Below are 72,089 nucleotides of genomic sequence, written 5' to 3'. Positions count from 1 at the left end.
ATCCGTTGTGCCACTAAATCTGTTGCATCCGTCACACAACGCAATGCAACGGATGCCGTTCAACGCAAGTGTGAAACTAGCCTAAAGGTACAATCCCTTGATCAGTGTTTGTTGAGCTTTTGAAGCTGGAGAATTTCTGCACCAATTCTGCACCTTGGTTTACGTCCATTTTTTCCTTGCGTTATTGTGTGCATTTTTTGTTACAATGGTTTTTTATGCGTTTTTGGCTGTGATAAATTATTAATAGAGTTGGTAGATACACAGGTAGCAGAGCAAATAGGAGGTTGCCCAAACCACAGCGCTTAACTGTTAAAGTAAAACAAGTTTATTATTACAGATTATAGCAGTATAAAATCAAGCATAATTATAATACCTTCACCATCTCATAAGAAACACTATAACTGCCCACATCCTGATATATAAAATTACAGATACAAAAAAAATCCCAGAATGATACAGCTAGACATATGATAGTAACATATTAGATCGATATCCTGCAGATATCTAATTTCTCAACCCCCCTACATATTATTAGAGTTGAGCGCGGTTCTAGGTTCGTGGTTCTCCAGTTCGCGGCTCGAGTGATTTTGGGGGCTGTTCTAGATCGAACTAGAACTCGAGCTTTTTTGCAAAAGCTCGATAGTTCTAGATACGTTCGAGAACGGTTCTAGCAGCAAAAAAACAGCTAATTCCTAGCTGGCTTTCCGCTGTAATAGTGTAAGTCACTCTGTGACTCACACTATTATGACATTTCAGTGTATAGTGTGCGTGAACAGCGCCTTCAGATCACTGCTGTATGGATAATGGCGATCGCCATTTTTTTTTTTTTTTTCCTTGTCTTCCTTCCCTAAGCGCGCGCGTGTAGTGGGGAGGGCCAGCATGTCAGCCAATCCCAGACACACACACAGCTAAGTGGACTTTTAGCCAGAGAAGCAACGGCATGTGTGATAGGATGTCCATGTCACATGTCCCTGCATTATAAAACCGGACATTTTCCTCCAGCACGCCATTATCTACCTTCTGCGTCCTTAGTGTCAGACATCACTGGCGCAGCTCCGTCCTGAGTCCTATCGCCGATACTGCTGTATGCGCTCCATACACAGCGCTGGACAGCTTAGGGATAGCACTTTCTATCAGTCCTTTTAAGGGCTCGTACCGGCAGGGCCAGAGCCATAGGTGACAGGTCCTGAAAACAGAGTTTAACAGCTACACAAGATGACAGCGTCTGTGTAGCTAAGGTCAGGGATTTCCTCGCTGCATTTCCCCATTAGGAGGGAATAGAAAGGCAGGCTTCCATTCCTCTACCCAGAGCCCCACAACCCTGCCACTGTACCCTCCTGTCCTCTGCACACTCAAACTCATTATAACTAAGCCATTATACTAGCAAACACTGAGTGTACCTAGTGGCATCCTAAACGTGGCTATTGGACTTCTGTATAGTCCCAGTAGTGCACAGATATTTGGAGCACCTCTGCCTGCATTGCACATTCTAACTCATTATAACTAAGCCATTATACTAGCAAACACTGCGTGAACCTAGTGGCATCCTAAACGTGGCTATTGGACTTCTGTATAGTCCCAGTAGTGCACAGATATTTGCAGCATGTCTGCCTACATTGCACACTCAAACTGATAGTTACAAAGCCATTATACTAGCAAACACTGAGTGTACCTAGTGTCATCCTAAACGTGGCTATTGGACTTCTGTACTGTCCCACTAGTGCAAAGATATTTGCAGCACGTCTGCCTGCATTGCACACTCAAACTCATTGTTACTAGGCCATTATACTAGCAAACACTGAGTGAACCTAGTGGCATCCTAAACGTGGCTGTTGGACTTCTGTATTGTCCCACTGGTGCAAAGATATTTGCAGCACGTCTGCCTGCATTGCACACTCAAACTCATTATAACTAAGCCATTATACTAGCAAACACTGAGTGTACCTAGTGTCATCCTAAACGTGGCTATTGGACTTCTGTATTGTCCCACTAGTGCAAAGATATTTGCAGCACGTCTGCCTGCATTGCACACTCAAACTCATTATAACTAAGCCATTATACTATCAAACACTGAGTGAACTTAGTGGCATCCTAAACGTGGCTGTTGGACTTCTGTATTGTCCCACTAGTGCAAAGATATTTGCAGCACGTCTGCCTGCATTGCACAATCAAACTCATTGTTACTAGGCCATTATACTAGCAAACACTGAGTGAACCTAGTGGCATCCTAAACGTGGCTATTGGACTTGTGTATTGTCCCACTAGTGCAAAGATATTTGCAGCACGTCTGCCTGCATTGCACACTCAAACTCATTATAACTAAGCCATTATACTAGCAAACACTGAGTGAACCTAGTGGCATCCTAAACGTGGCTGTTGGACTTCTGTATAGTCCCAGTAGTGCAGAGATATTTGCAGCACGTCTGCCTGCACTGCACACTCCAACTCATTATAACCAAGCCATTATACTAGCAAACACTGAGTGAACCTAGTGGCATCCTAAACGTGGCTATTGGACTTCTTTTAAGTCCCAGTAGTGCACAGATATTTGCAGCACGTCTGCCTGCACTGCACACTCCAACTCATTATAACTAAGCCATTATACTAGCAAACACTGAGTGAACCTAGTGGCATCATAAACGTGGCTATTGGACTTCTGTATAGTCCCAGTAGTGCACAGATATTTGCAGCACGTCTGCCTGCATTGCACACTCAAACTCATTATAACTAAGCCATTATACTAGCAAACACTGAGTGAACCTAGTGGCATCATAAACGTGGCTATTGGACTTCTGTATAGTCCCAGTAGTGCACAGATATTTGCAGCACGTCTGCCTGCATTGCACACTCAAACTCATTGTTACTAGGCCATTATACTAGCAAACACTGAGTGAACCTAGTGGCATCCTAAACGTGGCTATTGGACTTCTGTATAGTCCCAGTAGTGCACAGATATTTGCAGCACGTCTGCCTGCATTGCACACTCCAACTCATTATAACTAAGCCATTATACTAGCAAACACTGAGTGAACCTAGTGGCATCATAAACGTGGCTATTGGACTTCTGTATAGTCCCAGTAGTGCACAGATATTTGCAGCACGTCTGCCTGCATTGCACACTCAAACTCATTATAACTAAGCCATTATACTAGCAAACACTGAGTGTACCTAGTGTCATCCTAAACGTGGCTATTGGACTTCTGTATTGTCCCACTAGTGCACAGATATTTGCAGCACGTCAGCCTGCATTGCACACTCCAACTCATTATAACTAAGCCATTATACTAGCAAACACTCAGTGTACCTAGTGGAATCCTAAACGTGGCTATTGGACTTCTGTATTGTCCCACTAGTGCAAAGATATTTGCAGCACGTCTGCCTGCATTGCACACTCAAACTCATTGTTACTAGGCCATTATACTAGCAAACACTGAGTGAACTTAGTGGCATCCTAAACGTGGCTGTTGGACCTCTGTATTGTCCCACTAGTGCAAAGATATTTGCAGCACGTCTGCCTGCATTGCACACTCAAACTCATTGTTACTAGGCCATTATACTAGCAAACACTGAGTGAACCTAGTGGCATCCTAAACGTGGCTATTGGACTTCTGTATTGTCCCACTAGTGCAAAGATATTTGCAGCACGTCTGCCTGCATTGCACACTCAAACTCATTATAACTAAGCCATTATACTAGCAAACACTGAGTGAACCTAGTGGCATCCTAAACGTGGCTGTTGGACTTCTGTATAGTCCCAGTAGTGCACAGATATTTGCAGCACGTCTGCCTGCATTGCACACTCAAACTCATTATAACTAAGCCATTATACTAGCAAACACTGAGTGAACCTAGTGGCATCCTAAACGTGGCTGTTGGACTTCTGTATTGTCCCACTAGTGCAAAGATATTTGCAGCACGTCTGCCTGCATTGCACACTCAAACTCATTGTTACTAGGTCATTATACTAGCAAACACTGAGTGAACCTAGTGGCATCCTAAACGTGGCTATTGGACTTCTGTATTGTCCCACTAGTGCAAAGATATTTGCAGCACGTCTGCCTGCATTGCACACTCAAACTCATTATAACTAAGCCATTATACTAGCAAACACTGAGTGTACCTAGTGTCATCCTAAACGTGGCTATTGGACTTCTGTATTGTCCCACTAGTGCAAAGATATTTGCAGCACGTCTGCCTGCATTGTACACTCAAACTCATTGTTACTAGGCCATTATACTAGCAAACACTGAGTGAACCTAGTGGCATCCTAAACGTGGCTGTTGGACTTCTGTATAGTCCCAGTAGTGCACAGATATTTGCAGCACGTCTGCCTGCATTGCACACTCCAACTCATTATAACTACGCCATTATACTAGCAAACACTGAGTGAATCTAGTGGCATCCTAAACGTGGCTATTGGACTTGTGTATTGTCCCACTAGTGCAAAGATATTTGCAGCACGTCTGCCTGCACTGCACACTCCAACTCATTATAACTAAGCCATTATACTAGCAAACACTCAGTGAACTTAGTGGCATCCTAAACGTGGCTGTTGGACTTCTGTATTGTCCCACTAGTGCAAAGATATTTGCAGCACGTCTGCCTGCATTGCACACTCAAACTCATTGTTACTAGGCCATTATACTAGCAAACACTGAGTGAACCTAGTGGCATCCTAAACGTGGCTGTTGGACTTCTGTATTGTCCCACTGGTGCAAAGATATTTGCAGCACGTCTGCCTGCATTGCACACTCAAACTCATTATAACTAAGCCATTATACTAGCAAACACTGAGTGTACCTAGTGTCATCCTAAACGTGGCTATTGGACTTCTGTATTGTCCCACTAGTGCAAAGATATTTGCAGCACGTCTGCCTGCATTGCACACTCAAACTCATTATAACTAAGCCATTATACTATCAAACACTGAGTGAACTTAGTGGCATCCTAAACGTGGCTGTTGGACTTCTGTATTGTCCCACTAGTGCAAAGATATTTGCAGCACGTCTGCCTGCATTGCACAATCAAACTCATTGTTACTAGGCCATTATACTAGCAAACACTGAGTGAACCTAGTGGCATCCTAAACGTGGCTATTGGACTTGTGTATTGTCCCACTAGTGCAAAGATATTTGCAGCACGTCTGCCTGCATTGCACACTCAAACTCATTATAACTAAGCCATTATACTAGCAAACACTGAGTGAACCTAGTGGCATCCTAAACGTGGCTGTTGGACTTCTGTATAGTCCCAGTAGTGCACAGATATTTGCAGCACGTCTGCCTGCACTGCACACTCCAACTCATTATAACTAAGCCATTATACTAGCAAACACTGAGTGAACCTAGTGGCATCATAAACGTGGCTATTGGACTTCTGTATAGTCCCAGTAGTGCACAGATATTTGCAGCACGTCTGCCTGCATTGCACACTCAAACTCATTATAACTAAGCCATTATACTAGCAAACACTGAGTGAACCTAGTGGCATCATAAACGTGGCTATTGGACTTCTGTATAGTCCCAGTAGTGCACAGATATTTGCAGCACGTCTGCCTGCATTGCACACTCAAACTCATTGTTACTAGGCCATTATACTAGCAAACACTGAGTGAACCTAGTGGCATCCTAAACGTGGCTATTGGACTTCTGTATAGTCCCAGTAGTGCACAGATATTTGCAGCACGTCTGCCTGCATTGCACACTCCAACTCATTATAACTAAGCCATTATACTAGCAAACACTGAGTGAACCTAGTGGCATCATAAACGTGGCTATTGGACTTCTGTATAGTCCCAGTAGTGCACAGATATTTGCAGCACGTCTGCCTGCATTGCACACTCAAACTCATTATAACTAAGCCATTATACTAGCAAACACTGAGTGTACCTAGTGTCATCCTAAACGTGGCTATTGGACTTCTGTATTGTCCCACTAGTGCACAGATATTTGCAGCACGTCAGCCTGCATTGCACACTCCAACTCATTATAACTAAGCCATTATACTAGCAAACACTCAGTGTACCTAGTGGAATCCTAAACGTGGCTATTGGACTTCTGTATTGTCCCACTAGTGCAAAGATATTTGCAGCACGTCTGCCTGCATTGCACACTCAAACTCATTGTTACTAGGCCATTATACTAGCAAACACTGAGTGAACTTAGTGGCATCCTAAACGTGGCTGTTGGACCTCTGTATTGTCCCACTAGTGCAAAGATATTTGCAGCACGTCTGCCTGCATTGCACACTCAAACTCATTGTTACTAGGCCATTATACTAGCAAACACTGAGTGAACCTAGTGGCATCCTAAACGTGGCTATTGGACTTCTGTATTGTCCCACTAGTGCAAAGATATTTGCAGCACGTCTGCCTGCATTGCACACTCAAACTCATTATAACTAAGCCATTATACTAGCAAACACTGAGTGAACCTAGTGGCATCCTAAACGTGGCTGTTGGACTTCTGTATAGTCCCAGTAGTGCACAGATATTTGCAGCACGTCTGCCTGCATTGCACACTCAAACTCATTATAACTAAGCCATTATACTAGCAAACACTGAGTGAACCTAGTGGCATCCTAAACGTGGCTGTTGGACTTCTGTATTGTCCCACTAGTGCAAAGATATTTGCAGCACGTCTGCCTGCATTGCACACTCAAACTCATTGTTACTAGGTCATTATACTAGCAAACACTGAGTGAACCTAGTGGCATCCTAAACGTGGCTATTGGACTTCTGTATTGTCCCACTAGTGCAAAGATATTTGCAGCACGTCTGCCTGCATTGCACACTCAAACTCATTATAACTAAGCCATTATACTAGCAAACACTGAGTGTACCTAGTGTCATCCTAAACGTGGCTATTGGACTTCTGTATTGTCCCACTAGTGCAAAGATATTTGCAGCACGTCTGCCTGCATTGTACACTCAAACTCATTGTTACTAGGCCATTATACTAGCAAACACTGAGTGAACCTAGTGGCATCCTAAACGTGGCTGTTGGACTTCTGTATAGTCCCAGTAGTGCACAGATATTTGCAGCACGTCTGCCTGCATTGCACACTCCAACTCATTATAACTACGCCATTATACTAGCAAACACTGAGTGAATCTAGTGGCATCCTAAACGTGGCTATTGGACTTGTGTATTGTCCCACTAGTGCAAAGATATTTGCAGCACGTCTGCCTGCATTGCACACTCAAACTCATTATAACTAAGCCATTATACTAGCAAACACTGAGTGAACTTAGTGGCATCCTAAACGTGGCTGTTGGACTTCTGTATTGTCCCACTAGTGCAAAGATATTTGCAGCACGTCTGCCTGCATTGCACAATCAAACTCATTGTTACTAGGCCATTATACTAGCAAACACTGAGTGAACCTAGTGGCATCCTAAACGTGGCTATTGGACTTGTGTATTGTCCCACTAGTGCAAAGATATTTGCAGCACGTCTGCCTGCATTGCACACTCAAACTCATTATAACTAAGCCATTATACTAGCAAACACTGAGTGAACCTAGTGGCATCCTAAACGTGGCTGTTGGACTTCTGTATAGTCCCAGTAGTGCACAGATATTTGCAGCACGTCTGCCTGCACTGCACACTCCAACTCATTATAACTAAGCCATTATACTAGCAAACACTGAGTGAACCTAGTGGCATCCTAAACGTGGCTATTGGACTTCTTTTAAGTCCCAGTAGTGCACAGATATTTGCAGCACGTCTGCCTGCACTGCACACTCCAACTCATTATAACTAAGCCATTATACTAGCAAACACTGAGTGAACCTAGTGGCATCATAAACGTGGCTATTGGACTTCTGTATAGTCCCAGTAGTGCACAGATATTTGCAGCACGTCTGCCTGCATTGCACACTCAAACTCATTATAACTAAGCCATTATACTAGCAAACACTGAGTGAACCTAGTGGCATCATAAACGTGGCTATTGGACTTCTGTATAGTCCCAGTAGTGCACAGATATTTGCAGCACGTCTGCCTGCATTGCACACTCAAACTCATTGTTACTAGGCCATTATACTAGCAAACACTGAGTGAACCTAGTGGCATCCTAAACGTGGCTATTGGACTTCTGTATAGTCCCAGTAGTGCACAGATATTTGCAGCACGTCTGCCTGCATTGCACACTCCAACTCATTATAACTAAGCCATTATACTAGCAAACACTGAGTGAACCTAGTGGCATCATAAACGTGGCTATTGGACTTCTGTATAGTCCCAGTAGTGCACAGATATTTGCAGCACGTCTGCCTGCATTGCACACTCAAACTCATTATAACTAAGCCATTATACTAGCAAACACTGAGTGTACCTAGTGTCATCCTAAACGTGGCTATTGGACTTCTGTATTGTCCTACTAGTGCACAGATATTTGCAGCACGTCAGCCTGCATTGTACACTCCAACTCATTATAACTAAGCCATTATACTAGCAAACACTCAGTGTACCTAGTGGAATCCTAAACGTGGCTATTGGACTTCTGTATTGTCCCACTAGTGCAAAGATATTTGCAGCACGTCTGCCTGCATTGCACACTCAAACTCATTGTTACTAGGCCATTATACTAGCAAACACTGAGTGAACTTAGTGGCATCCTAAACGTGGCTGTTGGACCTCTGTATTGTCCCACTAGTGCAAAGATATTTGCAGCACGTCTGCCTGCATTGCACACTCAAACTCATTGTTACTAGGCCATTATACTAGCAAACACTGAGTGAACCTAGTGGCATCCTAAACGTGGCTATTGGACTTCTGTATTGTCCCACTAGTGCAAAGATATTTGCAGCACGTCTGCCTGCATTGCACACTCAAACTCATTATAACTAAGCCATTATACTAGCAAACACTGAGTGAACCTAGTGGCATCCTAAACGTGGCTGTTGGACTTCTGTATAGTCCCAGTAGTGCACAGATATTTGCAGCACGTCTGCCTGCATTGCACACTCAAACTCATTATAACTAAGCCATTATACTAGCAAACACTGAGTGAACCTAGTGGCATCCTAAACGTGGCTGTTGGACTTCTGTATTGTCCCACTAGTGCAAAGATATTTGCAGCACGTCTGCCTGCATTGCACACTCAAACTCATTGTTACTAGGTCATTATACTAGCAAACACTGAGTGAACCTAGTGGCATCCTAAACGTGGCTATTGGACTTCTGTATTGTCCCACTAGTGCAAAGATATTTGCAGCACGTCTGCCTGCATTGCACACTCAAACTCATTATAACTAAGCCATTATACTAGCAAACACTGAGTGAACCTAGTGGCATCCTAAACGTGGCTGTTGGACTTCTGTATAGTCCCAGTAGTGCACAGATATTTGCAGCACGTCTGCCTGCATTGCACACTCCAACTCATTATAACTACGCCATTATACTAGCAAACACTGAGTGAATCTAGTGGCATCCTAAACGTGGCTATTGGACTTCTGTATAGTCCCAGTAGTGCACAGATATTTGCAGCACGTCTGCCTGCATTGCACACTCCAACTCATTATAACTAAGCCATTATACTAGCAAACACTGAGTGAATCTAGTGGCATCCTAAACGTGGCTATTGGACTTCTGTATAGTCCCAGTAGTGCACAGATATTTGCAGCACGTCTGCCTGCATTGCACACTCCAACTCATTATAACTAAGCCATTATACTAGCAAACACTGAGTGAACCTATTGGCATCCTAAGCGTGGCTATTGGACTTCTGTATAGTCCCACTAGTGCACAGATATTTGCAGCACGTCTGCCTGCATTGCACACTCAAACTCATTATAACTAAGCCATTATACTAGCAAACACTGAGTGTACCTAGTGTCATCCTAAACGTGGCTATTGGACTTCTGTATTGTCCCACTAGTGCAAAGATATTTGCAGCACGTCTGCCTGCATTGCACACTCAAACTCATTGTTACTAGGCCATTATACTAGCAAACATTGAGTGAACCTAGTGGAATCCTAAACGTGGCTATTGGACTTCTGTATTGTCCCACTAGTGGAAAGATATTTGCAGCACGTCTGCCTGCAATGCACACTCAAACTCATTATAACTAAGCCATTATACTAGCAAACACTGAGTGAACTTAGTGGCATCCTAAACATGGCTGTTGAACTTCTGTATTGTCCCACTAGTGCAAAGATATTTGCAGCACGTCTGCCTGCATTGCACACTCAAACTCATTGTTACTAGGCCATTATACTAGCAAACACTGAGTGAACCTAGTGGCATCCTAAACGTGGCTATTGGACTTCTGTATAGTCCCAGTAGTGCACAGATATTTGCAGCACGTCTGCCTGCAATGCACACTCAAACTCATTATAACTAAGCCATTATACTAGCAAACACTGAGTGAACTTAGTGGCATCCTAAACGTGGCTGTTGGACTTCTGTATTGTCCCACTAGTGCAAAGATATTTGCAGCACGTCTGCCTGCATTGCACACTCAAACTCATTGTTACTAGGTCATTATACTAGCAAACACTGAGTGAACCTAGTGGCATCCTAAACGTGGCTGTTGGACTTCTGTATTGTCCCACTAGTGCAAAGATATTTGCAGCACGTCTGCCTGCATTGCACACTCAAACTCATTGTTACTAGGTCATTATACTAGCAAACACTGAGTGAACCTAGTGGCATCCTAAACGTGGCTATTGGACTTCTGAATAGTCCCAGTAGTGCACAGATATTTGCAGCACGTCTGCCTGCATTGCACACTCAAACTGATAGTTACTAAGCCATTATACTAGCAAACACTGAGTGTACCTAGTGTCATCCTAAACGTGGCTATTGGACCTCTGTATTGTCCCACTAGTGCAAAGATATTTGCAGCACGTCTGCCTGCATTGCACACTCCAACTCATTATAACTAAGCCATTATACTAGCAAACACTGAGTGAATCTAGTGGCATCCTAAACGTGGCTATTGGACTTCTGTATAGTCCCAGTAGTGCACAGATATTTGCAGCACGTCTGCCTGCATTGCACACTCCAACTCATTATAACTAAGCCATTATACTAGCAAACACTGAGTGAACCTATTGGCATCCTAAGCGTGGCTATTGGACTTCTGTATAGTCCCAGTAGTGCACAGATATTTGCAGCACGTCTGGCTGCATTGCACACTCAAACTCATTGTTACTAGGTCATTATACTAGCAAACACTGAGTGTACCTAGTGTCATCCTAAACGTGGCTATTGGACTTCTGTATTGTCCCACTAGTGCAAAGATATTTGCAGCACGTCTGCCTGCATTGCACACTCAAACTCATTGTTACTAGGCCATTATACTAGCAAACACTGAGTGAACCTAGTGGCATCCTAAACGTGGCTATTGGACTTCTGTATTGTCCCACTAGTGGAAAGACATTTGCAGCACGTCTGCCTGCATTGCACACTCAAACTCATTATAACTAAGCCATTATACTAGCAAACACTGAGTGTACCTAGTGGCATCCTAAACGTGGCTATTGGACTTCTGTATTGTCCTACTAGTGCAAAGATATTTGCAGCACGTCTGCCTGCAATGCACACTCAAACTCATTATAACTAAGCCATTATACTAGCAAACACTGAGTGAACCTAGTGGCATCCTAAACGTGGCTATTGGACTTCTGAATAGTCCCAGTAGTGCACAGATATTTGCAGCACGTCTGCCTGCATTGCACACTCAAACTGATAGTTACTAAGCCATTATACTAGCAAACACTGACTGTACCTAGTGTCATCCTAAACGTGGCTGTTGGACTTCTGTATTATCCCACTAGTGCAAAGATATTTGCAGCACGTCTGCCTGCATTGCGCACTCAAACTCATTGTTACTAGGCCATTATACTAGCAAACACTGAGTGAACCTAGTGGCATCCTAAACGTGGCTGTTGGACTTCTGTATAGTCCCAGTAGTGCACAGATATTTGCAGCACGTCTGCCTGCATTGCACACTCAAACTTATTATAACTAAGCCATTATACTAGCAAACACTGAGTGTACCTAGTGTCATCCTAAACGTGGCTATTGGACTTCTGTATTGTCCCAGTAGTGCACAGATATTTGCAGCACGTCTTCCTGCATTGCACACTCAAACTGATAGTTACTAAGCCATTATACTAGCAATTTATGCTGCAAGTTTAAGGGCCATAGTTGCATTGTCAGGGATATTTATTCTTTATTTTTCTGCTGTTAATAAAGCTAGACCACCGCTGCAATCTACACCACCTCTCAATTTTTACTACCACATTTTCAGTGCACAATCTTGTTGCAATCAACATAAGTGGCAAAATGACAGATGCTGGTGGAAAGGGGAAGAGGCTTGCTGGAAAAGGTAAAAAAGTGTTTGTCCGTGGGGAAGGTGGCAAAGCTCCATTATCATCTGCTGAAGATAGACCATCTACCAGCAAAAGTAAGATGTCTACTACTTACCGTGGACAATCCGATGTGTTCCTTTTTTTACGGACACGAACAACAGGAACAAAGATAGATGATGGCCAAAAAAGGAAAATGCTTGAATGGATCTCAAGTGGTCCAACAAGTGCCCTCTCAGCCATTTCAAGTACCGCATCCAAAAAACACCAGTCCTCTGAGTTGTCATCCCAATCAAACTTGCTTTCTCCCAGCTCTGAAGTCTCCATCAGCCCTACACAGTATGGTGGAACTGAGATGGCTGAGTCTGCAGAGCTGTTCAGTCACACTATAGCCTGGGAATCAGAGGTCTGCTCCCAAGCTACAGTGAGTACAGACCAGGAAATGGTCTGCAGTGATGCCCAGAACCTTTGTGACTCTGATTCAGGCCGTGAGGACCAATTTTCTGAGCATAATGTTGACCCTTTGTCACAAACTGTAACACCTGTGGTTATAGACAATGAGGAACATACTGATGAAGATGAGACGCAGATACCCGATTGGGATGACAACTTAAATATTCGGTCAGGGCAAGAAGAGGCTCTGTCTGAGGGGGAGGGGAGTGCAAACACAACAATTGATGATGAAGTTCTAGATCCCACCTACTGTCAACCCCCAGTCAGGCACTCGAGGAGGTCAACAGAGGCGGTGGAGGAGGATGCAACCGACGACGAAGTTACCTTGCGCCTTCCTGGACAGAGTCGGAGCACTGGTAGCACGTCTACAACTGCATCCTCAGCCACCACTCTGCCTCTGAGCACTAGTCGGGGGGGCTCAGCAGGTCGCATGCCCTCTAAGCCTTGCCTAGCCTGGTCCTTTTTTGACGTAGAAAAAGATCGCCCAAATTATGTGATGTGTAAAATTTGTCGTGATTCTGTTAGTGGAGATCAAAATCTTAGCAGTTTGACAACTTCTTCCATGAATCGTCACATGAATAAATATCATAGGTCCCGGTGGGAAGCTCACCGTGCTGCAATGCGGCCTAGCGGAGCGAACCATCCACGGCCTGCCCCTTCCAGTGCATCCGCGTGCTCTTCATCTTCTAGGACTGTGGGGACAGCTGTCACACCTGGTTTTCCACGCACAACTTCCACCACTGTAACCGCAACAGGCAGTTTGCTTGGTAGGTCGTCAGTTGGTTTGGAAGGGGAAACAAGTGAGTGTGTACAGCTCTCTCAGACATCGATAGCACCAACGTTGGATGAAGGCAACATCATGTCTCCGCCTGCACTTTCCTCACAAACCTGCATTTTTCCAGGGACACCCTACTCAATACCGTCTACACACAGCAGCCAGATCTCTGTCCCTCAGATGTGGTCAAATAAAAGGCCATTTCCTGCGACCCATGACAAAGCTAAGAGGTTGACTCTATCCCTCTGTAAGCTCTTGGCTACCGAAATGCTGCCTTTCCGCCTAGTGGACACACAGGATTTTAGAGACCTTATGTCTGTCGCTGTGCCCCAGTACCAGATGCCTAGTCGCCACTACTTCTCTAAGAAAGGTGTGCCCGCGCTACACCAGCATGTCGCACACAACATCACCGCTTCCTTGAGAAACTCTGTGTGTGAACGGGTGCATTTCACCACTGATACTTGGACCAGTAAGCATGGACAGGGACGTTACATGTCGCTGACTGGGCACTGGGTAACTATGGTGATAGATGGTGAAGGGTCTGCTGCACAAGTCTTGCCGTCCCCACGACTTGTGTGTCAACCCTCTGTCTGTCCAAGTTCCGCCACTGCTTCTGCCTCCTCCACCTCATCTGGGTCCTCCACCTCCGCCCCAAGCCTGCCTGGTCAGGCCACCAGCGTTCTCACTGCGCAGAAGGAATCACGCACCCCTCATTATTATGCTGGCAGCAGAGCGCAACGGCATCAGGCGGTCTTTAGCTTGACATGTCTTGGGAATAGGAGTCACACAGCTGAGGAGTTGTGGTCAGCTCTGCGGTCAGAGTTTAATAAATGGTTGTCTCCACTCAACCTGCAGCCTGGTAAGGCCGTGTGCGACAATGCTGCAAACCTGGGTGCGGCCCTTCGCCTGGACAAGGTGACACACGTGCATTGTATGGCTCACGTGTTGAACCTTGTCGTCCAGCAATTCTTAACACACTATCCCGGCCTAGATGGCCTTCTGACCAGGGCACGAAAACTGTCTGCTCACTTCCGCCGTTCAACCGCCGCAGCTGAGCGACTTGCATCTCTCCAGAAGTCTTTCGGCCTGCCGGTTCATCGCCTGAAATGCGATGTGGCGACACGCTGGAATTCGACTCTCCACATGTTAAAGTGACTGTGGCAGCACCGCCGAGTCCTGGTGCAATACGCCATGACGTATAGCCTGGGCCAACGAGATGCAGAGGTGGGGCAGATCACCCTGATGGAGTGGTCTCAGATCAAGGACCTATGTATCCTTCTGCACAGTTTCGACATGGCGACGAATATGTTTAGCGCTGACAATGCCATTATCAGCATGACAATTCCAGTCATTTACATGCTGGAGCACACGCTAAACACTATTCGGAGTCAGAGGGTGGGACAACAGGAAGGGGAGGAACTACAGGAGGATTCATATGCGCAAGGGACAACAACATCACCAAGGTCCAGACGTTCATCATCACCAACGCAGCAGGCATGGGACCATGGGGGACAGGGATCAACAAGGGCGCATAGTAGCAGGCGAAATGTTGAGGAAGGTGCAGGAGAACATGAAGAAATGGAGGACGAACTGTCCATGGACATGGAAGACTCAGCAGATGAGGGAGACCTTGGTCAAATTTCAGTTGAAAGAGGTTGGGGGGAGATGTCAGAGGAAGAAAGAACGGGTAGCACCTCTATGCCACAAACACAGCGTGGACTTGGTCCGCATGGCTGCGCAAGACACATGAGTGCCTTCTTGTTGCACTACCTCCAACATGACCCTCATATTGTCAAAATTAGAAGTGATGATGACTACTGGATTGCCACACTATTAGATCCCCGGTACAAGTCCAAATTTTGTGACATAATTCCAGCCATAGAAAGGGACGCACGTATGCAGGAGTATCAGCAGAAGCTGTTACTCGATCTTAGCTCGGCTTTTCCACCAAACAACCGTGCAGGTGCAGGGAGTGATTCTCCCAGTTGTAACTTGACAAACATGGGACGGTCTCGTCATCTTCAACAGTCTACCCGTACCAGTAGGACTGTATCTGGTGCTGGTAACAGCAATTTTATGGAATCTTTTCATAATTTTTTTAGACCCTCCTTTGCAAGGCCACCAGAGACAACAAGTCTGACACATACTCAACGGCTGGAGAGGATGATACAGGAGTATCTCCAAATGAACATCGATGCCATGACTTTGCAAATGGAGCCTTGCTACTTTTGGCCTTCACATCTAGAAAAATGGCCAGAGCTCTCCACTTACGCCTTGGAGATTTTGTCGTGTCCAGCTGCCAGCGTTGTCTCTGAACGTGTCTTCGGTGCTGCTGGGTGTGTGCTGACAGATAAGCGCACGCGTCTGTCCAGTGACAATGTGGACAGACTAACGTTCATCAAAATGAACAAGTCATGGATCCACCAGGAATTTACTACCCCTGTGTCATCCTGGGGAGAGTAAATGCTTGTGGATTTGGAATGTGCTTGATGCAAATCAAAACATCCTGTTTGCAACTAGGGCACAAGTGCTGCCACTGAATGGGTGGGTGTGTGTGGGGCACAATTTTTGGAATAAAAGGGAGACTCCGCTTGGAGTAACCCTTGCTTGCTGTGTTTTTTAAAAATGATCCAAGATGAACAGAGCTGGGATCAGGAAAGACTTTGCTACCTACCCCGGTGTCATCCTGGGGACGGTTAAGTATGGCGTATTTTTGAATGTGCTTGATGCAAATCTAGCTGTGAAGTGTACAACTAGGGCACAAGTGCTGCCACTGATGGGGTGTCAGTTTGGCCCAATTTTTGGAAAAAAGGGAGACTCCGCTTGGAGTAACCCTTACTTACATTGTTTTTAAAAATGATCCAAGATGAACAGAGCTGGGATAAGGAAAGACTTTGCTACCTACCCCGGTGTCATCCTGGGGACGGTTAAGCATGGCGTATTTTTGAATGTGCTTGATGCAAATCTAGCTGTGAAGTGTACAACTAGGGCACAAGTGCTGCCACTGAATGGGTGGGTGTGTGTGGGGCACAATTTTTGAAAAAAAAAGGGAGACTCCACTTGGAGTAACCCTTACTTACATTGTTTTTAAAAATGATCCAAGATGAACAGAGCTGGGATAAGGAAAGACTTTGCTACCTACCCCGGTGTCATCCTGGGGACGGTTAAGTATGGCGTATTTTTGAATGTGCTTGATGCAAATCTAGCTGTGAAGTGTACAACTAGGCACAAGTGCTGCCACTGAATGGGTGGGTGTGTGTGGGGCACAATTTTTGGAAAAAAAGGGAGACTCCGCTTGGAGAAACCCTTGCTTGCTGTGTTTTTTAAAAATGATCCAAGATGAACAGAGCTGGGATCAGGAAAGACTTTGCTACCTACCCCGGTGTCATCCTGGGGACGGATAAGAATGACGTATTTTTGAATGTGCTTGATGCAAATCAAAACATCCTGTTTGCAACTAGGGCACAAGTGCTGCCACTGATAAGGTGTCTGTGTGGCCCAATTTTTTGATAAAAGGGAGACTCCGCTTGGAGTAACCCTTGCTTGCTGTGTTTTTTAAAAATGATCCAAGATGAACAGAGCTGGGATAAGGAAAGACTTTGCTACCTACCCCGGTGTCATCCTGGGGACGGTTAAGTATGGCGTATTTTTGAATGTGCTTGATGCAAATCTAGCTGTGAAGTGTACAACTAGGGCACAAGTGCTGCCACTGATGGGGTGTCAGTGTGGCCCAATTTTTGGAAAAAAGGGAGACTCCGCCTGGAGTAACCCTTACTTACATTGTTTTTAAAAATGATCCAAGATGAACAGAGCTGGGATCAGGAAAGACTTTGCTACCTACCCCGGAGTCATCCTGGGGACGGTTAAGTATGGCGTATTTTTGAATGTGCTTGATGCAAATCTAGTTGTGAAGTGTACAACTGGGGCACAAGTGCTGCCACTGAAGGGGTGTCTGTGTGGCCCAATTTTTGGAAAAAAGGGAGACTCCGCTTGGAGTCACCTTGCGGTGTTTTACATGATTTTAGAAGGGCATGCCATGCCTATATCTGTGTCTCGTCCTCTTTTTCCTCGTAACGCTGTTTTGTTTTCACATGAGAATTTGTCCTTGTCACTTTCCCATGTGTTTGTGTTGTGAGTTGTTTGTCACCTTTTGGACACCTTTGAGGGTGTTTTCTAGGTGTTTTTATGTGTTTGTGATTGCCTGCCATTGTTTCCTATGCAGTTCGAGTTCGGTTCGTCGTTACCCTTTAATGCCTTTCATGTGACACTAAAAGGTATTTACCCTGGTTTAAACTAATAAATAATTAAAAAAAACTATGTGAGGGTCCCCCTATTTTTGATAACCAGCAAAGGTAAAGCAGACTGCTACGGGCTGATATTATTAGGATTATTAGGCTAGGAAAGTCCATGGTTATTAAGCCCCTCCAAGCTGAAAAATACAAGGGCACAGCCACCTTAGAAGTGGTGCATTACATTAGACATGGCAGTTCTGGCACTTTGCCTCAGCTCTTCCCTATTACCATTGTGCATTGACAATTGGGTAATGATAGTTGGGGTTGATGCCAGCTGTGTAGAGTCAGCTGACAGGTGAGGGTTACAACCTGTAGCTGCTGGTTTACCTGCACTGGTTGTCAAAAAGAGGGCAGAAGCACACGTCCTTTTTGTTTTTTACAGTAGTGCACACACCAATCACAGCCATGCCAATTCTAGATATGGCTATGATGGGGCCGGAAGTGCCCACATAGGAAAAGTTTGCTGATTGGCTGTTCTGCAACCTTTCAACAAGCTTTATTCAGATGACAAACTCAAACAGGAACCGAGTCTGTGTTCGGTTCCGAAACTAGTGCACCCGGTGATTGGTACAAACCACAAACTTTACAGTTCGTGTTCACTCATCCATATTCGTGTACTGAGATAATCTTATAAATGTGCCCCTGCTATGTACTGTGTAATGGCCGTGTCTGACCGTATCGGGACAAGATCTGATCATACCACAGTTCCTGGGCAAGGGAGGATGCAAGAGTATAAAGACATTGCAGCATTCTATAACAGCTGATTCTTTTTGTGAGGTAAAACATTTATCTGCCTGTTTGTAAAAAATGTTTTACTTCAAAGAAAGAATAATTTGTGATCCCATGCTGTACTGTCTGTATACTTTTTACTCTTTCTCTGGCCCAGGAGATATGGTATGATCAGACCATGTCCCTGTACGGTCATAAACAGCCATTACACAGTAAGTAGCTGCAGCACATTTATAAGATTATAGCATAGGGACATTTTTGTAAGTACATCCAATTATGGAACATATTGTTATTCCAAAATGTATTGATTAAAATGAACTTTGTTGGTGGGACAACCCCTTTAACAGTAGACTGAATGCAATATTCAGTGCTTTCTGGTGCTTAAATTGAGCATTTCATTATGAATGTCCTTGCATTTTCAAAGAAAATGAAACATTTGGTGTATATAGAAATGCTGGAAATTGCTGCCTTTAGCGCGCTATAATAAAGAAGCAGATTGTCACTTAATTATTATAGTATAAGTATCATATAAATACTATTATACAGCACCAATAAAGCAGTGTGAGGCAGGGATGGGTGAATGGTTTACAATAATATTGCCTGCTATTCGATTTCTAAAAAACAATCCAACATATGTTTTTTTGCTGTTTATTTATGGATAAATATATGCCTAAATGCGTTCCTGCAGAATGTGAAGGTTGGTATTTAGCCATTAATCTTCTTCTTAATTCACGACCCCCTGACCAGAAGTGATGTGCATGTATGAATTATATACTCCATGAATTGAAGGTCTCCATTTTTTATGTTCATTGTGGAAGCTTTAAAAACCTCTTTTCACAAAAAAGCAACAACATGAACTGATACAAATTTAGTTCTTGGAAATATACAGTGATGTGGAAGCGGAATATTAAAATCTGAGTGCATTTCTATTTTTATAGCTCTGTGTTTTCATCCACATGGCAGTTGTTATGTTTCGTCCTTACAGCTGCATGTGTACAAAATGTCAGCATTTGTTTGTGCGTATAGCAATGGCTACTTTAGGAAGTACTAAACAAAAATTAGCTTCGTGAATATTAGGCCTCATGCAGAGGACTGTATAGCGGCTCCAAAATAGTCTGTAGCTTTACATAAATTGTAACACAATGGTACTTTTATCCTATGGGATGTTCTGTACTTTTGCATAGACCCTATATAAAAACCTACGGTACATGTCGTGTTGGGTCATTGGATGCCATTTAGCACTGTCTTCCCTAGAAGCCAATGGAGATTTATACAGTGTTAACTGCGTCTGTACAAGGACTGTATAGCGGGCTTTACATGCTGCGATCTCGCTAGCGAGATCGCAAGCGATCGTACCCGCCTCCGTCGGTTGTGCGACATGGGCAAATCATTACCAGTGCCACACAACCTCACTTAACCCCGTCACACGCACTTACTTGTCCTGCGACGTCGCTATGGCCGGCGAACTGCCTCCTTTCTAAGGGGGGCAGTTTGTACGGCGTCACAGCGACGTCACACGGCAGCCACCCAATAGAAGCGGAGGGGCGGAGATGAGCGGGACTTAACATCCCGCCCACCTCCTTCCTTCCACATTGCAGGTAAGGAGATGTTCGTCGCTCCTGCGGTGTCACACACAGCGATGTGTGGTGCTGCAGGAACGACGAACAACATCGCTAATAAGCAGAAAGCAATTTTTTGTTTCATGACGACCTCTCCACGGCAAACGATTTTGACCGCTTTTGCGATCATTTAAGGTCGCTCATAAGTGTCACACACTGCAATATCGTCAATGATTCCGGATGTGCGTCACAAACACTGTGACCCCGACGATAATTCATTAACGATATCGTAGCGTGTAAAGCCCGCTTATGAGTACTGCTTTATGAGTACACTGGTCAAGGGAGACTCATTTATAAGCAAGAACAAAAAGGAAGCCACACAGAATTTGTATAATACTCTTAGTTCCTTCAATGCAAAAAGACAAAAAAGTTTAGAACCTGCTCACCCAACCTGGAGAGGAACCACTAGAACCACGACGGTGCACGAATCAATTCACAGTTCAGCCAGGATGTAGCAAAGCAGATTAGGAATAGAAATTCCAGCATCCAAATCCGGTACTTTTTCTTAAAAGATTTTCTTTATTTGATATGCATTAAAAAGTCCATTTCCTATATCCAATAAAACCAACACATTGCGATATATGACACGTTTCAGACTTGTCATGTCCTTAATCTGAAACAATACCACATAGACTACACATTCAAGCTATAAGGGAGTGAACAGGAAATGATGTAACAACTATCACCATAAAAGTCATGTGATCAAGTAAAGTAAGCAGAAAATATATAATACATTTCATTCATAATACATTTGAAAGTTAATTTCTGATGTTCATGCCTGTGGCATCCTTGTTTCAAGCATGAACATCCATTTTGCTTCCCGTCTGTGCAGAATTTTTACTATATTCCCACCTTGTTTAGGTATTGTAACCTTTTTAGCTGCGTTAACTCTTAAACCCCCATCACATACAGCGAGATCGCTAGCGAGATTGCTGAAAAGTCACAGGTTTTGTGACGTATCAGCGACCTCGCTAGCGATATGGCTGTGTGTGAAATGCAGCAACGAGCAGGCCTATTTTTTGCTCGTTGGTCTCCCGCTGTGCAGCACGCATCAGCATGTTTGATGGCGGGAGACCAACGAGCGGCCAGCATCGGACTGGCTATCGGAGGAATCTCCAGTAATGCCAGGCCTGGATTCAGGTACCTGCTTTGCACTCACCTGAGCTCCACAGTGCAGCCTAGACTGCATCGCGAGCGCTGAGTGATTGATTCCCCGGCAATTGCGGTTCAGTTCATGACAGCTGCAGACATGCCGGGCTGATCTCTGGTGCTCTCACCTGTACTCCAGATTGCAGCCCGGCCTGTCCGCAGCTATTATGAACTGAACCGCAATCGCCGGGGAATCAATCACTCGGCGCTCGCGGTACAGTCCTGCAAACTCTGAGATCAGACCAGGCTGCAGCTGAGAGCTCTGGAGTGCACTGCAATACAGGTAACTGAATCCAGGCTTGGCAGTACAGGAGATTCCTCCGGTAGCCAGCAGGGAGCCATCGTTACACGCATCGCTGGTGGCTGGTGACTGATCTCTGATCGCTGTGGAGATCTGCCTGATTGACAGCTCACCAGCGACCATGTAGCGACGTTCCAGCGATCCCTGCCAGGTCGGATCTCTGGTCGGATTGCTGGTGCATCACTACATGTAACGGGACCCTTAGTGTCCCAAGATCACCTCCATGTTTATTTAAAAAATCTTTGAAGGCAGCAGAAAGGCTTCGGGTAGTGGTGTTGTTCACGTCATACACATGCTCAGAAATTCTACGTCTGAGTGTACGTGAGGTGCTTCCAACATATTGAATTTCACATGCTGCACTTGTGATGATGTAGACAACACCACTTGACCCACAATTTATCAAAGAATAAATTTTAAATTCCTTTTTTGACACACAGGAAGTTGTTTTAGTCGTGTTTAAAATAAATTTACAGAGTCCGCTTTTTCTGTCCACACTTATGTGAATCACTTGAAGGTAACCAATTTGATGTATTTTCATTGTTGCTTTTTCTATTAGTGTGATCACCAGGAGAAATACGACTAGCAATAGTTTTATTCCTTCTTGAGACAAATTTTACTCCAGGATTTAAGTTGTTTTTCAGTACTTCATCCATTGACTTTAAAGGTAAAAAAATTTGTATGACTTTCATTACTTGGTAGTAATCACTGCTATATTTTGTGGAAAAAAAACACAGGTGACATGTTCTTTGTTATAATTGGTGCAGCTTTATTACTTTCCAAAAATGATTCTCTTTCTTTTCTGTCTGTTTTGTTTTTAGCTTTATTTAATACGTCACTTGAGTAACTCGTCTTCCTAAAGCGTTCATATATAATCTCACATTGTTTGTCATATGTCAACCGTGATGTACAACATATCTTTGCTCTTACATATTCCCCAGTGGGGATATTGTTTATGATATGTTTTGGGTGACAACTTGTTACAAACAAGAGTGAATTTCCTGATGCAGGTTTTCTGTAAATGTCGCATTTCACCACTTTTGTCCGTATATTAGAATTTAAACTAACATCCAAGTCAGGTCAGTTTTTTTATATTTGCTGTATACTCCCTTCTGACTGAGCACTCTGCCTATCAGCCAAGAGCATTTTAATTATAATTATAGCTGTATCCCCCCTGCCCTTTAAATTGTTGGCTTTTAGCCCAGGTAGAGACATACAAGGTTGGGGTGCCAACAATGGATAGTGCCTTGTCACTGGCTTTTGGGCTTATCAGGAATTGTTCAAATTGTGTACCAAGTATCTCATTTTAATTTAGTTTCTATGGCAGTAATGCAGTTCCAAATTTCTTATATTCAATATTTACCTAATATAGCATTTCATTGTGCAGCTGTATTCGCTTTAATTGTATTGACCAGTATGCATGATGCAGTATGATCAGTATGCATCTGTTCACATTTATCTGTTTCTTTATTGTGCTGGTCAATTTTTTTATATTTGCAGTATACTCCCTTTTGACGGAGCACTTTGCCCCCCAGTGCAGAGCGTTTTAATTATAATTATAGATGGATCCTACCTGCCCTTTCAATTGTAGAATTTTATCCCACACAGAAGTGTACGCCTTGTCGCTGGCTGTTGAGATTATCAGGAATTGGCCAAATTGTGCACCAAGTATTTCATTTGTAACCTAGTTTCAATGGCAGTAACGTAGTTCCACATTTCGTATATTCAATGGTTACCTACTATAGCATTTCAGGGTGCGGCTGTATTCGCATTAATTGTATTAATACACCTACAGGACACCGACCTATGGTTGACATTATTGTATCACTGTGCACTTTGTATTGATTTTTCATGCAGTCTTCTGTATCCTCTTTAGCATGACTTGTGTATGTATCTATTTATGGATATTTGTGATAACTAGTTGTGTCACTACCTTCATATCAAAACTTGGCCTTTCTGAGATCTGAAAGCTGACAAAGCCAGCTCTTCATTTGCCTGCAGATGCTATTATAAGCATATTCAATTTGCTACATGGCTTTCATTATGATTTCATTTCATTTCCTATATAAATGTGTCAAAATCCAGTGTGTCATGCTGATATTTTCTTTCACTGTATGTTACTTGCTTTAATAGCTTCAGATGTTGCTAAAAAAAAATAGACTTAGTAGATAGGGATCTTTCAGATTCCATTAACTTGTCCAATCTGATCCTATTGAATTGAGGCAAATTAATGGTTACCAAATTCAGATAAGGTCTTCACACATCCATTTAAAAAAATAATATGTTGCATGGTCCATGTTGGCCAGCCATATGGTCATCCGTGTGTCCGTGTGTGTCATCTGTGTGTTATCTGTGTGCTGTCCGTATGTCCTTGTGCCATCTGTGTGACCAGTACCAAAAAAAAAACAAAACATGATATTGAAATGAATGGTTTTTTATGTGTAAAAGATGTCCAAAGCTAGAAAAATGATAGAAAAATGTAAGACAGATAGATAATAGATACAGTAGATAGTTTAATAGATAAATAGATAGATAAAAAGAACAGCTGCGAGCATTGAACTGAAGTGCTCATGTCATGCTGTCACTACTTGTCACTGCCCACTGCGGCTCACACACTACTGTGTAACCCGCTGCAGTGACCTGGGCTGACCTCACGAGATCATCTCAGCCACTGCAGTGGTTTTCACAGCTCTCCCTGCCCATCATTATCTGTTCTTCATAGGCTCGGACAGTGAGTCTTCGAACAACTCCCTTTTTTATTATGACAAACCTTGGATTAGGGTTTTTACAGAGAATTAGGGTGTATTTTGTCTTTATTTCTTTAATTATATTGTCTTTTTTTATCAACTTTTTATTTTGCAAAAAGATTTTTAAACATGTGTTACAATAAAAGAAAAAACAGTACTACATATAGAGGGAACATTTCCCAAGTATGCATATAGGTACATTATATAATAAACATATTTGAAATCAGGAGAAGGGTGAGTAGGTTCACTTTGCGCATCTGACTCGAAAAGGAGGAAGAGACTAGTACTACATCCAAGGGATCCCAAAACATATGCACATATGCACACACCCCCCCCCAGTTTTGTATATAACCGAAGTATTAACTGCAATGAATGTACAGGCCGTCAAATCTGGAAGGTGTTTCCAAAATCATCCCACAGAGACCATGTCGCTGTAAAACCGTCCATTGTGTTATGGAGCTGGGCTGTCAACCTCTCCATGTTTCTAACGTCCTTTATCCGAGCATATAGATTTGAGATAGTTGGTGGGGCCACCCTTTTCCAGAATAGTGATATTAGACATTTGGCCGCTGTGAGGATATGGAGTAATAGCTTTAATTCAGGTTTACTTAACGATGACGGCAGGGCATTTAGCAAATACACTACCGGGTCCCTATCCACGCTTCTGCCTACTAATCTACTCATCAGGGACTCCACCTCCTCCCAGAAGCCATTGATAGCCGGGCATGCCCAGAATATATGGTATAAGGATGCTCCACCCAATCCACATCTCCAACATACATCTGGATAGGTGGGGTTAAACTTATGCAAAAGCTCTGGGGTGTGGTACCACGTCATAAGGACCTTAACTTGATTCTCCTTGTAGAGAGTGCTAATTGAGGACCTAAATGCCCTAGCCCACACTGTCGACCAGAGTGCCTCTGACAAAGGTCGTTCGACCCAACCCTCCCATCTCTTCATGTATGTGTGTTTTACTATATCTGGTGAATTCCCTCTTGTCAATATGTTATAGATGGCTGAAATTAAACCCCTGGTCGAAGTACATCCCGAGCAGAGGGTCTCAAATGCCGATGGGTGACTTACCGGTATCTGTCCCATAATGTCTTAGAAGAAATGTGCTATCTGTTGGTATGAGAAGTATAAGTGGAAGGGTAATTTGTGCTGGTGTCGTAGGTCTGAAAATGGCTTTAATTTCAGCGTGACTGGGTTGACTATATCTCGGAAGCAATAAAGGCCTGCTTTTGCCAATTGCCTCACCACCCCCGGGCTCATGCCCTCCGTCAAGTGAGGGGTAAAGAGGAAAGGAGTCAACAGGGAGGACTGCGCCGCCAGTTGAAACCTCATCCTACACTGCCGCCACAGTTCTCTTATAAATGCCATCGGGCCCAGGAGGTCTTTGGCGGGAGTTTCACTAGGGCGACCCTAGATTAGGGAACCTGGGTGGAAAGGTGCCATCCAGAGCTTCTCTATCTCTGTCCATTTGTTATAGGCTGGCAAGGTTGTCCATGAGGTCAAGGTCCGCAAATGGGAAGCATAATAATAGAGTATAAGGTTCGGGCATGACAGGCCTCCCTTTGTACGAGGTGCGTATAGAACAGAGTCCGGGATCCGGTGTCTCCCCGAGTGCCAGATAAATTGCATAAGCATTGACTGGACTTTTTTCAGCACCCCCATGGGAACTCGCACCGGGAGTGTTTCGAACAGGTTTGGGGATTATTGACATTTTAATTGTGGCTATTTTACCCAGAATAGTGATCAGTAGGGATAAACACTTCCTTAGGCTATTTTCAACGTCTCGAATCAAGGGTGGGAAATTTGCCTGATAAATTGTTTTATAGCTGGGGGTTATTTGAAATCCTAAATACCGCAGGGAATCCAAACGCCATGAATATTTAAAGTTTTGTTTTAATGATCATAGTTTAGCTTCTGGAATATTGAGGGGTAAGGCCTCTGTTTTATCTGAATTGAGTTTATATGCCGAGAGCTTAGCATACTGGGCTAGAACTGCATGTAAGTTTGGTAGGGAGATGACCGGGTTAGTCAGGGACAGCAAGACATCGTCCGCAAATAGGGCCACCTTGAAGGATTTTTCCCGAACCTTAACCCCCGTAATATCTGGATTAAGTCAGATCCGTTTCAGATGGAGAGGGATTCTGAGTGGGCATGGGGGAGGCGAATTGTCGCCCCTGGGGATGAATATAACCCTCTTAATGCAGAGACAAATGGCCCCGACAGTCCGAAATGGCCCAACACAGAAAACATGAAGGACCAGTCCAACCTGTCGAAGGCCTTCTCCGCATCTAAACCCAGGAGAAGCGCCTCCACCCCCTCCCTGTTCACCACCTCCACCAGGTCCAGAATCCTATGGGTGTTGTCTCCCGCCAGACGGTAACTCACAAACCCCGCCTGGTCTTTATGGACCAGGTGTGGGAGCCAATTATTTAGACGTTCAGCCAGTAGTTTAGTGAATATTTTAAGATCGGAGTTTAAGAGGCTAATCGGGCGGTAGCTCGCACACTCCATTGGGTCCTTACCTGCTTTGGGAATAATAGTTATATAGGAGGGAAGAATTTACATGGGATATCTGCACCCTCCATGAAAAGGTTGAAGAGATGCGTCAAATGAGAAGACAGCTCTTCAACAAAAGTCTTATAGCATAGGTAAGTAAACCCATCAGGGCCCGGAGCTTTATGGCCCGCAAGTCTTTAATGATTTGGTGTATCTCATCTGGCAATATTTCCCGATTAAGTTCTTCCAATGCCTCTTGGGATAATTTTGGGAGGTGACAGGTGGTCAAATAGTCATTTACCATTTGTGTTCTATCTGGCCGGGACATCGGTGATGACGGGGGGATAGAGTACAAAGAGGTATAGTATGCATGAAACAGTTGGGCTATTTTTGTGGGGTCATAGTGAGGGATACCTGAGGTGTCTTTTATAGCACAGGGGGCAGAGGCTATCGTTTGGTCTCTAAGCTTTCTGGCTAGCATCGTGTGCGATTTAATTTCGTATTCATAGTATTTCTGGCGGGAATACCGGAGAAGTTTTTCTATGTGCCCATGCGCAATCTCTTTTAATTTTGATCTCAAATCTATCACTTCTTTCAGGCGAGTCTTAGTAGGATAGGCACAGAGAGGCCCCTCTGCTGTCCATATATCCTTTTCATATTGGCGATAAAGTTGTTGAGAGTCCTTTTTAAGCTTAGAGGAAAGGGCTATGCACTCATGCCTTATGACTGCCTTATGGGCTTCCCATATCATCGGGAAAGATGGAAGGGACTGAGAGTTTTCTACAAAGTAATTCCGTATGGCCTGACGAAGGGACTCTCGAGAGGAAGTGTTAGTTAATAAGGATTCATTAAGTCTCCAGTGGGTTCGTTTTAGGGGGGTGGCCGCTAGGTCCAGAGAGACAAATATGGGGGCATGGTCCGACCAGGTGATACTACCAATCTGCGCCTATTGAAGTGTTCTGAGCGTGGGGATGTTGCCGAAGAAATAGTCTATTCGACTATGCGAATTATGAGGGTGTGAGTAAAAGGTGTATTGTTTTGCTGTTGGGTTGTCTATTCTCCAGAGGTCATACAATTGGTGCCTGCGGATCAGTCTGCGAAACCCGGTAGACAGTGGTGATGATCTATGTGAGCACGGAGGATGTGAGGGTGCAATCAATCTGTCTGCCGTCTCCGAAAACACGAAATTAAAGTCCCCCCCCTATAATGTGCTGGCCCCACGATCCGATGGAAGGCGTGACAGGACAGAGGAAACAAATCTGGTTTGATAAATGTTGGGAGCATAGAGGTTACATAGAATTAGACGCCTCCCATTCAAGATACCTTGGACTATCAGGAAGCGGCCAGAAGGATCCGTCTCCCACTTACTCACATGAAATGGGCAAGTGTGAGAGATCAATATGGCCACCCCTGCTTTCTTCTTTGTGTTTGTGGCTGAGAAGGATTGAGGAAACCAGTGGCAAGCGAAGTTAAAAGAACTTTTTGCTGTAAAGTGTGTTTCTTGTAGGAACACCACTGCAGCCCTTGATTTCCGCATCTCCTGGAGAGCCAGCCTCCTCTTCACATTAGAGTTCAGCCCCTTAACATTAAGGCTCATCAACTTAGCCATCTCATGACCTCACCATATGCTAGTGTGAAGGCTAGTGTCAGATACTTTCGTTTAGTGTGCGCGATAGGCGCCCCCCCTGAACCCTTCTGTGGAAGAACCAACATACCATGGAAAATTGCATACATGTAGATATAGCCATAACATAAAATAACAATTAGACACATAACTATGTTCAACAGTAAAATAAGAATGTTTCAGTCCGAGATAAGTGTATGGCAGTCAAGACTAACCGTCCACTATCCCAGTACCAGAGTCGACTTATATTTACTCAAAATAGAGAGTATCACACTGAATATAACCTGCACTATAAACCAAAGTGCGAATAAACTAGTATGACTCTGCCAGTGGGTGGTTGGCAAAACTCCACAAATCAGACACACTGGTCCCAACCTCCCCCCGGGATTTTCTAAAAGGGAGAAATCACAAAGAAATGGAAAGGAGTATACCCATTAAGAAGAAGTAAGATCTATAGGTAACCGTAAGGCCACGTGAGAACATATCAAGTAGGTTCTTCTTCTCTCGCGTTCCTGGAACGTCGCTTTCATGATACAGTGGCCGACTGCCAGGTTTGAGGAAGCGGCGGCATCTGTTGGGGCATAGTCCAGTCTGAAATAGCAACAAAAAGAGGAGCTAAAAACTCCCCCAAAAATGTATTATAAAATGTACTCACAGCAAAAAAGGGCAATCAGTCCAGTTAGCCCAGGCCAACACATCTAAGGCACAAACAGGATGCAGACAAGCCTCTCAACATGATGGACACTTCACAGGTGCAAGGTAAATTGCACACCAGTGGCGCGCATAGGGCACTGTTCACACTTGTATGCGCATGGTGTCCAGCCAGCAACCTATTACCACGCCCTTACTATTAGATTAGGCGGGTTATTTTTGCACTTTGACTATGCGGGGTGCAGCCGGGCCTCTTAATACGGCCGTGCATAGTGGAATTTCTGTCCCTTACGTGCTGCAGTGAGTAGTGTCCGGGTAACCCGCCTAATTTAATAGTAAGGGCGTGGTAATAGGTTGCTGGCTGGACACCATGCGCATACAAGTGTGAACAGTGCCCTATGCGCGCCACTGGTGTGCAATTTACCTTGCACCTGTGAAGTGTCCATCATGTTGAGAGGCTTGTCTGCATCCTGTTTGTGCCTTAGATGTGTTGGCCCGGGCTAACTGGACTGGTTGCCCTTTTTTGCTGTGAGTACATTTTATAATACATTTTTGGGGGAGTTTTTAGCTCCTCTTTTTGTTGCTATTTTTGATATTTATCAGTGTAGGGACCCGCACGCGTGAGGATCCGTGATGAGGATTGTGGGCTTACGTACATTGGCCAATTTACAAACTAATACCTCACATATATTTTATATGTATTTTTTGCACTTTGACTATGCGGGGTGCAGCCGGGCCTCTTAATACGGCCGTGCATAGTGGAATTTCTGTCCCTTACATGCTGCAGTGAGTAGTGTCCGGGTAACCCACCTAATCTAATAGTAAGGGCGTGGTAATAGGTTGCTGGCTGGACACCATGCGCATACAAGTGTGAACAGTGCCCTATGCGCGCCACTGGTGTGCAATTTACCTTGCACCTGTGAAGTGTCCATCATGTTGAGAGGTTTGTCTGCATCCTGTTTGTGCCTTAGATGTGTTGGCCTGGGCTAACTGGACTGGTTGCCCTTTTTTGCTGTGAGTACATTTTATAATACATTTTTGGGGGAGTTTTTAGCTCCTCTTTTTGTTGCTATTTTTGATATTTATCAGTGTAGGGACCCGCAAGCGTGAGGATCCGTGATGAGGATTGTGGGCTTACGTACATTGGCCAATTTACAAACTAATACCTCACATATATTTTATATGTATTTTTTGCACTTTGACTATGCGGGGTGCAGCCGGGCCTCTTAATACGGCCGTGCATAGTGGAATTTCTGTCCCTTACGTGCTGCAGTGAGTAGTGTCCGGGTAACCCGCCTAATCTAATAGTAAGGGCGTGGTAATAGGTTGCTGGCTGGACACCATGCGCATACAAGTGTGAACAGTGCCCTATGCGCGCCACTGGTGTGCAATTTACCTTGCACCTGTGAAGTGTCCATCATGTTGAGAGGCTTGTCTGCATCCTGTTTGTGCCTTAGATGTGTTGGCCTGGGCTAACTGGACTGGTTGCCCTTTTTTGCTGTGAGTACATAGTCCAGTCTGGCAGATCCGGCACAGGGAGGTCAAAGACCTTGCAGAAAGGCTCAAGATCTGTGGGGATCCGGAGGCTAGCCAGCGTCTCTCCTCGCCGCGCGGTGAGGCTAAACGGGAACCCCCATCTGTAAATAATATTGTTGTCCTTCAGAGACGACAATAGTGGGCGAAGGGCCTTCCGTTGCTGTAGTGTTATCCAAGAGAGATCTTGAAATAGCTGTATTTTGGTGCCACAGTACATCACTTGTTTTGGCGGTCGCGCTTTGAACATTATCTCTTCTTTAAGTTGTAAATCAATGATATGGCAGATAATATCTCTCGGGTTCCCCTTTAAATTTTTAGGGCGTAGGGCCCTGTGTGCTCTGTCCATGGGATTTGGACTGTTAGGCTATGTGCCCACGCTGCGGATTTACCGCGGATTTTGCCGCGGATTTGCCGCGGATTTGCAGCGGATTTCCCGAAAATCTGCAGCAGCGGCACTTCCAAGCCATTTCAATGGCATTTTGGAAATGTCCATGCTGCGGATTTTTCCGCTGCGGATTTGCTGCGGATTTTGATCCGGAAAAATCTGCAGCATGTCAATTGTTTGTTGCAGATTTGGTGCGGATTTTGGGTATAGAATGGGGGAAAAAAAAAAAAAAAATCCGCATCAAAATCCGCGGCAAATCCGCGGGTGCGGATTTGCCGCGAAAGTCGCGGATTTTCATGCAGAAAAATCCGCAGGTACATTCTACCGTGGACACATAGCCTTAGGAGGCCGCTGCGGAAGTGAATTGAATATGGTCTGCAAAATTGTTATAACGTCCTCCTTAGTTTGAGACTTGGGTACGCCCCTGACCCGTATATTATGGCGCCTGCCTCTGTTGTCTAGGTCTTCAATATGGCGCTGTAGCTCCCTTATGACGTCTGCTTGGGAGGAAGTTTGGGACTGGAGATGGCGGATGATGGTTCTAGCTTCATTATGGTCGTTTTCCAGCTGGTTTATTCTCTTGGAGATGGAGACGACGTCCTGCCGGACCGCCGCTATTTCAGATCTTCAAGCATTTTTAACCTCAGAAATGAGTGTTTGAAAATCTGACTTGGTAGGGAGCTGCCGTACATGCTCCCACCATTCTGCAGGGACACACATAGGCTGAGTAATAGAAGGGCTGGCTGCCGGACACTCCTGGGCCCTCTTCCCGATATCATCCATGCCCAGAAGGTCAGAGGGTGATCCATGAGCCTTTTTCTGTTGGTCCGGGGAACCTGAGCCCTGTAGCCCCCAATCCCTGGTTAACTTGTGGGTTCTTTGGGGCCTGGGGGTGAGAGTCTCATTCTGAAGCATAGGTAGTTCCAGTGGGAAAGACAGGGACTCATTCCCATTTGTCATAGTATTATCCCATGGGGGCTGGGGGACTCCAGCAAGCTGTAAGGCCTTTTGTCTGGCCCTCAGAGCCTCCCTATTATCCTCCATTAGGGTCCCCGGTCCCACAGAGTCACTGCTCTCCAGTCCCAGCCCTCCAGCAGCCCACTCCATGTCGCTTGCTCCCTTCAGCCCAGCATCCATGTGTGCCACCGGGCTCCAGCCCCCGCTGCGTTCTAACACTTCCAGGGGGGGAAGCGGCAGCATGTTTGTCTCCGTCTCCCCCTGGCTGTCCGGGCTCATTGCTAGGAAGAGCGCCGGCTGCTCACCTGGTCCGGTGGGTCGGGGACGCGCAGGATCATCCGGCTCACCGCTTCCTCGCTCCCTGCTTCCTTGCTCCAGCTGGGCTTCAGGTGAGTGACTGCGCGTCTTCTCCACCGCCGTCGCCGTCTTGTCCACGAGGGGGCCGGCATCCACGGATCCCTGCTTCTCCCCGCTCCCTCCTTCCCCGTCGCATGCAGGCACTCCTCGCGTGGTCTCTTCTCCACTCACCGCCGCTGTATTCATCTGGGGAGGGAGATGATGAGTCACCTCTGTTATCTGTGCGGCCTCCCGTTCTTGCTCCCCCCGGCGGCTCCCTTGTCAGGTAGGCGTCCAGGGTGAGTGGCGCTGGGGTCCCCGGATCTTTGGTGTTCTTTGGGGGTTTCTTTTTCCCCATTGTGATTCTTCCAGGCTTATGTATAGGTGCTAAAGTAATCCCGGGTGATGGAGCTCAGTACTCAGGCGTCCTGCTCCATGGAGTTCCGGACACACACCCCCAATTATTTTGTCTTTTAATGTCTTTCAGATTTGTTTTTGAGGAATGTTGCAAGACATTGCTATGGATTATGATGGACTATTTTTTTTAAATACATTTTGAATAAATTGTTGAACAAAGGTTATAGTCAGAGGGTGTTTGTTCAAATATTTTTTTTATATTTCTACTGGATTAGTCATGGGGGTGTCTGATAGATGCCCACCCATTACTACTACCAGGGCTTCATGCCGGTGGTAATTCATAGCTGGCATCAACTCCATATATTACCCCAATTGCCAATGCACCAGGGCAATGGGAAGAGCTGAGTACAGCGCCAGATTTGGCACATCTAACAGACGAGCCACCTTTTGGGTGCTATTTTTGGCTGGGAAGGGACAAAAACCATGGCTCTTCCCACCCTAAAAATATCAGCCCCCAGTTGTCTGCTGTCCCTTAGCTGGTTTTGAAAAATTGGGGGGACCTGCCACCTTTTTTATTATTTTTTCAAATAATTAAAAAAATAAGTGTGGGATCCCTTCTACTTTTAAAACCAGCCAACGTACAGTAGATAGTTGAGGGATGCTGCCTGCCGCTGCTGCTGTATCTGTGCTGGTTATGAAAATTGGGGGGACCCACGTCATTTCTATTCTAAAATTAGTCATTAATTCTGCTAAATAGCTGTGCAAGCTATCTAGCTATTTCGCTATGTATATCTTGTCACAGGGGTACTCACTCAGCTTGCTTCTCAGTTGCATCGAGATAGTCACAGGAGACGCTTTGAATAAAACGTACAGGAGGCTTTAATAACAGCTCCTAAACCATGCCATCAGAACAGAAAATAAACGGCAGTTCAATGCAGGAACACAATATACATGTTCCCAAAAACGGCACTTCAGTGTCAGTCCAGAAAGTCCCAGTACAGAGACTTTTCACAAGAGATCTTCTCACCTATGCACACTGACCCCAGTCAGTATATCGAACCCCCACTCATGGGTTCATTCCTGGAGGTTTCACAACACCTCCACACACAGACCATGTGCCAAACAGACTCACACCATTTTCAACCATGTGGCCTGTCAGCCACATGTCAAATAACGTTGATGGGCGGAGGTATGTGGATAGCCAGACCCACCCATCTCTATGGCTATCCATAAGACCTGTCTCAGAAATGCCCTAACAAGCCTTGTGGTACTACAAGGGCTAAAGCAGATATCCAGGATTACACCATATTCATGGAACACACCCTCCGCCATGTTACATACCTTCCCCCTCTGCTTAAAGCCGTGGTGCTTGGCACCTTTCTTTACCAAACCAGGAAGACTTTCCTGGCAACTTTGAGCTTCCGCTCCTGAGACACAGTCTGTCACTGTCATTAGACACCCTCTGGTAAGTGATGCTTTCGCTGACTCAGTCTTCACATCTATTGGGTAATCACCATTGTCAGACCTCCCCCACTGTGACTATCTCCTACGGTTAGTGTGATAGTGAGATTCCGTTACACTTGAACCTACTGTCTAGCCTGACTGTGAGCTATCTAGTACACTATGGGTGCTACTGTCAGAGTCCCTCAGCATAGAGCTGACAGAAGATCTGCCATTTTTAGATCCTCCATATCCTCTTCTTGAAGATATACTATGGCCTCTTCTTCACGGGCGTCTTCGGTTGTCACCTCTCTGTTGGCGCCTCTTCCCACCACCATCTTTGGCTATAGACATGTCACTCCCTCCATCCTTTCTTTTGGATTTTGTCTTAGATGGTTTGGACCTTTATGAGTCTGTGCGATAGTCCAATGTATAGTTAGGTCTTACATGACCTTGGCTCCTTCCACTAAAGGATCTGCTTTTTCTGCCATCCCAGAAAACACGTTCACCAGGTGGACCACACTTCTTATCAAGTTGATAAAGTTGTTCGGCTATTCTCTGACCTTCCAGATTCAACTGTATCAGTTCTTCAAGATACCCCAGGTGGTATTCTAGGAGAACTAGTACATTTTCAATGCAGTACTTGATTCCCACAATGATAAATGGAACCATACTGACTTCACAGTATATCTGAGCTTCATTGTGAATATCAACTCTCACTTTTGTAACACCGGATCTATCCACAATCTCCTGCATGACTCTGCCATTCCTTCCAATAACCATCATGACAAGTTTTCTGGGTACCTGTATGAAGTCTTCCACGAACTCCTGAAAATTCCGAGCTGTCTTCACTGCTTCTGCAGTCTCTCCGTAAATTCAAAATGTTCCACTGTCTTCTTCCCATTCAACATCTGTGACACTTGGAATCTTCCTGGCTTGCTGAATGTTATTTCTCCGTGCTCGTCTAGCAAGCCCATTTAACCGTTTCTTCAAAATCACCACTTCTTGAAATGCGTCTGTCAGCTGTTTCATGTACTCCAAGTGTCTGGTGTCTTTCTCCTTCTGTACAGTGATCAACCACATCATACGAAGACATTGTAGGTGCATGTCACTCAAGATAGCCACCCACTTCTTTGTGGCTTCACTTACACTTACTTCATTTCACTCATCATTAACCGATTACCCTCTAGGACAAGGTACACTTTACAGGCTCCTATGGCCTTCTTAAACTTTTCATGCACCATCTCTCTGGCACAGGCTTCTCTTAAAGGGAAGGTATCGTCTAAAAAAAAAAATTCCAATAGCTGAAAAATTGTAAAGTAATAATGTTTTAATGTCTTGTTTAAATATTACTATTTGTTTTTAATTGAGCAAAATATAACAAAAATTAAAAAGTTTGATATTTTCCACTGTTAAACACTAGGGGGAGCAGCTGCTGAAATCCTACAGAAATCCCACTGTATAAAAAGCTCACATTACATATGTAGTAAAGTGGGCGGAGTCTGCTCTCCTGTGTGTGATGGCACGCCTCCCCCCTCCCAATCTGAGTGTTTACAACAGATAACAGAGAATGACATGTAGGGACACAGTCCAGAGCCATTTTGTTGATGACCACAAATGTCTAACGTGTTACCAAAGACAGCAGGAGTATCACACAGGATAGGATTAAAATTAATACAAAGGACCGGCACTCCAAATCTTCTGAAATATTTTTGTAGTTTGTTTCATCATATCATACAGGCGTAAATACGTGTTCGGCTAATAGTGAGCCTTTTTCACATGAGATGTGAAAAAGGCTCACTATTAGCCGAAACGCGTATTTACGCCTGTATGATATGATGGAATAAACTACAAAAATATTTCAGAAGATTTGGAGTGACGGTCCTTTGTATTAATTATACTGTGGATGCCTTCCTTGGACACGTGCACCTTGAAGGATTGTGTGCCGCCTGGAACTTCTGTTTCTACAGGATAGGATTAGATACACAGCTCTGCAGACATCACACAGGATAGGATTAGATACACTGCTCAGCAGACTGTATCACACGATAGGATTAGATACACAGCCGTGCAGACAGTATCACACGATAGGATTAGATACACAGCCCTGCAGACAGTATCACACAGGAGAGGATTAGATACACAGCTCAGCAGACAGTATCACACAACATAGGATTAGATACACAGCCGTGCAGACAGTATCACACGATAGGATTAGATACACAGCCCTGCAGACAGTATCACACAGGAGAGGATTAGATACACAGCTCAACAGACAGTATCACACAGGATAGGATTAGACACACAGCCGTGCAGACAGTATCACACAGGAGAGGATTAGATACACAGCCATGCAGACAGTATCACACAGGATAGGATTAGATACACAGCCCAGCAGAAAGTATCACACGATAGGATTAGATACACAGCCGTGCAGACAGTATCACACGATAGGATTAAATACACAGCTGTGCAGACAGTATAACACAGGATAGGATTAGATACACAGCTCAGCAGACAGTCTCACACAGGATAAGATTAGATACACAGCCATGCAGACAGTATCGCACAGGATAGGATTAGATACACAGCTCAGCAAACAGTATCACACAGGAGAGGATTAGATACACAGCCGTGCAGACAGTATCACATGATAGGATTAGATACACAGCTCAGCAAACAGTATCACACAGGATAGGATTAGATACACAGCCGTGCAGACAGTATCGCACAGGATAGGATTAGATACACAGCTCAGCAGACAGTATCACACAGGATAGGATTAGATACACAGCCGTACAGACAGTATCACACGATAGGATTAGATACACAGCCATGCAGACAGTATCACACAATAGGATTAGATACACAGCCGTGCAGACAGTATCACACGATAGGATTAGATACACAGCCCTGCAGACAGTATCACACAGGAGAGGATTAGATACACAGCTCAGCAGACAGTATCACACAACATAGGATTAGATACACAGCCGTGCAGACAGTATCACACGATAGGATTAGATACACAGCCCTGCAGACAGTATCACACAGGAGAGGATTAGATACACAGCTCAGCAGAGAGTATCACACAGGATAGGATTAGACACACAGCCGTGCAGACAGTATCACACAGGAGAGGATTAGATACACAGCCATGCAGACAGTATCACACGATAGGATTAGATACACAGCCCTGCAGACAGTATCACACAGGAGAGGATTAGATACACAGCTCAGCAGACAGTATCACACAACATAGGATTAGATACACAGCCGTGCAGACAGTATCACACGATAGGATTAGATACACAGCCCTGCAGACAGTATCACACAGGAGAGGATTAGATACACAGCTCAGCAGAGAGTATCACACAGGATAGGATTAGACACACAGCCGTGCAGACAGTATCACACAGGAGAGGATTAGATACACAGCCATGCAGACAGTATCACACGATAGGATTAGATACACAGCCCTGCAGACAGTATCACACAGGAGAGGATTAGATACACAGCTCAGCAGACAGTATCACACAGGATAGGATTAGTTACACAGCTCTGCAGACATCACACAGGATAGGATTAGATACACAGCCCAGCAGAAAGTATCACACGATAGGATGAGATACACAGCCGTGCAGACAGTATCACACGATAGGATTAGATACACAGCTGTGCAGACAGTATCACACAGGATAGGATTAGATACACAGCTCAGCAGACAGTCTCACACAGGATAAGATTAGATACACAGCCATGCAGACAGTATCGCACAGGATAGGATTAGATACACAGCTCAGCAAACAGTATCACACAGGAGAGGATTAGATACACAGCCGTGCAGACAGTATCACATGATAGGATTAGATACACAGCTCAGCAAACAGTATCACACAGGATAGGATTAGATACACAGCCGTGCAGACAGTATCGCACAGGATAGGATTAGATACACAGCTCAGCAGACAGTATCACACAGGATAGGATTAGATACACAGCCGTACAGACAGTATCACACGATAGGATTAGATACACAGCCATGCAGACAGTATCACACGATAGGATTAGATACACAGCCCTGCAGACAGTATCACACAGGAGAGGATTAGATACACAGCTCAGCAGACAGTATCACACAGGATAGGATTAGTTACACAGCTCTGCAGACATCACACAGGATAGGATTAGATACACAGCCGTGCAGACAGTATCACACAATAGGATTAGATACACAGCCGTGCAGACAATACCACACAGGATAGGATTAGATATACACCTCAGCAGACAGTATCACTTAACATAGGATGAGATACACAGCCGTGCAGACAATATCACACGATAGTATTAGATACATAGCCGTGCAGACAGTATCACACAGGATAGGATTAGATACACAGCACAGCAGACAGTATCACACAGGATAGGATTAGATACACAGCCGTGCAGACAGTATCACACAGGATAGGATTAGATACACAGCCGTGCAGACAGTATCACACGATAAGATTAGATACACAGCCGTGCAGACAGTATCACACAGGATAGGATTAGATACACAGCTCAGCAGACAGTATCACACAGGATAGGATTAGATACACAGCTCAGCAGACAGTATCACACAGGATAGGATTAGATACACAGCCGTACAGACAGTATCACACAGAAGAGGATTAGATACATGGCTCTGCAGACAGTATGACACAACATAGGATTAGATACACAGCCATGCAGACAGTATCCCATGATAGGATTAGATACACAGCTCAGCAGACAGTATCACACAGGAGAGGATTAGATACACAGCTCAGCAGACAGTATCACACAGGATAGGATTAGTTACACAGCTCTGCAGACATCACACAGGATAGGATTAGATACACAGCCCAGCAGAAAGTATCACACGATAGGATTAGATACACAGCCGTGCAGACAGTATCACACGATAGGATTAGATACACAGCTGTGCAGACAGTATCACACAGGATAGGATTAGATACACAGCTCAGCAGACAGTCTCACACAGGATAAGATTAGATACACAGCCATGCAGACAGTATCACACAGGAGAGGATTAGATACACAGCCGTGCAGACAGTATCACATGATAGGATTAGATACACAGCTCAGCAAACAGTATCACACAGGATAGGATTAGATACACAGCCGTACAGACAGTATCACACGATAGGATTAGATACACAGCCATGCAGACAGTATCACACGATAGGATTAGATACACAGCCCTGCAGACAGTATCACACAGGAGAGGATTAGATACACAGCTCAGCAGACAGTATCACACAGGATAGGATTAGTTACACAGCTCTGCAGACATCACACAGGATAGGATTAGATACACAGCCGTGCAGACAGTATCACACGATAGGATTAGATACACAGCCGTGCAGACAATACCACACAGGATAGGATTAGATATACACCTCAGCAGACAGTATCACTTAACATAGGATGAGATACACAGCCGTGCAGACAATATCACACGATAGTATTAGATACATAGCCGTGCAGACAGTATCACATAGGATAGGATTAGATACACAGCTCAGCAGACAGTATCACACAGGATAGGATTAGATACACAGCCGTGCAGACAGTATCACACAGGATAGGATTAGATACACAGCCGTGCAGACAGTATCACACGATAAGATTAGATACACAGCCGTGCAGACAGTATCACACAGGATAGGATTAGATACACAGCTCAGCAGACAGTATCACACAGGATAGGATTAGATACACAGCCGTACAGACAGTATCACACAGAAGAGGATTAGATACATGGCTCTGCAGACAGTATCACACAACATAGGATTAGATACACAGCCATGCAGACAGTATCCCATGATAGGATTAGATACACAGCTCAGCAGACAGTATCACACAGGAGAGGATTAGATACACAGCTCAGCAGACAGTATCACACAGGAGAGGATTAGATACACAGCTCAGCAGACAGTATCACACAGGATAGGATTAGATACACTGCTCAGCAGACAGTATCACATGACAGGATTAGATACACAGCTCAGCAGACAGTATCACACGACAGGATTAGATACACAGCCGTGCAGACAGTATCACACAGGAGAGGATTAGATACACAGCTCAGCAGCCAGTATCACACAGGATAGGATTAGATACACGGCTCAGCAGACAGTATCACACAGGAGATTAGATACACAGCCGTGCAGACAGTATCACACAGGAGAGGATTAGATACACAGCTCAGCAGACAGTCTCACACAGGATAAGATTAGATTCACAACCCTGCAGACAGTATCACCGGTACACACACAGGTACTCACATGCAGTGGCGCAAACACACACACACACACACACACACACGCGGCGGCGGGCAGAGCGGGGGGAGCTGCGGCGGCGGGCAGAGCGGGGGCTTGGGAAAACGGAGGGAGGGGGTGTCATTGGAGATGGTAACGGCGGGGGCAGGGGCGTCGGCAGTAGCGGGGGCAGAGCAGGGGCTGGGGAGAATGGAGGGATGGGATGTCATCGGAGACAGTAACGGGGGAGGGGAGGGGAGGTGGACCGTACTCACACATCCCGGCGGTTGACAGGGGTATAGTGGAGCAAACAGCACACGCTGTGAGCACCACAATAATTGCACTGATCTGCTGTGATCTGGACAGCCCAGGGGGCGCATCCAGGTCACAGCAGACGCCCACTGTAACGTACTGCATGGGGTCGGATCCCGACTACTGTTCTCTATGCACAGGGGCTGCCATAAAGGAATGAGTTACTGTCGTTACACACACAGCAAATCCAGCATGGCAGCCCCCAGTGCCTCCAGTAAAATAAGAATTAAATAAAAACTAAATAAGCTGCGATTTTCATTTTGTATTAGAAATACTTGATTTCATAATCACTATTTTTAATACAAAAACAAAAAACTGCGATAACTTCCCTTTAAGTCTTAAGGCACATCCACCATGCACTTAAAGACTGGTTCCTTTACCTTCAATGACATTAGACCATTCTTTGGGTCTTTTGCCTTACCAAAGGCTCCACCTCTTGAGTTACACACTCCTCAGGTTCAGCCCCAGCTTCAGAGCCTTTGGATTTCCATTTGCTTTTGATCTCAGTTTTCTCCTTCTTAGCTGCGTTAATCTCTATATCTTCCCTCTTGATCTTACCAGCCAGGTCAGTCAGGCTCTCAGCTCCTGATGAGACCTCTGGTCCATACTTCACCTGCACAGAGGCTCTTTCCACTTCTGCAGCACCAGCTGTTTTTATGGTCGTCACTGCATTACCTTCAACTTCCTATTGAGTCTCTGCTGTGTCAACTTCAGCTTTCTCTTGGGTCTCTGCAGCATCACCTTCTGCCAGGGTGTCAAACCCTTCAGCGTGGTACTCTATTCCTTTTAGAACTTTGGCGCTGTTTTTACTGTTAACCACCCCAGCAGTGGGTGGTTCAGTGATCTGGTCACCATAACCTGTATGCATTTTTCCTCCACCAAAACTTTCCAGGATTACTTCTCTTACAGTGCTTTCCAGAATTTCATGTCCTAAAGCACTCTCACTTGACAGACCATCAGCTTCATGCTTTGAAATCATAAGGGATACCACCACTGCTTCCTTGTTCAGCTCCTTTTCCTCAATTTCACCATGCTGATTTCTATCATTACAGTGTGTCAGTTCCAGCTCCAATTCCTCTTTCTCTTGCAGGATATTGCTGTCTGATTCTACACTAGCGGTTGTTACCAGCAACGTGTTTTCCTCAACCAGGAACTTCATCTTGTCTGCACCCTCAGACCCTGCATACCTTGCGCTACCTCTCGGCGCTTATTACCTCTCTGGTGTCTGGAGGAGGATTTACCCTTCTCAATTGTTCGACCTCACTGTACTCGCTCGTCACTTTACCAGAGTCAGTGTCTTTACTGGAGTCATCGTCACTCCTGGACCAATCTGTCCCCACTTAACCAGGTGTCAGCCCCCCTTTCTGGAGCTACCTCGTTTTTAACGGTCACACTAATGTTTATTTCTTTTAAAGTTGCGTTGCTAAGTTGGACTTGTCCATCATTTTCTTTGGTCACCCCTAACTTAGAACTGTCACCTCTAGGAGGCACTTTCTCCTCCTACTTACACACCAATATACTACTAGGATCCCCTTTAGCCTCCAGCTGTGGTGGGGCTTCCTTAATACCACTCCGACTTTTACAGGAGCTACCAGACACTTCCCACAGCTCCCACAAGTCCCAAAATTTTACAGTCATGGCCTATTATAATTGGATGCGGTAAGGCTGGGACTACAGCCATATCACAGTATGCTGCACCCGTGGCTGTATTAAGGAAAATGCCAGCCACTGGATATTCCTTAATGTCCCCATGACTGCTGCAAACTTTAATAGTCTTTCCGGGAATCATATCAAGACCAAGTGTGGCTCTAATCAAGGTCACCAAGCTCGCTGAGTCCAATAAACCAATCACCAGTTCTCCATTTACTCTAATGGAACATTCCCATGGTTCTTCGCTGGAGCTAAAGTACATACCGCAGGCCACTACCCCTTTGGACCTGGGACGTTCTGACCCATTTTGAGTAACTCACGATTTTGGGTCTCCGCCCATTTTGGACAACCACCTCTTTTTGGGACTCTATCATTTATTGAGCAACTACCCCTTTTTGGGACTTTCCGTGGCCTCCCCATGGAACTCTCACGTACCAGTCCACACTGTTTTTCGGTGCTCCAGACATCTCCCTGGGCATCCCGTGTCTGTACTGGCCCAACAAGGGATTACACAAACTGGTCCATTACTGCTTTATCAAGTCTGACTGTTAGTGACTTCTGACGCTCTCGTTGGCTCTCCAGAGACCTCCGCCTGCCGATCCCATTTAGCTGCTGACTGACCTTTACCAGCTGGCTGCACAGCTCCTTGATCTCGTCCATCTGTGCTGCCTCCGCCAGAAGATCCATCAGTCCGTCCCAGGCTAGCTGCTGCTGCTCTGCTCACATGGGTCTGCACCACTCCAGGAGTCCTTGTGGACCTGCCGATCAACAGGCAATAGCTGCTTGCAGCATATGACGAATCTTCGTGGACCCAGGATTCACCGCAACCAACACTGTGCAACCGCAACACGTGCCTCCTGGAATGCTGCCCGCAGTCTAGCACCAATTGTGACAGGGGTACTCACTCAGCTTGCATCTCTGTTGCATTGAGGTAGGCAGAGGAGGCACTTTGATTAAAATGTCCAGGCGGCTTTATTAACAGCTCATAAAGCATACAATAAGATAAAGAGTTGCACACTAGTCACAACGTATGGGGAAATAATGAAAAGCAAAACTGCTATGGGAATACTAGAATGATAAATACAATGAACTATCTGAAAAATTGAAAAAACTTGAAAATGAAATATGCATAACTGCTATGAATAATAGGGTGAAGTTACACATAAGTTAGGGACCCCAAAAATAGAGATTACCTTGTGTGGTTTTGGGGCTCTTTATTGCATTATCAATACAATGGCTAAACATCTCTTGTATTCCTATTATTCATAGCTAGTTATGCATATACCATTTTCAAGTTTTTTCAATTTTTCAGATATTTCATTGTATTTTTCAGTATAGTAGTCTCTTAGCAGTTCTGCTTTTCATTATTTCCCTATACATATACATTGAGACTAGTGTGCAACTCTTTATCCTATTGTATAGTTATGTTTTTGAGTTTTGCACCTTGTTCACATAATTGGAGTTCCAGACGTACATTCTTTCATTAGCTCATAAAGCATGCCATCAGAACAGAAAATAAATGGCGGTTCAATGCAGGAACACAATAAACACATTCCCAAAAATGGCACTTCAGTGTCAGTCGAGAAAGTCCCAGTACAGGGACTTTCCACAAGAGGTCTTCTCACCTCTACACACTGACCCTGGTCAGTATATCAAACCCCTAGTCATGGGTTTATTCCTGTAGGTTTCACAACACCTCCTCATACAGACCAAGCATATATCCTGGCGTACACCATTGTCATGGAACACACCCTCCGCCATGTTACTATGTATATATATATATATATATATATATATATATACATAGTAACATGGCGGAGGGTGTGTGATGAAAATGAAATCAATCAACAGAATACATAGAATATATATATATTCTATGTATTCTGTTGATTGATTTCATCTATCTATCTATCTATCTAACTATCTAGCATTTATCTATAATTTTTCTAGCTAGCGTTGCACATCTTTTTAACATAAAAAAACATATATTACAGTAATATCCATTTTTTTCAGGTACGTGTCACACATATGCTAACCATGGGCTGGTCGTATTTGACCAGTGCTAACGGAAAAAAACTGACTTGTTTCCGTGTAAATCACCCGTAAAATCAACCGGACATACAGGTGTTTCACATGGACATTGGGCCCGCGTGAAAACACAGAGGTGTGAAGATCTCTATTGACTTTAATTAGTAATGTGTCGCCAGTATGTGTGAAAACTGACCCCACACGTATTTTAGATACGGAGGTGTGAAGGGGGCCTAAATTAAATGGGTGCGACCATCTTTAGTAATCCATAGCGGGTGTAGCATTATTTCATGACAATATTTTTATTTGTTTTTCTGGTGTTGCCTTGTAGACAATAGAAGATATAAGCTTTCTTATGACCTATGTGACTGAATTCTCCCTGATTTTTTATTACTTTTAAATTAAAGTAACTTGATCTAAACTTAGAAACGGGCAGAGCATTCCACCATGCATCAATTTCATGATATAGTGGAACTGTTCCTTGCTGCTGCTCCATGATAAGCTGCCTAATTCCATTAGGTAGCAATGGAAATAATCAAAGGTTGATTCCAATTTCAAGTCAACCTTCTGCCAACTTTGTGGTTAGCTTTTCCTACAGTTGAGGATATATCTCCTCTCGGTACCTCTTCATACTCACGCTTTGGTACTATTCTTGGTGGCATTTCAATTATGTATACCTTCGAATATAATCACTTTCACTAGAGATATATTGCAGTGCATCTGTTACTTCCATGTGATTTACTTCATCTAATTAAATAATATGTTCTGTTAAATCTTCTTCACTGTGACTACATTTGTTCAATCAAACTCATAGGGTAATGGATTCAGTGCAGTGATTTTTCTGCTCCTTGTTTTTCATATTCTTATTTATTGCTTTGCATAGTAGAAACCTGACTCGTGATGAAATGGAAGGAAACATTTAGGTCTTTACTGCACAAGATGCTATTGTGATACATTCATTATTGCAACAATATATACTAGAGAACAATTGAGCGTCAGCACGGACAGATATAAGAATTTCTGAAACTCATAACTTATCACAAAGCGGAATGAACCCACAGGCAGAAAAGATAAAAATCATTAATATAATTTACTGTTCACAGGCATTTCACCGCAGACTGACAATCTCATCGAAATTGATGCAACGTTGTTCTGAAATCTGGAAATTACAGAACACAATGTATTTTCTGGGTGAGATTAGAGGCAGTGATCTAGTTCAGCTTCCACTTCATAACATCATCAAACTGTGTGCGCCAGTCAGCAGGGAAGAATCACAGCTGAACATAAATCAATAGGTAAAAAGCAGACAGGCAGCAAGCCAGATGCAACTCAGTAGGATGAGATGAGAAATCTCAGTAATACAAAGGGGTAATTGGCCACAGACGTTGCAATAAAAATTCAGATTTTGGACATTGTTACATGTACACAGCACAAAATGTATCAGAAGTATTTGATAATATTAATGTTATGTATATACACAATGGAGTGATAGTCGTGATGCAGTACATTGTTTTACTGTACAAGAGGCATCTTAAAAGAATAAGGAGACAAGTCCCCTCCCACCACACAAAAAAGATTTACATATTGAGATCAAGTATTACTACTATACTAGAACCAAATATCTAAAAACGGCTGGAAGACAAAAGAGTGCAAATAACGTCTTATCCTGGTGAGAGAATAAAGGTCCAGTCACACTAAACAACTTACCAGCGATCCCAACAACGATAGGGATCGCTGGTAAGTTGCTAGGAGCCAGACCTGGCAGGGATCGCTGGAGCGTCGCTACACGAGTTGCTGGTGAGCTCACCAGCAACCAGTGACCAGCCCCCAGCGCCGCGTGGAAGATGCTGCGCTTGGTAACTAAGGTAAATATCGGGTAACCAAACCGATATTTACCTTGGTTACCAGCGCACGGAGCTACACGTGCAGAGAGCAGGGAGCAGCGCACACTGAGCGCTGGCTCCCTGCTCTCCTAGTACAGCACACATCGGGTTAATTACCCGATGTGTGCTGCAGCTAAATGTGCACAGAGCAGGGAGCAGCGCACACCGCTTAGCGCTGGCTCCCTGCTCTCCTAGCTACAGCACACATCGGGTTAATTACCCGATGTGTGCTGCAGCTAAATGTGCACAGAGCAGGGAGCAGCGCACACTGAGCGCTGGCTCCTTGCTCTCCTAGTTACAGCACACATCGGGTTAATTACCCGATGTGTTCTGCAGCTACATGTGCAAGAAGCAGGAGCCGGCACTGACAGTGAGAGCGGCGGAGGCTGGTAACAAAGGTAAATATCGGGTAACCAAGGACAGGGCTTCTTGGTTACCCGATGTTTACTGTGGTTACCAGCCTCCGCAGAAGCCGGCTCCTGCTGCCTGCACATTTAGTTGTTGCTGTCTCGCTGTCACACACAGCGATCTGTGCTTCACAGCGGGACAGCAACAACTAAAAAATGGCCCAGGACATTCAGCAACAACCAACGACCTCACAGCAGGGGCCAGGTTGTTGCTGGATGTCACACACAGCAACATCGCTAGCAACGTCACAAAAGTTGTTCGTTACCAGCGATGTTGCCAGCGATGTTGCTTAGTGTGACGGGGCCTTAAGGGTAAGGCACTGAAAGAGGCTCATCTTGAGGAGTTGTGAAAGTCACAACCATTATGATAGCATAGAACACAGTCACACGGAAAGTGAATTCAAACTGGAGCAGAAGGGTTAATGCTGCTCTGCCGGGAATGAGAGGAAACTCCAAGAGAGATTAAATGGTGATTTTATTAATGCATTTCTGAGATATTCATCTCCTTCATCAGGTCAAAATCACTTGTGATTTTGACCTGATGAAGGAGATGTACAGTATATCTCCTAAACACATTAATAAAATCACTATTGAATCTCTCTTGAAGTTGTCCTCTCATTCCCGGCAGAGCAGCATTAACCCTTCTGCACCAGTTTGCATACGACCAACTATTAGCATCATACTTTTGGTAAATATTCCTATCATACTGTGTATCCGCACCCATCCCTTGTAGTCTGTGAGGGGTCCTCTCTTCTCCTGTACCAGTCTGTGCCTTGTTTTGTTTATGATTATTGTATTTGTCCCTACTATGTGTACCCCTTTTCACATGTAAAGCGCCGTGGAATAAATGGCACTATAATAAATAATAATAATAATCATACTGGTACTAAGCTAAATGTACTTTACAAAGACCAATATCACAGCAATACCACTATACAATATAGGGACTACATAATATTATTGTGCTATGACTGAATGAAACAAAAGGTACAAAAAACTATTTCCACCAAATAAAGGTACATGCTAGTCATAAATGCTCTTCAGACCATAAAAGTGAATGTATTACAGGTAAAGAGAGGATCTGTCACCAGATTTTATAATGGAAACTGTATGTTATTAGTGATGGGCAGATTCGCAGATAACCGGGACCAGCAGGTCCCTGTTATCTGGGTTTTGAAATCCAGTTCTGGGCCAGATGCCATTCACCATATAAGTCTATGGGGACCAGAATCCGGCGATTAAAACTGGTGGTACAAGGGATAGGGGGATAGGAGCAAGGGCACTGTACTTACCGAGGTTCTGTCGTGACTGCACACTGCTCCTGCAGCCGCCCATTCCCTTCCAGGGCTGCACATTAGGCTCATGCATATGTACTGCTTTCCCTGGCGCCTGTGATTGGTTGCAGTCAGACACGCCCCCACCCGAAATGACAGCGTGTCTGACTGCAACCAATCACAGACCCGGTCTGCGGGTCTAGTGTACAGAAAAAATAAACAAAATATTTGCCGTAGGTTGCCCCCATATTATGATATCCAGCACAGATAAACCATATGGCTACAGGCTGCAGCCCCCAGCCATGTGCTTACCTTGGCTGTGTATGAAAATAAAATGCGGCTTTTTTTATTTTTTTAATTTAAAAAACTAATTTAAAAACCCCAATGTGCAGTCCCCCCAATTTAAGTGTAGAATGGGTGCATGAATAAGGTGTAAAAATGTCATCACCAAATTTGTATCTCTTGGCCCAAAAATGCAAAAAAACCAGTTGTTCTGCCAGGAGGTGCAAATTTGGTGCTGAAATCTAGTGCAGACATTTCAGCGCCAAATTTCCACCCCCTGGCAGAAAACTGACCAAAATAGCATCAAAACCTTTTTTTTGGGTCAAGAAATGTAGATTTGGTGATGAAATTTTTACCCCATGTTCATGCACCCAATCTACACATCCTGGCAAAGAAACACATCAAAACCGCATGTGGTTAAGATGCAGTAGTGATGCATTTTTTTTCCAGGAGGTGTAGATTGGGTGCAGGAATATGGTGTAAAAATTTCAGCTCCAAAACTACATCTCTTGACAAAAAAAAATGTGGTATTTCTGCCAGGAGATGCAGGTCTCATCTGAAATGAGGCCACTGACTTTACTCACCTGATGTCAGATTACCTGCGGTCACAGGTGGAGGACTGTGGGAACCTCCAGGTGTGACTGCAAATAACTTGAGTGACGTCCCCGCTGTTGATGTGGCTCCGTCTCTGCTTGAAGTTATAGCATGCGGTCATGTTCCATGATCGCGCTCTGTGACTTCAGATATGTAGCAGAGGTGGAATCATCGTGGGACCTCGTGTGGATTACGTCGGACCAGCAGGGGTGTTTGGGGGTTAATAAAGGGGTGAAAGATTACATTTTATTTCAAATAAAGGATTTTTTTGGCGTTTGTGTTTATTTACTTTTACTTACAGGTTAGTAATGGGTGAATTTCATAGACCTTCCCTATTACTAACCTAGGGCTTAGTGGCAGCTGTGGGCTGTTAGTAACCCCTTATTACCTCATTTGCCACAGCACCAGGGCAATCAGAAAAAGTCGGGTAAAGTTCCGGGACTGTCACATCTAATGGATGCAACAATTCCGGTCAGCTGCAGGCTGCTATTTTTAGGCTGGGGGTGGTCCAATAAGCATAGGTCTCCCCAGCCTCCCCAGGCTTGGGGCGCATCTGACTGCAACCAATCACAGATACTGGTGGGCGTGGAAAGCAGTGCATATGCATGAGCCTAATGCATGACCCTGGAAGTGAATGAGTGGTCGTAGGAGCAGTGTACAGCTGCGCGGGTGCCTCGGTTAGTATGAAGCGCTTGCTTCATTTTTTTTTTTATTTCTCCTTTATATTTTTTATTTCCCAAGTTTCCAGATCAAAATCGGCACTCAGGTAAGTTTGAAACTGCGTGGATCCGGACTTTTACAGATAGACTCAGTTGACGCCTGATTGAAATAGTTTCTCCTACGTCTTCTGTCTGGTTTAGACTGCCATGTTCCTGCAGGGTTTGTTTCCCATACATTGTTGGTGTCTCAATTCTTCCACAACCTTCCTACCATTTTTAAACCAACACAAACACTTGCTATTTAGCCAAATATTGTGCTTGTCACTGCTTAATATGCTCCTATTAGTACACTCTGTCACTAAAAACTGTACATGTACATACTGTAGATACACATCATACATGCACACACAGACACATTAGAGATATTTCTACTATAAGGAAGCCGGCAGCAGTCTCACTTACCTCACCCACTTGTCTACCATTCAGCTCCTCCCAGGCATGTGGCTGTGCACAGAGCACACTGACACTGCTATATATATATCACAGGAGAGACTGGGGACATACACATTACTGGGGGGCATCCACATTACTGATGAGGGGGTATACAGCAATGGAGGGGTATACAGGTACAGAGGAGGGCATACAGCTCTAGAGGAGGGCATTAGGCTCTGGGGTGTGGGGGAAACATACAGCTCTGGGGGGCATACAGATCTGGGGTATACAGCACTGGGTTGGGGGACAAACAGCTCTGTGGGGTATATAGCACTGGGGTGGGGGGTGACATGCAGCTCTGGGGGAGTATACAGCACTGGGGAGGGGGGGACATACAGCTCTGGGGGGTATACAGCACTGGCCCGGGGGGACATACAGATATGAGGTAGAGGGGACATACAGCTGTGGGGGATATACAGCACTGGGGTGGAAATGACACACAACTCTGTGGGGTATAGTAGTTTGCAGCCCCATATTCTTCCATATAGTGTTATGCAGGCCCCATATTCCTCAATATATTATAATGCACCCAATATTCCTCTATATAAGAAAATGCACCTTATAATGCTCCACATAATATGATGCAGTCTCATATTACTCCATATAGTAGTATGCAGCCCTCATATTCCTCCATATAGTGTTATGAAGCCCCCATATTCCTCCATATAGTATAATGCACCCATATTGCTCCACATAATATAATGCAGCCTCATATTCCTCCATATAGTGTTATGAAACCACCATATTCCTCCATATAGTGGTAAGCACCCCATATTCCTCTGTATAATATAATGCACCCAATACTCCGCCATATAATATAATGCACCCCATATAGCTCCACATAATATATTGCAGCCTCATATTCTTGCATATAATGTTATGAAGCCCCCATAGTCCCCCATATAGCATTATGCAGCCCCATATAGTATTATGCACCCTCATAGAGTATTATGTACCCTCCATATAGCATTATGCAGCCCCATATAGCATTATGTGGCCCCCATAAAGCATTATGTAGCCCCATATAGCATTTTACAGCCCCATATAGTTTTATGCTACCCCCATATTGACTATGCAACCCCCATATAGCATTATGTAGCCCCATATTGCATTATACATCCCAATATAGTATTATGCTACCCCCATATACAACTTTGTAGCCCTATATTGCATTATGCAGCCTCTATATAGCATTATTAAGCCCCATATAGTATTATGCAGCTCTCATATAGTATTATGCTACCCCATATAGCAATATGCAGCCCCCATATAGTACTATGCAACCCCCATATAGCATTATGCAGCCCCCATATAGTATTATGCAGCCCCCATATAGCACTATGCAGCCCCATATAGCATTATGCAGCCTCATATAGTATTATGCACCCTCATGTAGTATGCAGCCCCCATATCATTTAATGCACCCCCATAGTTGTCTGACCACCATGATTAAATACATAATTTATTTCCCCTGCTGGTCCGGTCTCCTCAGCATGTTCACTGTTCTGCCACTCTGCACATCTCAGCACAACAGGCGTGCAGTAGTAATGTCATTGAGCTTCAGAGAGCAGACAAAGCGGAAGAATGATGAGAGAAGGAGTGCGATGCTCCCTCTCTCATCAATGCTTTCAATTGAATCGGCAACTGCCATGCCGATACAATTGAAAGTGGGATCCTTGTATTCAACTGCGGGGGAATGCAGGGGGGGCAGTAACAGCATTGCCACAAGGCCCCCCTGACTCACGGGCCCCATAGCGGTTGCGTGACCTGCTGCCATTGGCCATACGCCACTGGGCTGACTTCAAGTGGACTCCCCCGGCAGTCCAGGGCCTCAGCACTTGCCCGGGTGCTGACGCCAACCCCGCTTAGAGCTGAAACGCACATTGGGATACACGACATTCCACAGAGAGTTCTGTTGTTTATTTACTGTTTTGCCTGCAGGTACATTATTATGTGACATTTACTGCCTTAACCCCTATTGTGAACATAGGATCTGTAGTGTAAACTATACTGAATAACCTTCTTGCATCCAATATATCCACTATTATTTCTTTTGTGCTATATTGGACACAGTGGTTCTTGTTAGCCTGTATTACTAATGCACTTTAGCGTATACAAAAAATAAATATATATGCTGACATAGGGCTGTTGTGTCCTTTATAGCTCTCTACATCATCCTTTGCTGTGCTGTGGATTATCCCTGTATGCCTGTGTGAGCATAAATATTTCTTCTCCCTTGACATACACATATATATTTCATTCGCTATCGTAATCATTATGGAATGTACATCATCTTTTCCTTTTTTTCTGTAGTCCGCCTCCCCCTTTACTGCTGTTTTTTTGAAAAATAAAATATTTTTTGCTAATGTATTATGGACATTTGATCTTTTTTTTTCTTCTTGTTTTCTGATGCATTCCATGCAATTTACCCAATTTTTCTAGTTTTGTCCTAGTTCTAGTTATATTCTTGCATGATATACAGTTGAAAACAGAAGTTTACATTCACTATATAAAAAGACAAATCTGCATGTTTTTCTCACTATATGACATTAAATCAGAATAAACCTTTCCTGTTTTAGGTCAATTAGGATTACCAAAATTTTTTCCAAATGCCAGAATAATGAGAGAGAGAGTGCGAGAGAGAGAGCAGGGTTGGCGTCAGCACCCGGGCAAGTGCTGAGGCCCTTGACTGCCGGGGAAGTCCACTTGAAGTCAGCCCAGTGGCGTACGGCCAATGGCAGCAGGTCACGCAAATGCTATGGGGCCCGTGAGTCAGGGGGGCCTTGTGGCAATGCTGTTACCGCCCCCCCCTCTGCATTCCCTGCAGTTGAATACAAGGATCGCACTTTCAGTTGTATCGGCATGGCAGTTGCCGATACAATTGAAAGCAATGATGAGAGAGGGAGCATCGCACTCCTTTTATCATTCTTCCGCTGTGTCTGCGCTCTGACATCTCAGCACAGTGAAGCTCAATGACATCACTACTGCACGCCTGTTGTGCTGAGATGTGCGGAGTGACAAATAACTCAAATCAAAGGTATATACAAATGTAAATAGAAGAAAATGAGCTACCACATTTCCAGAATGAAAATCTAGATGACATCAATTATACAGTATATCAAGAATAGTGGTATTACAATCATCGCACATGGTATAACCTTAACAGGTCCAAATAAATGTAGGCACCCTGAAGTATAATAAATAAATAGATAGAAAGAATAGAATACATCAATATTATAGTAGTAGTGCAGTAAACAGATTAAAATCAGGATAAATTCAAGTCAAATAGGAAAAAAAAATACCAAGATATCCAGCAATGCCAATAAAAATAAAGAGGGAAAATACCATTATGAATCAAACCCCAGGCACAACCACTTTGTGCCCTAAACAGTAACAGTACTACTTTCCCAAGCAGCAAAAGTGCTCCTACGGAGTTAAGGCCGCTTTACACGCTGCGATATCGTTACCGATATCGCTAGCGTGCGTACCCGCCCCCATTGGTTGTGTGACACGGGCAAATCACTGCCCGTGGTGCACAACATCGCTCAGACCCGTCATACTACTTACCTGCCTAGTGACATCGCTGTGAGCGGCAAACCGCCTCCTTTCTAAGGGGGTGGTTCGTTCGGCGTCACAGCGACATCACTAAGCAGGCGCCCAATAGAAGCGGAGGGGCGGAGATGAGCGGGACGTAATATCCCGCCCACCTTCTTCCTTCCGCATTGCCGGCAGCCGCAGGTATGGTGAGGTTCCTCGTTCCTGCGGTGTCACATACAGCGATGTGTACTGCCGCAGGAATGACAAACAACATCGTACACGCAGCAGCAACAATAATTGGGAATAGGGGGGCATGTCACCGATTAGCGATTTTGCACGTTTTTGCGACGATGCAAAATCACTCAAAGGTGTCACACGCAACGACATCGCTACAGCGGCTGGATGTGCGTCACAAATTCCGTGACCCCAACGAGATCGCTTTAGCGATGTCGTAGCGTATAAAGCGACCTTAACACTGAACTTCTCAGTGCCAAGAAACATTACCCACCTTATGCACGTTAAATAGAAATAATCTGGCCTCGACTTTAATATTGCCCCTTTTCTCTCCAACACAGTAAAAATCACCTCGTTTGTGCCTTATGAATAATAAAAATGTCCACAATTGTGCCGGCAAAGTAATAATGCTACTTTTGTACTCTTACAAAGTAATAATTCACCCAAAAAAAAGTAAAAAAAAAAAACAAAAACAACACATTAAATAAAATCTATCAGCACAAATTTGTATTGGAGCTGTAATACTGAATAAATTGACATCTTCGGTGAAGAAATGCACTTTATTGTCTTGTTCTTTAATCAGTATTTAAAGTTTCCTGCAAATTAGATTTCGGTGCACAAGGGCGGTCTGTACACTGGTTCTTCTCTTCCCTGTTTGTGATTCTCTGGCCCTTCAGCCTGCCTCTGATCTGTGCATAACCTGACTCCTCTGTTTAAAATCTCAGCAATAGGAAATCCCCGACTGGGAAGAGACGACCCAGTGTATAGAACCAAAATCTAATTAGCAGAAAACTTCAAATAGTGATTAAAGAAAAACAACAAAGTGGATTTCTCCTACAAAGGTGTCAATTTATTCTGAGTTAGGGCTCATGCGCATGTAACTGCTGAATATTCTGCAGCGATTTGACAGCACATGTGCGCTTCAAATCGCTGCAGAAACACTACATAATGAATGCAGTATTTTTTGTAGAAAAAAAGCCAATTTCATGCGCTATGGCTGCTGCCCCCACCATAGACAGAGTGGGAGCTGCATCCATAGCGCACGAAATAATTGACATGCTCATTTTATGAACGCACGGATTTCGGTCAAAATTTTAGCACCCAAATCGCTGCGTTCATAAAAGCAACATGCGCACATCTTATGCACAATCTTCATAGATTGTGCAGAGGATGCATGCATTTATGCTACAGTGCAATACACAGCATGCAATTATGCAATGTGCGCACCAGCCCTTGCAGTGCCATTACAGCCATGTGTTTGCTATACATTACAAAATCAAACCAATAGGTTTCCTTTAACATTGCTGAAAACAGTAATAGCACCAACTTAATAAAAATGCCCTATATTTTTTTTTTTTTTCAGAAGAAATTACAATTTATATTCTCACTTTCTTGATGCCACATTGAATGAAGTGACTAAAACCTTTTCTGACAGGAAGTAAATGGCCCAGCACTAGTGACACTGTAAAAATTTGATTCCACGCGGTTTCAAAAGCATCTGAGTGCCGGTCCCAGAGTTCTCAGGGAACTCCGGCTAATGATAGGGCTCTGGCACCTCAGGAAATAAATAAAAAAAGAGGGAAAATAAAAATAAAGCAAGCAACCTTATTGAGGTTACCTGAGATCACAGGTGAAGGACCGTGGGAATTCCAGTTGTGACTGCAAATAGCCTGTGACATCATCGTTCATTGCTGTGGCTCATTCTCTGCTTAAATCTCACAGTGGGCGGTGATTGTTCTATGACCGCACACTGTGCCTTCAGATGTAGCAGAGCTGGCATCACCATGGGAACTCGTGTGCATTACGTGGGACCTGGGTGTTTTAGGGGTTAATAAATTGGTAAAAGTGTGTTTTTTTGTATTGTATTTCAAATAAAGGATTATTTCGGTGTTTGTGTAAGGGCCCAGATGTTCCCTGCTATCCACCCCCACATAGTATCCACAGCTGATGGACAGTCCACAGACACGGTCTTGGGGATAACAGTTGCTTTAATATAGCAGGAACAAAGCAAATCAATACGGAATATATGTTTCACAGTCTCTCGTGGGTAGGCCACGGCAAATACAGCTTGGAGTTGAATGCTGAAGTGCAATTAGGGTACTGGAGCTTTAAGTGCACGATTTGTTTCAGAATTAATACTGGTATGCTTTAGGTTCAGAGGCTCTTGAGTTTAGAGGGCAGATATGATAAGATTGTACAGACCTGGAGTCTTGGGGTTAATTTCACTGCTAGTGCAGTACTTGTAAGCAAATGAAGACAGTTGCCCAGCATGCTACGGGGAGTGGACGGCTGGTGCGTGGACAATGGCATGAAAGCCACTAATATTGCAGTGGGGCGGGAGACCCTCAAACTTCCCCAATCTGCGTGCAGTAGGGTCTGGTATATAGTCAGTATGCCCTACTATCTGAAGAGATGCACAATGTCAGGATGGGAAGCCTTCAGCATATTGGCTGTAAAAATCAGGAAATGATGAAATTCTAGGCCTCGGGCCTAGGAGGAGTCTCGTGGTGAAGAGATTCTCCACATAATGTCTTCCCTCAGAGGAGACTCAGCCAGAACCAGATCATTCCAGTTGTTTCTAGACAGATGCTGGAGAATAGCTCCACCTATTGAGCCATGTGACCAAGAACTAGCCAATAGGATAACACCCAATGAACACTTCAGATTCTTACAGTTTTTACCAGTAGATGGTGCTAGAACACAACAAATGAAAAATGCTTTACTTATAACATATAGAATAATATTACATATAAGTAAATGTACTTAAAGAAACAGACACAATCTGGACCGGGCCACTACATACTCCCCCTCTGAAGGTGAGCCGTCCTCGGCGATTGTGCGAGTGGAGGACTGCTAAGAAAGGAAGGAAATATATATTTAAGTCGCATTAACAATAAGGCAATGAACAAATGCAAAACATGAATGTGGTAGTGCCAATATGAGATAGAGTCTCTTTTCGCAATATACTATCGTCCATATGAAAGGCTCTGGAAAGGCACTTTAGTGGTCCAGTCTATAAGTCCATGGCTGTATACAGAAAATTGTGCAAATAATAAACAAGGTGCTTGGTATTACTCAGGTGCAGAGGCTTAAACATTACTAAACTGACCATCCAGCTAAATAAATAAACACAAGATTATATACTCATGGAAAAGGATATGACCTTTTAGTCTCTGTAACGAGCTGGAAGTGTTCCTTTTGTGCTTCGCTCTGAACGCCTCAACACTTGATCTTCCTCTTGAGCAGGATTATATTGAACAAGATATTGTTTGCTGGCTCAGGTGAAGTTGGCAGAGGAGCAGCAACTGGAGCAGGAACCGAGATGGGGACATATTGATAGCATGGAAGGATAAATTGAGTGTTGTAGAGGGACTCTTCCACAGTAGGTTGTCTGGCTGGTGTTTCCATTGCAGGAATTGGTGTGTAGACCGGCAAGACTTGTGGAGGAGGTGATGACATCACCAGTAGATCCTCTTTGGTGCATAGCTTCATGCGGTTCCTGTGCACTGTCTGTGGGGCCATTCCGGGTTTATTCACTTCATAGACATCTGACTCAGGATATGGGATAGCTGTAACTGTGTATGGCTCTGTTTCCCAGAGTGAGTCGAGTTTTCCTGTATGGTGGTACTTCTTTAGCCATACCTTGTCTCCAACTTGAAGTAGGGAAGCATTAGCTCTTTGATTGTAGCTCTCTTCTTGTTGACGGTGAGCTTCACCCATGCGGTAATCAACAATCTGTTGGGCTTCGTGTATTCTTCGCTGATGCTCTGAGACCCAATCAGTTTTTGGCAGGGGATTGATCACGTCAGGGACTTGGATTCCAAGAGAACGATCTTTTGGGAGCTGACCTTGTCTTCCAAACATCAGATAATATGGCGAGTAGCCTGTAGAACAGTGGACAGTATTGTTGTAGATTTCCACTAACTCGTCAAGCAATTGAGGCCATTCAGCTTGTTTGGTAACAGATGCTGTTCGCAGCATATTGATGAAGGTCTGGTTGACTTTCTCACAGAGGCCATTCCCTTGGGGATGATAGGCGGTTGTTCTCAGCTTTTTGCACTCATGGAATTGGCAGAGCTCTTGAAATAATTGTGACTCAAAGGCAGATCCACGATCTGTGAGGACTGCTTCAGGCCAACCGTAATGTCTCACATATACACGGTAGAAGGTGATAGCTGTAGTCCGAGCTGTAAGGTCTTTTACTGGCACAACAGCAACCCACTTAGTATAGTGATCCACCATGGTTAAGCCATACGTGTAGCCTGAACGAGTTTGTGCTAGCTTCACATGATCAAGAGCGACTAGGTCGTTTGGTTTCTGAGAATGGATTGGATGAAGAGGAGCTCTGGCATCTTTCTTACCGACTTTGGTGAGGTTGCAAGCTGGACATTCACTACACCAATTTTCTATGTCTGACCGCATCCCAATCCAATAGAAGTGTTGGGATATGGTGGCTTCACTTTTGTGCACGCCAAAGTGCCCAGACTGGTCGTGGTAGGCATCAAGAACAATTCTGGCATCTCGCCGTGGGATTAGACTCTGATGTAGCCTTTCACCTGAAACCAGGTCTAAGGTATTGCCCAGGATCAAGCCCTTTTGAATGAAGAGTCTTTTGTGCTGTCTCCAGAGATAATTAAGCTCAACATCAGGACATCTTCTGCGTTGTCTGAAAGGTATTCTCCCAGTAGTCAGGTAATCATAGATCTAACCTAGGACACGAGACTCATTTTGAAGAGTTTTCCATCTCGATGGATCTTGGAATAGGTCAGGTTTCTGTGGAGAAACATCATCAGTTTGTGTAGCAGCAACAGCATTTTGTGTAGCAAACCTTTGATAGAAGGGAGGCATCTCAACATCTTCCCACAGATCTTCCTCAGGAGACTCTTCTCCTTCAGGCAAACGGGATAACATATCAGCATTGATGTTGATCTTGCCACTGCGATACTTAATATCAAAGCAGAAATTCGCTAATCTTGAAGCCCATCTCTGTTCAAGAGCACCTAGCCGTGCAGTATTGAGATGAGCGAGAGGATTATTGTCCGTGTAAACGGTGAAGGGTGTAGCAGCGAGGTAATCTTTGAACTTCTCTGTGACTGCCCACACAAGAGCTAGCAGCTCTAATTTGAACGAACTGTAATTGCTATCGTTTTTCTCTACACCTCTCAAGCTTTGGCTGGCATATGCAATGACTCTCTTTTTGTCACCCTGGACTTGTGATAGTACCATTCCGAGGCCTTGGTGGCTGGCATCCGTGTAGACACGGAAAGGATGATGTTAGTCAGGGTACGCCAGAATTGGAGGTGAAGTCAATAGACTTTTCAACATCTGAAATGCAGTTTCTTGTCGCTCAGACCAATTAATTGGAAGTCTTCTGTCGTAGTTTTCTCTAGGGCAACCTCGTAGGAGCTCTGTAAGGGGTTCTACTATTTGCGCAAAATGAGGTATGAAGCGGCGGTAGTAGCCCGCAAAACCTAGGAAACTTCTGATTTCTTTGACGGTTCTTGGGGTGTTCCAGTTGTTCACAGCTGAGATCTTTTCAGGGTCAGGCTAGATACCTTTGGCACTTACAACATGACCCAGGTAGTTGACTTTCTGCTTGAGCAGATGACACTTTGACGGTTTTAGTTTCAGGCCATGTTCAATAAGTACCTGTAATACTTCTGCAAGGTGGCATAGGTGGTCTTCATAAGTGCGAGAGTATACGACAAGATCATCAAGATATAACAGAAGCTCTGGAAGTTGAGGTGACCAAGACATCTTTCCATGAGTCGCTGAAATGTAGCAGGGGCATTGCATAACCCAAACGGCATACCGTTAAACTCAAAGAGTCCCATTGGGGTGGTGAAAGCTGTCGTCTCTCTATCCTCAGGAGCCATGGGTACTTGCCAGTAACCGCTGGTTAAATCAAGAGTGGAGAAGTATGCAGCTGAGCCAAGAGCGGTGATGGATTCTTCAATCCGTGGAAGAGGATAGGCATCTTTGTGTGTAACATTATTCAACTTTCGGTAGTTGACACAAAATCTGATGTTACCATCCTTTTTCTTCACCAGGACGATTGGGTGCAGCCCATGGGCTTTGACTTTCTCGGATGACTTCAGAATCTTTCATCTCTTTTAACAGCTTCTTTACTTGTTGATAGTTAGCAGGAGGTACTGGACGATGTCTTTCTTTGATAGGAGGATGATCACCTGTGTTGATCTTGTGCTGGATCAGAGTAGTCTTGCTAAAGTCAAGGGGGTGTTTGATGAAAGCTTGGCTGTGTCGCTTAGCAAGTTTAGTTACACCATTGATGTATTCGATAGGAGTGTTAGCATCTCCAACATTAAGTTCATTCCACCAGAAGGTAGTGGGTGTATTAGAGCCTTTGGGAGTGGCTTTTAATGACTTTTGATGAGCAAGTGTCTCTTCATCTATGATGTCTTCTGGATCAAGACTATACAGTTGAGCAACTGAATTAAACTTGTATAGCTCGATAGGAATATCACTTAGGTTGACTAGCCGTACTGGTACTCTACCGTTTGAGATGGTGACAATACTTCTGGCAGCTTTTACCAGGGGCTGTCCTTCAATCTGGATGGAGTCAAGAAGAGCTACATAGTCCTCATTGTCAATTCCTGGTCGAGCTCGACACCAGACTAGAGTCTCGCTGTTGGCTGAGAGGGTAACTGGTCGTGCGTCGGTGATTCGAACACGGCAGATCTCACCTTTACTGTTGGCAAACTTCTGTTGGGCGCAGAGCACTTTGATAGTCCGCTGAACAGCTTGCCTGAAAGGGGAAGAAGCAGAAGGGAGAGAAGCATGCAAGGCAGCGAGCAATTCAGTAAACACATGGCGAATGACATTCATGCCTAACACTACTGCTATTGTATCTCCCTCAGCCTCAGTAACAATTACACCTTGACCTGGTAACTTGCGATCACCAATTTGGATTGTGGGTTCCCAGTAGCCTAGCTGGGAAATAGGTTGACCATTACTTGCAATTAAGTCTAACTTTGCTTTACCCACTGGATTCAGGAGATCAAAGTCTCAATTATTTTCAAAGGCTCGTCGCTCAATTGTGGTGACTTGTGAACCAGTGTCCACTAAAGCTTCTAGAGGTACACCATCGATCCATATGGTTATATACGGGCATTTGGAGATGAACCGGGAAATCCATTGTGATTGTCCCTTTGGGCCCTTGTATTCACCTCCCGAGGGATGGCCCTTGGCCTCCGGGGGGTGTCCCGTTTAACTTATAACATTGATACTTGTAGTGTCCAAGACGCTCACAATAAGTACAGTACACACAATCACCAGATGGAGGCCTTCCAGGAGGGGGCTTATCAGGGCTTGACCTACTAGAATGTGGCTCTTGGGACAATGTCCGATTTACAGATGATTCACATGATGCAGGGGGTTGGCCTTTTAGCTCCTTTAAGGCTTGGCATACGGATTCAAGGACTTGGACAAGTGCATCCATGGTAGGAGGTGCATGAATGAGAGTAGGGGCTTGCACAGACTGTGTGGCCTGCATAGGGGAAACAGGTGAAAGAGGAGATACAGTAGAAGTTCCAGTAGCAAGGTCTGAGGAATGAGGCGCAAGAGCATAGCTGGTACAAGGTGAGTCAGTACCCACTACTCGCAGGGCTAGAGCTTTAAAGTCTAAGAAAGTCATGTTTGGATTTTGTGCTGCTAGCATGTGGAGTTGACTTTGTACTAGCCTGAAGTCTACACCTTCTATGAATCTGTCGGTGATTGTTTTCTGCAGCAGCAGGATCTATAGTGTGTATTTGCTGTAAGGCCCTGTATGCAGACTGAAGGGCTAGTGCGTAGTCCCTAAGAGTCTCACCTGGTCCCTGATGTCTGTTGTAAAATTTGAGACGAACCTTGGTGGGTGATTGGCGTTCAAATTCTTTTCTCAGGTGGGTAAGGATCTGTTCTACATTGGTTTTCTCAGTAGATGGCCAGGAACGGACTTCCTCAGCAGCTGGTCCATCAAGCTGTCCCAGGAGAAGTTGTACCTGCTGATGGGGAGAAAGTGAGAAAAGCTCAAGAGTATGCATCATCTTTTCTTTGAACCCAGCAAGTGTATGAGGATCTCCTCTGTAGCTTGGGAGACTAGAGGTTCCTCTAAAAATATTTAAGTTTTATTTAGAAAATTATAAAAAATGACAAACAGTGTCTCTCTAAAAATACATAAAGGACAACACAGTGCCAGTGAGATGTTGGGAGGAGATAGTTTCAGCGTGAAAAGGATAGCGATAGATAGATATTCACAGAGTCGTCAGATTACTGATCTCATAGCCTTTATTGACCCTTCCTGGCGACGGAGGGTGTCCTAAGTTACTGGGCACTCCCCGTTCCGGGTGGCTGTCCCTCCCTGTCCCTATCTCTAGCCAAGGGGTGTCCACCACCAACCCAGGTGATTAGTGCAAAACCATAAATATACACATAAACACAAATGCGTTAAATTTGGTTCCTGACTCAATAAGATACTTCAGTCAGATGAATTTAAATTTTGTTAGGTGGAGCTGTAGGGGACCCGCTGCAGTAGCTGTCACCCCACGCTCACCCCAAAGGCTATGAGATCAGTAATCTGACGACTCTGTGAATATCTATCTATCGCTATCCTTTTCACGCTGAAACTATCTCCTCCCAACATCTCACTGGCACTGTGTTGTCCTTTATGTATTTTTAGAGAGACACTGTTTGTCATTTTTTATAATTTTCTAAATAAAACTTAAATATTTTTAGAGGTATTGTTTTTTCTGTGGTCTTATGCTGATACCATACCTCGGTTCTATATTTATTTGTGGTTCAAGGGAGACTAGAGGTTCCAATGAAGAATGGCATGCCAGTAGCCATGACAGGGGCTGGAACTGGGTTGGCGGCATTAGCCCGTTCCACTGGAGCACTAGCTGATGAGGATGATGATACAGAGTTAACAGACTCGGCCTGGCCATTATGAAGAGGTTCAGACATTTTGGTGATGATGCAAGTACTGTCTCTTTAAGAATAATGATGACACTGTAGCTTTAAGGGATGCACTGTTATGCACCAACACAGTCTCTGAGATGGAAGGCTCCCCCTCTTGAAAATAGCACTGCGGTGAATGAGGATTTGCACTTATTTGAGTAACTTGAAAGGCAGCAGAGTAGAAGAGCTGGTGCAGGTGCTGTTAACCCCAGCATGAAACAGGAAACAGTCTTTGGCAGTATTCACTGGCAAGATAGAGGTTAATGAGCAATGCTGAGACTTGTAGTGCAGTAAGAGAAGATAGGCACAGAGGAATGATCCTGTTCGTGACGCCAAATTCGACCTTTGTAAGGGCCCAGATGTTCCCTGCTATCCACCCCCACACAGTATCCACAGCTTATGGACAGTCCACAGACACGGTCTTGGGGATAACAGTTGCTTTAATATAGCAGGAACAAAGCAAATAATATATGTTTCACAGTCTCTCGTGGGTAGGCCACGGCAAATACAGCTTGGAGTTGAATGCTGAAGTGCAATTAGGGTACTGGAGCTTTAAGTGCACGATTTGTTTCAGAATTAATACTGGTATGCTTTAGGTTCAGAGTCTCTTGAGTTTAGAGGGTAGATATAAGATTGTACAGACCTGGAGTCCTGGGGTTAATTTCACTGCTAGTTCAGACACGTGCAGTACTTGTAAGCAAATGAAGACAGTTGCCCAGCATGCTACGGGGAGCGGACGGCTGATGCGTGGACAATGGCATGAAAGCCACTAATATTGCAGTGGGGCGGGAGACCCTCAAACTTCCCCATTCTGTGTGCAGTAGGGTCTGGTATATAGTCAGTATGCCCTACTGTCTGAAGAGATGCACAATGTCAGGATAGGAAGCCTTCAGCATATTGGCTGTAAAAATCAGGAAATGATGAAATTCTAGGCCTCGGGCCTAGGAGGAGTCTTGTGGTGAAGAGATTCTCCACATAATGTCTTCCCTCAGAGGAGACTCAGCCAGAACCAGCTCATTCCAGTTGTTTCTAGACAGAGGCTGGAGAATAGCTCCACCTATTGAGCCATGTGACCAAGAACTAGCCAATAGGATAACACCCAATGAACACTTCAGATTCTTACAGTTTTCACCAGTAGATGGTGCTAGAACACAACAAATGAAAAATGCTTTACTTATAACATATAGCATAATATTACATATAAGTAAATGTACTTAAAGAAACAGACACAATCTGGACCGGGACACTACATTTGTGTTTATTTACTTTCACTTACAGATTAGTAATGGGGGGTCTCAGAGACGTCTCCCATTACTAATCTAGGGCATTGTGTCAGCTGTGAGGTGCAATTAACCCTTTATTACCCCAATTGCCAGCACACCACGACAATCAGGAAGAGCTGGGTAAAGTACCAGGACCTTTGGATGTTACAATTCTGGGTGGCTGCAGGCTGCTATTTTTAGGCTGTGGGGTCCCAATAAGCATGGATATCCCAAGTCTGAGAATACCAGCCCCAGCTGTCGGGCTTCATCATGTCTGGGTATCAAAATTGGGAAGGGGGCATGCCATTTTTTAAAATAATTTATTCAAGCAAATTAATGAGCGAGTTTGTCCATCACTTCCCATACATAGTATATATATATATATATATATATATATATATATATATATATATATATATATATATATTAGGGGGAAGAAGTAGAGATCTTGAAGAGTCAGGACAGGCTGCTGCAGCAGATGAGAAGAAGAAGCCTAAAAGTCAATTATAAACAATCTAATCTTTTGAAATATAAGCTTGCTATGTTTGACAAATTCTTCCCAAATGTATATGATTAGCTGTGAATCAAGTTACCATGAATCACAATACTCCAAAGCTTCTCACTGCCTGGCAAAAATGTTGTGTAATACTCAAAGATCTCCTAGGACTGTATTGAAGCAGAGGCCTTGCTAGGGGTTCAGCACATGAGGGATGAAGGGCATAGTACATCAGAGTGGGCCCCTAAGAAAAGGGGCCATAATGTAGTATGTCATGGATGAATCAATTCACAGAAACCTAAACTCTACAAGTCCGTTACCTCTCTATCACTTGAATCAATGTATTTCTTATAGACAGACTACCACGTCCATTTTTTATGTTCTTCAGCACTGTGGTAGTATATCACACTCTGTTTTGTGCATTTATATTGTAAATTCTTGTGTGTTCTGACTTACTATCACTAGTCTGTAAAACCTTAGACTGGCCACTGATTTCTCTGCATTATCTTTTACGAGTATAGTGGCTGTGATATTCCCCCCCCTTCAAGCATTATGGGGAAGTTGTATCCGCTATCATATGAGCCCATTCTCTGGCTACTGTAATGTTTGGAATTGCTTGAAAACAGTGGCAGGCATGATTTTTAGCAATCGAAATGCAAATTGTTAAAATCTACAGTAACTTGTAAGCTTCATGAAATTCAACTCGAAATTGATTCACATGGATTCCATTCGATCATCTCCAGAGTCAAGTAATGTAATCTGCAACACAGATACTAAAAATCTAGAAAGTAAAATTTGCATACTGCATCATAGAGCATACTGTTTTATATTTAAGCCCTGCCCTCAAAAACCACCTGAAACAAACTGAAGATGGTAACGCAGCCATTTTTGTGATCTGCTTCCTGGAATTGTCCTGGCAAAATTGGGACTTTTGGCAAATTTGCTCTGAGATATTACTAGTGTATGTAGGTAATACATAGACAGCTGCATTGAGGTTCTAAAATTTCCTGGATAGTCTGTGAATAAATGCCCAATGGAAGGATGGTTCACCTACTGTATTCTGGGACTCACACTTGAAAATGCTGGGGCTCTTTTATGGAACATCACATGCCTCCTGTGTTTTGATGTTGCAGCATGAACACAGTGGAAAAGGAGAGGAACACTATAAAGCAGCTACTAGCTGCAATGAATAAGAGACATATTACAGCCTTGCTGATAGAGGGCTGAGCCGTAGAGTGGAAACAGGTCAGACGAGAGGGGGTAGCACCCGAGAGGAGCAGAAGTTTTGAAATGCAAGCTGCTGCATGACTAGCTGTCTTAAGCAGTAGAGCATTGAAGAGATTTATTTATCCTAGCGCTAGAGGTTTAGGGCAAAATGCATGTAATCCCAGGCACTGCTTCTGAATCAAAATGTCTATAGAAGCCCCTTTGTCCATAAATCTAAGATGTATGAGTTTAAAACAGATTACAGAATATTGTTAAAAAAATTGTGCTTATCAATTTCCTTTGCTAGATATTTGATAAATGTGTTATATTGAGATCTATATATAAAGTTGTAGTGATTTTTGTGTAGAACATGTAAAAGAAGCTAATGTAAGCACCATTTATAATAGTAGATATTTTTTCTACGCAGTGCAATGTGCTTGTTGGTGCATTGTGTGTAAAAAAAGCATTCTTCTGACGTTTTACATGCCATTAAGCTCTGCCATCTCAGAGCTGTCGTGAGAACTGATCTGTATAGATCTTATAATCCACATAACAAGCAAAATTGGATTTGTGATTTATTTTTCACGCAATATAAAATGTTTTGATTTGTGTACAAAAACAATTATTATTGTGTTCCCATTGAAAATATAAGGCCAGAGTTTTCTTTTTTGTTTAAAAGTTCTTAGTATTTTTTGCTAGTTTTTGTCCAAATTGTTATTCGACTTCAAGATGTGAATAAACTCTTAAATATCTTGTTATACAGTGCATGTAAATCCTTACAGCATTCTACATCTAATGTTTTCAGAAATTGGCACAACTAATGTGATGTGCCACTTCTGGAGCGACTGCGGGTTGGTATTTTTAGGCTGGGAAAGGCCAAATAGCCATGGACCTTCCCAGCCTGATAATATCAGCAGCCCAGCTGTCTACTTTACCTTGGCTGATTATCACAAATATAGCATCATTTTTTTAACTTAATTATTGTTTACTTCCCAGCAGCGATCTGATAGTCAGAGATGCATCCAGGCATCTTTCCCATGCTGTTCCTGTTCCATTTGAGCTCTGTTTCCATCCATTTCAGTGATTTTCCTTCCTCCAAAGCCCTCTTGTTACGCTCTTCTAAAAAAATACTTCAGTTCCCTTTGACTTCCATTATATTCGGTATTGAATAGAACTCAAGCATTTTAGTGCTCGCTCATCACAAATAGTACCCATTATTTCTTTATATTATTAGTCTTCCCCAGTGTGGAGCTATGGGCAAATTAAAGCAAACTAACGTGTTCCATATGAGACATTGATGATTGCTGAAGCACAGGCTATTCTGATATGTGTAACCGGACAGTAGTAATAAGGTGTTTATAGGCTAGTAGCCGGAATGTGACTGTTATAAACAGCTTTATAAAGAACAATGGATGTGCTCAATAAGTAAATACTTATAAACTGTGACTATTGTCTGTTGATTAGCACTATGATGACATGCCAATGCTGAGCTCTGTTGTGATAATGAAGATGTTAAAGAATATTGAACCTGTCAGGTTCAATATTGTTATTAACCTGCTGATACAGGGTTAATCTGCAGGTTAATAGCATTATAAAGGTGCAAGGATGCAGTACTTAAAGTGTTGCAGCTGGAAAAAAAATTAACTTTCTTTCTTCTGGGAGCCCTGGCTTTCAGTCATGAAGCTTGCCCAACGAAATTACAATCAAGGCTGACAGCACTAAGAACGGCATCTGTAAGCATGCATAGTTTCAGACCCAGCTGTCAATCAGTGCTGTGATATAATCAGTGCTATGGGGAATGACTGTAATTGCTCCAAGCACGCCTGTATGACTGAAAACCAGCAGCTTCTATATGAAATAAAGTTCATTTTCTTTTAGGTGCTGCATTTTCTCCTCTGCAGTCAGGCACATAACACTATTAACCCTAACATGCATGACGTCACAAATCTACACTTTTATGTAACGGTGGCCTTTTAGGCCCCCATGCAAATCATATGGAGAAAGTTGCATAATTAACTTTAACAAGTTTATTTAAAAATTGCAAAATAAGGTATGAATAATGCACAACATTTTAATTATATTTTTTTGCGGAAAACACCAAAAAACATTTTTTTTCCAAATTTCAAGCAAAGATATGAAAAACACACAAAGGTATATACATCTAGAGTAAACTAGCTGCAGCTACATTTCTTTTCTAACTTTTTCTTTTCAATTTTATTGGTCTTCCAAACAATTTTCACGTTATCTTTTCTGAACAATGTTCTTTACAGACATTTTCCCCACAAGTGGTACAATTTTCCTTGCTCAGTTTTCCTCTCTAAGTTTCTTGGACAAATTAAACACTTTCGTTTTCTTTCTCCTGGCCCTGGAATATCCTGAAACTGTACGCCACACCATTTCATTGCTTCTTTAGCTTGCTTTGGCAAGCATTTCATGTTGCTTCACTCCATCATATGAAGCATTACAAGTTCATGGCAAAGGTCCTTCAAGAATAGGCATCTCCTGTTCTTCCTCCTTGCATGGAATTCTGAATGAGTTTCTGTATAAATAATTAATGAATTAAGGGTTGCTACATCAAGCATATTTGAAAAAATTACTACAGGCCAATTTCTTGTTTGCCTCTTGCATGAATATTCTCCCACCATTTCATCCATTTTTTTTCTACATCTCTTTTAGTTTTATTGTAATGCAGGATTTCTGCTTTCAATTTCCTGTCATTGCTGTCAATACTGCAATCATGATGCATAGTACTGAGTAATATAATGGATTTCTCCGTCTTTGCTTTGTAAGATACCATTGTTGCTTTGTTGTTGAAACCAAAGACACTCTCATAAAGTGCTCGCTGTGGATTGTGTTTCATTGCTTGAGGAATTTCTCGTCGGTTTGGCTTCATAGTACCAACAAGTATAACAGCTTTTTCAAGCAGAAAATTGCCCAGTGCAACATTGGTAAAATAATTGTCCATGGTAATGTTTCTACCCAAATTGTATGTTGGTACAGCAAGTGTGTTCACATTCTCAGACCTTAGATCTTTCTGTACTGAAGCATCAACTTCTTTGCCACAGTAGATAAGCCCATTTATGCCATAATAATTTGCAGAATCACACAACCAGTGTATTTTTATTCCATACTTGGCTGGTTTACTGGGCATGTATTGTATGAACTTGCAACGTACTCTGAAGGGTACAAGTTGCTCATCTACTGTAACATTAATACTAGGATTGTAAAATGTGGTGCAATCTTTGCTAAATATGTTCCAGATATAACTGATAGGGGCTAATTTCTCTGTTTGGAACCTCGCTGCATGAGTTCGCTTATCATTAAATCAAATATTTTTTCTAATTTCCTCATATCTGTCCACTGCCATTGTCGCTTTATAGTGTGGATCAGAAAGTGGGTCCAGAAATAATTCTCTGCTTGGAACATCATACGATTTTTGACTCCCTGCCAGCAATAATAGTCCAATATATGCATAAAGTTCCTCTTTTGAGATATTTTTCCAGGACTTATTTAAGGCAGAAGAGATACGTCTTCCTTCTAGGTTTGAACATAATAATAATAATAATAATAATAATAATATATTTATTCATTTATACAGCGCTGTTAATTCCACAGCACTTTACATAAAATGGCAACACTGTCCCCATTGGGGCTCACAATTTGTTTTCGGAGTATGGGAGGAAACCGGAGTACCCGGAGGAAACCCAGGCAAACATGGGGAGAACATACATAAAAGGACCTCTTCTGCAATATTGTCAGAAAAAAAGTACAGAATACGTCTTTCGGGAAAAAGTACCTGGGACTTCCCACAGCTCCTTGAGCATGTCTCACAATATTATTTATTGGAGTACGTCCGACTAATGAAGGATTACTATCCCAAAAATCATTCGCTTTGGATGTTCTAATTATCACTTCTTCAGGATCCACTGGATCAACTTTTTCATCATCAGAAGAATCATTGGATGAGGATGTTTGATTAGCTGGTGGCAGGTACTCTTCATCAGACAAAGATAGTTCACTTTCATCATCACTTTGAAACATATTTGCTTCAATATCTTAGTCAGTCATTGCTGACTTGATGCTAACAAACTAAAAGAAAAACATGAACACAATCAGGGTTGTCCACTATTTGCTTGTGTGTGACACACTGTAAGGGTAAAGTGCCCCGTTCTTCCTCTCACCCTCAGCAGCTCTTACCTTTAATACTTTCTTTTAGGTGGCGTACAATCCTCTGGATTTTTATGGCTCACAAGCTCTACCCTTTGCAAGCTTCTTATAGAATCAAAGAGACTGAAAATGAGTCAGACTTCCTCCCAACATCATATCATCACAGGTCCTTCAGCAATTAGCTCACAGTGTATACTGTCCTCAGTACTCTCTACACAGCTCATTACTGTGTTCAGAAGCACCTGAGATGATGTCATGGCCTTATCACTCCCTCCCAAAATTATATGACATCCTCACATGGCATGATCCACCTCCCGGCCCTTCCACCAGCCGGCCCCTCCACCCTGACTACAGCTAAAGTAACTTGAGACACAAACACTGCTGAGTACATGATAAAAATAGCAGGGGCCTAAAACGCCCCTGTTCCATACTGATGTGGTTTTCCCCAAAAAAGCATTGTTACACCAAAATGGATATCAAAAAAATTATATGAACAACTGGATATTACCAACAACAACATACTTGATGAATACCTAAAGTTTAAAACTTCTAACTAAAGTAATTTAGCAGATAATAGCAAAAAAGTAAACACCGGGGCCTAAAAGGCCACTCTCATATCTGCAGGTTGATATTGTTATTGCACCTGACAGGTTACATAAACCCCTTTACGACCTAGGAAGTATCTCTATGTCCTAGGTCGTATCTGTCCCTTTAATGTGGGCCCATATTATACCCCTCACATGTCTGCTGATCATATCAGCAGACATGTGCAGCTAAAGCCCGCTTTATACGCTGCAATATATCTTACAATGTGTCGGCGGGGTCACGTCGTAAGTGACGCACATCTGGAATCGTAAGGTACATTGCAGTGTGTGACAGGTATGTGCGATTGCAATTGAACGGTAAAACGTTCATCGCATACACATCGTACCTTTCTCTAGAATTGCACGTCAGATTGTTCATCGTACATGAACAGATCTTACCAGCATCCTGCGGCTCCTGGCCCACAATGCGAAAGGAAGGAGGTGGGCGGGATGATTACGTCCCGCTCAGCTCCACCCCTCCGCTTCTATAGGCTGGCTGCCGCGTGACGTCGATGTGACACCGAACGTCCCTCCCACTCCAGGAAGTGGACGTTCGCCACCCACAGCGAGATTGTATGGACGGGTAAGTACGTGTGACGGGGGTTAATCGTTTGTGTGGCACGTTCAATAAATTGAACATGCCACACATACGATGGGGGCGTTTCAAATTGCATACTATATCGTATGCGAAATTGCAACGTGTAAAGCAGGCTTTACAGGCACGGGTGGATAGGAGATCCACTTACAACTGTTAGCTAGCAATCACAGGGTGCCTATGGGTTGTTATGACAGCGTGGGGTCAACTGATGACCCCTATCACTGTCATAATTCACTTTCTGTGAACACCAGCAGAGCGCCGACATTCACAGGAGAACAACATTTCTGCTGAAAATATTATAATAATAATAACAAAAAATGCACATATTTGGTACTGCCGTATTCAGAAATGCCCGATCTAGCAAACTATAAAATTAATTAACCTGATTGATAAAGGGCGAAGTGAAAAAAATCAAAATGACAGAATTAAGTTTCTTTGGTCATCGCAACATTGCATTAAAATGCAATAACAGGCAATGAAAACAGCATCTCTACACAAAAATAGTATCATTAAAATGTCAACCCAAGATGTAAAAAATAAGCCATCACTGAGCCCCAGATCCCAAAATATGAGAACGCTATGGTTCTCAGAAAATGGTGATAAAATCGCATTTATTTTTTCTAACAATCTTTCTGAGCTTTTTTTCAGCACTTAGATAAAAGTAAAACTATACATGTTTGGCATCGATAAACTCATACCGACCTGGGGAATCAAACAATTGTGGATACTGCACTTTCTTTTGCAATTTTACCTCACTTGGAATTTTTTCACGTGGTTTTCAGTACAATATGGGGCAGAATAATAATAATAATATAATAATAATAATAATAATAATAATAATCTTTATTTCTATAGCGCCAACATATTCCGCAGCGCTTTACAATTCAGAAGGCTCATATACATATACAAATCATATACATAAACATATACAAACAAGTAACAATTATAGAAGATACAATATTTAAAGGGAAAAATGGCAACCCTGCTCG

The 72,089-nt window shown here is 43.8% G+C and overlaps 1 pseudogene; it reads right to left on the bottom strand.

Moving 5' to 3' along the window:
- Positions 1-28,947: 28,947 nt before the first annotated feature.
- Positions 28,948-41,184, bottom strand: LOC142289881 (RNA-binding protein FXR1-like; annotated as a pseudogene).
- Positions 41,185-72,089: the final 30,905 nt, after the last annotated feature.

Source organism: Anomaloglossus baeobatrachus, chromosome 2 (genome assembly GCF_048569485.1).
Source record: "Anomaloglossus baeobatrachus isolate aAnoBae1 chromosome 2, aAnoBae1.hap1, whole genome shotgun sequence".
NCBI lineage: Eukaryota > Metazoa > Chordata > Amphibia > Anura > Aromobatidae > Anomaloglossus > Anomaloglossus baeobatrachus.
The sequence above is the reverse complement of the archived record's forward strand: the minus strand, read 5'-3'. Positions and strand labels throughout refer to the sequence as shown.